The sequence below is a fragment of the Chionomys nivalis genome, chromosome 5 (assembly GCF_950005125.1).
Source record: "Chionomys nivalis chromosome 5, mChiNiv1.1, whole genome shotgun sequence".
Classification (NCBI taxonomy): Eukaryota; Metazoa; Chordata; class Mammalia; order Rodentia; family Cricetidae; genus Chionomys; species Chionomys nivalis.
In genome coordinates, this window is record NC_080090.1 from 24,429,915 (window position 1) to 24,502,003 (window position 72,089).

Consider the following 72,089-nt stretch of genomic DNA (forward strand, 5'->3'; position numbering starts at 1 on the left):
CCTTGCCTCCTTATGCTCGGAGAATATGTGAGTTCCTAGAGGTGACACTCTGTAAGGATGGGTGAGCACGGTCTTCTACGGAGGACTGGGGTACTAACCAAGAACAGTTGTTCCGGTGGGGGAAGCAGAAGAGGCAGCCTGAACACAGAGCTCTATGCCACCGCATACCTAAAAAAACCTCAGCTTCCTTCATTGTAAAATGGCCTATTTTGAAGTTTAAAGCGGGGAGAAATCAAAGTAAAAGAAAGAGAGAACATCTGGGTGTGTTGCTCTTCTCCAGCTGTAGCTCTGGGGCACTTCTGACTTTCTTTGAGTCTTAGCTCCTCGTGAGAAAAATGGAGTAAAGACCCTTATACAGTTCACTTTGTGGGGGCTGGAGAAATGGCTGGAAGTTTGGAGAGATGGCTGGCTACCCCAACAAAGCATCTGAGTTCTATACTCCAGCTTCAGGGCATCTGACACCCACTGAGCTATCTCACCAGCTCCAGTAAGAAATGTTTTCGTTATTTAAACATTTTCATTGCATTTATTTGGTGGTGATGGATATGCCAAGCTACACCTGTGAAGGTCAGAGGATAATTTTCAGGAATTGGGCCTCTCCTTCCACCACATGGATTTCAAGGACAAGGTTCAGGTTGTCAGATTTACTGTCAAATACCTTTCTCCATGGAGCTTTCTTGGTGGTACCCTAAATGAGAAAGACTTTTAGAGAAAAAGAAAAGTATATCAAGTATTGTATACTTATACTCATGTCTACAATGGATCATCAATATATAGATACCACTCAGATACCATTCAGGAGCTGCCAGTCTATGTAACCAGGCCAATGCTGTAAATATTGAATTTATTGACAGCAATACATTGAATCTGACATAAGAAAATGAGCTCCGGAGCTGGGCAAGGAACACGCAGTCGCAGCACTGATGACATAGTATAGGGCACTGCCAGTTTGAGAACAGCTTGAGCGATAGAGCAAGGATCTGCCTCGAAAAGAGAGACAAAAGAGAAGTATGGAGGAAAAGAGAGAGAGAAAGAGATTGAGACAGAAATAGAAAGAGCACTCTGACCACAGGGCCCTGCCCCAATTTCCTTTGTGCCATGCTTATTAATTCTGCCAGTATTACCAATGTGGCTTTGCACAATCTTTAAATTTCTAAGCTTCAGACTATTGTATATGTAAAGTAAGCATTTTGAATACTATCCACTCAGTTCATCAAGTTATAGTGGTGACTAAGTTAAATAAAGTCAGGGAAAACTGCACGGGCAGTAGTTATGATGAAGTTATAGGATAGTTACAGCTAAAGAGTTGAGGCATCTCCAGCAGACATCTGGTAGACCAGGTAACTGCTTGCAGCTCTGTGTAACGAACAAAACACAGCTTCAGGCTCCTTGTAGCTTGCTGTTGGGAACCAGTAGTAAGACGGAAATGATGACCTGTTGTATTTGTTCTTTCTCCTGATAATAACGAATGAAGTACCTCTTTCTCTGCCTGGACCTTAATGATCCATGCCAGAAAGAAGGTGCCTTAGTTAGCTTTAACTGTTAACTTGACACAACCTGAGAAGGTAGTCTCAATTAAGAAACTACACAGATCAGATTGGCTCACAGACATGTCTGTGGGAGGTTGTCTTGATTGTTAATTGACATAGGAGGGCCCGGCACACTGTAGACAGCACCATTTCCTGTGTGTGTGGTCCTTGGCTATAGAAGGAACCTAGCAATGTTTGAGTCTATGGGTGATCTGATGAGCAATGGTGCTCCGTGGTTTCCGCTTCAAGGACTGCTTGAACTCCTGCCCTGATTTCCCTCAAAACTGGACCATGACCCAGAAGTACAAGCGAAACAAATCTGTTCCTCCCCTTGGTTGCTTTTGGTTACCGTGTTTATCACAGTAAATGAAAGAAGACGAGAATAGAAAGCAAGAGAAACAAATGGGCCAATTAGGGAGCTCAGAGGTAGTTTTGTCTCACAGGTTACAAACCTCTTATATCGCTAACTAACGTCATTGACTTCTGATCACTTCTCTGTGCTACAGAATACAGAAGGGTAAAATGATTCAGCTCAGGAATTATTTGTGCTGTCTCAGGTCCTGGAGAGGAAGAATGCAGCCTACAGCTCAAATCATGTGAGTCCAAGCGACAGGAGACTGAGTCAATCAGATGGAGACGACAGTCTGACTAGAAAGCCGCTCTCCCAGCCTTAAGGTCGCCTTCTGATGCCTGCACTTACAGTTCAAAGGGACACGGCTTTGTTTTTGTTTTTGTTTTTATCAGTCCCTGCCTTCTGGATCTTTGAGGTCTGTTGTATGGTTTGAAGGGTTAGGATCTAAATAAATGCTTTCATTTGGATTTCAACTACCTTGATCCCCTCATATGCCAGTGCTTTATTGGATGCTGATTAATAAAATAAAAGACCCCTTCAAACAAGCTAAAAAATATAGGCGTTTTTACTTCCTTTACTTACAGTTAGTCTTTCTAAGAGAGTACACTGGGAAGAAACAAATCCCCAACGCCATTAAGCCTTTTTGGAGGAAGCAAGCAGGGCTTCAAATGAGTGAGATTAGTCTGCCCTCCATGTTTACCCCTGACTGCGAGGCAGAACTGATGTCTGAATGAAAAGTCACGCAGTAGTTACCTGCCAGAGAAAAGAATCTGGACAATTCATTAACTTTTCTTGTTTTCCAGTTCCTGCTAAGAAAATTGGCTGGAGATGCATGGAAACAAAGAAGGTGAGGGATGCCTGACCTACTTATTTAGGAAAGGCGCCAGTGTCAGAGCCCCGGGAGGGCAATGCAGACATCTTGAAGGAAACAGAGTAGGGACTGGCCCCAGAGGATTCCGTGGTTACCGATGGTCTCACAGTCTCCCTTCTTCTTTGGTTCCAGCATTTGCTGCTCCTCTCTGAGTCAGTATTTCTCACCTTGGATGTCGTGTGTGAGGACTGTTGTTTCCTGAGGGTAGAAGCCATACTAATTCCAATGTCCTTTATTCGTCCCTCTTCCTAGGAATTTAGGAGTAGATGGTATCTTAATATTTTTCTGCATGCCTTTTTCATAAATTAGAATCTTTGTTTTGCTAACATTCCTTCAAGAGGATTTCCTGACTGTTCTGGAAGGATGTCATCCTTGGTGCTTAGCTATGGTCTGGATGGGATAAAGACAGTGTCTCTGGAGAAGGTGACACTTGTTTGGTAAATTCTCCAGAAACGTCTCTGTGTGAATTGGGTGGAGTCAGTGGAACATAACGAAAGGCCTCGACTAGGAGACAGACTGGCATGGTGGGAGCTTTAAGAGCTTTAGGTAGCAGGTTGACTTGCCAACTTGGAGAACCATGTGTGACAGCTGAAGACTTAGGATGATAGTCACTGAAGTGACAGCAGTCAATTTTTAGTTAGAATAACCTGTTCAGTGTACAAGTGATCTCTGAGGGATCACCTGGCACTGTAAAATAATGGGGCCATGTACAGAATGTATGGATTACCAAAGCAATCCTCCCATCAGAATCCCCTAATCCTATGACTGTCTTGAGGAAGATGTTTTAAAATATTTATTTATTTTTGTGTTGGGAGGCAGAGAGGTGCCTTTGCCATAGCATGTGTGTCGAGGTCAGAGGTCAATCTTTCAAAAGTTGGTTCTTTACTTCCATCATGTTGAAGTAAGGCATCTTTGATTTGTGCTGTGTGTTAGCCTGCTGAGCCGTCTCCGTGGCATGGGAAGATTTTAAGAAATAAGTAATGTGCACAATCCAATTAGAGCAGTTTACATTAAAGTACTATGGCTGACAACTTTGCAAGGAGGTATTTTGTACTCAGAAGAGTGGCTTGTTAATGCTAGTAGCTGGAGAGCTGGAAAAATTGTCTTAGCATTTTTCTGAACCAGATTTCTTTAGCATCTTGTTCTGTGAGATCAACTTTGAGAACATCTTTATTATGATATATATATACATATATATAATGTGTACTTATATAATAAATATGTTATATATTATATATGTATTGTATAGATATACATGTCAATATGGCATAATATAAATTTGCAATTGGATTATCTAGAAGAACACTGAAGTTATCCATGATGTAACTGTAGACAACTCCCTAGACCTCTACAGACCCAAATTTCTCACTGATGACCTGGAGACAGGGTGGAAGCATCAGGAAGGTGGGGGTGTCTCCTTGTGTGTGACAACTGTGCATAACTGGTCACTGGGGAGATTTAACTGCACAGGAGAGTCCATGCCAGACTCCAAGTCTTTATGCCTCCAGCTTCACGTCCCTCAGCTAAAGTGAATCTTTGGAGAGAGAGGAGAGGCGGCTCTCCATTTGGAAAGTGGCAAGATTTTCTGAACCTGGATTTAAAAAAAAAACTTTATCACCTTTACCTACTCATTATCAGTTAATTGATAAGGAAATCTAAGTAGGTTGAGATTTTGGTTGCTAAATTAAGATATCCAAATAAATGTTCAGTTAAAGGAAATAAAGAGCATCAATCTCTACACACTCCAGTCATTTAAGCTTCTGTTGGTGCTCTAATACCCTTTTAAGTGTCTTTTATGTTTTCTGAGATTCTGCTTGGAACAAATAGGCTTTGGGCATTTAGCAGTATAATTCAAGAGAGATATCAGTTCTTCCAGTTGCATGAGGCACTGTTTCCCTGAGCGTGGTTGTAGTCATGCCAGTCAGTTTAATACCCCATGGTGAAGACAACTTGGAAACATGGTCTCAATGATAGAGACCTGGCTACCTGGCTAGGCAACCTGTCTGCCAAACATGGAGCAAGGACTCATAAGCTTGCCTTTTAATAAAATTATCATCCATGTCTTTTTTTTAATTTTTTTTTAAATTTTTTTTTTTTTTTTTTTTTTTTTTTTTTTTTGGTTTTTTGAGACAGGGTTTCTCTGTGGTTTTGGAGCCTGTCCTGGAACTAGCTCTTGTAGACCAGGCTGGTCTCGAACTCACAGAGATCCGCCTGCCTCTGCCTCCCAAGTGCTGGGATTAAAGGCGTGCGCCACCACCGCCTGGCTCCATGTCTCTTATTGATCTAACAATAAACCATTAAGAATGGTCACCGCCCGGCTCCATGTCTCTTATTGATCTAACAATAAACATTAAGAATGGTAGGGTTTGACCCAAAAGTTTATTATTTGAAAAGACCAATAACTGGCCTGATGAGACTCATTCAAACACAAACTGCACCCGGATGCCATGACAAAAAGAAGCCATGGGGGGAAGTGCTGTATTCAGAAAATTGAAAGACACTGATTGTGGTGTTTTGAATGAAAAATGTGCCCCACAATCTCAGGTGTTTGAACACTTGGTCCCCAGTTGACGGTTCTGTGTGTGAAGTTTTAGACCCTTTGCTGGAGGAAGTGTGTCCCTGGGGTGGACGCTGGGAGGTTACAGCATTGGCCTGCTGTAGTTTGTTCTCTCTGCTTTGAGCTTGTGGTTCAGGATGTGAGCTCCCAGCTTCCTGCTGCCGCCACCATGCTTCTAGTTGGCCATCATGAACTCTTGTCTCTGAAACTATAAGCTAAAATAGACTCTCCCTTCCTGAAGTTGCTTCTACTCATGGTGTTCTATCACACTAATACCAAAGTAACTGATACACCAACAATTCGGAAAATGTATATTCATCAAAAATAAATGCTTAGGTTTTCTAGTTTGGAGAGTCTGTCTTATCTGAGTTGGTTTCCCTGACACACAATAGGATTGGGTTTCCCTTGGACATTGGTTCATTTGGCCTGCTTTTCTCAAGTTAAAGCCTTGAATCCCAGGTTTCAAGAGACTCCATGTAGTTCTTCCGACCCTGGTGACCAATCAGGAATCTGAGAGCTGATCAGATCTCTAAACTGCTCTGCCATTGTCTCCAGTCATGCTGACAATGTCACCTCAAGTGTCTGTGGTCTTTACTAATAGTACTTCTTGTGGGGAACTCTCAGAACTCATCCAAGATAATAAAATCATAAAAAATAGATGGTATTGAAATGATATGAAGGTATTACATCTACATTAAATATAGTTGGGCCTTATGGGGATTAGAAACAAGAACTCGCTTCAACCGCTTTCTAGGTCCCCCTTCCTCTTTCTCTTTCCCACATTCTCATCTTTGCTTCTTCTTGGTAAATCTAGCTTTATTGATTTCCTCTCATTTAATTTTTCATTTTTTACATAAGCTCTGTCCTTCTATCCAGTTCCAATTCCACTAGATGTGACCTTAACACCTCGTCTAAACTATCTTAGTATCAAATTCAAAATCACGAAATTTGAAGTTAGTGGCTCTGGGGTTTGTGGAAAGAAAAGGATTGCTATGTGCATTGACTATTACAGGGCCCAAACTATACTACACTCCCACATCCCACATACTCAACCCGGTTCTAACAGATCACAGCTGGGGCAACCGGTGATTGCTGCCCCTACCTAAGGAGAAGGGGTCACTAGAAGGTTGGACACATTGTATATTTCATTTTATTTTCCAGAGTTTTGCTTAGCAGCCTCTTTTGGGATTCACTCTTGGTAAGGTCCCTTCCATGGATCAAGGATTCACCTGTCATACACAATGTGGGGAAGAAATGATTCTTTCCTAGGAAAAAATTACTTCTTGAAAGAATGCTCAGACGCCAAGAGAATATGTGAGACCATTACATATATATATATATATATTTGATAAAATATGTGATTTCTGTTACAGGTTAATATTTATTTTATTATCAGTAAGAGTGAGTTACATATTACTCAAAGTATTGGATACAATAATCAGAAAACAAATGTAATTGGTCCAGAATTTAAAACTTCCGAGAAAAGTGCTGGCACAGGACTTGATAAACCTCTCATTTCTATTCCATTTTACCCTAAAAAAAAGAAAAGACTTCCCACGTTGTAGAATTAAAAAACAAAACAAAACCAAGTTTCCTTATATTCTGACAACTTCAGGACAGAAAATTTGCCATACATTATCCAGGTCCTTTGCTCCTGTGACGTATTCCTCAGCGCTGTCCTTTCTTTTGTCTGTGCTTTCACCTGTGCCTCTTCCTAGGTAGGAACTGAAGTGCTCTTAACATGTTTATTATTATGTAAGAACAGTGAGACACAGCATTTCAGACAGGGAGGGGAGATGGGGAAGTGAGCGAAGAGGGAAAAGGCATGTATGTCAGACAAGGGAATAGGTACGAAACATGTTAAACTGGATATGAGTCAGATGGCTACATAGCTTCTCTACTTGATGAGTATGATTATTATTAAGCAATTAAACAAGGTTAAAACTCCAAAGATTCTGAATGTGTGCTGTATTAATCACTCACTCCTATAAGCTTTCATTTAGTGTCCCGGATATTTCCCCAGTGGGGAAAGTCAACCTTTTCGGTTCCAAGATGGTTTCCTGGGGCTACAAAAAGTTGTTCTTTGGCTATTAAGTCCTCTCCTTAGCCACTGTACTTAAAAGAAGTGTCTTTAACACCAGAAGTAGCTTTTAAACCATTCACCATCGGGCTTGTACTAAGAGAACGTTAATGGATGCTAGAATGCGGGCAGGATAGAGAGACTCGATGCTGGGGAGCCTATACACCAAGACTTTATATCCCAAACCTGCCTAGAGTTCCCTAGCTCTGAGGTTTGGATGCTTGGATGCTCCAGACTGACCTCTCTACTCCCTGATCTCTGGCACCCACAAGTTCCATGGAAAATGCGCCCTCCATAGCTGTTCTTTTCTCTAATCAATTTCCTGTAGGATCTTAAGATGAACGTCCTTGTCCTGCCTCATTGTGAGCCCCGAAAAACCTCTCTGCAAACCCACAGGAAGACAGCGAGATGCACTTTGGTCATCCTTCACACTGGGCTGTCCCTCTGTGTTTCCCAGCCAGTGGGCTGATTTTACAGGACCGATCCGTGCTTTCTTCTTTGCTATTCCCTCTTTCTGCTTTATTCTCCTTCTCCATGTGTCCCTGTGTTCCAAATTTGCTAAGTTCCCAGGAAGTGAAGGAAATGCCTGGTAGGGGGACTCAGTTTCGGGAGTGAAAGTCACTCCTACAAATGAACTAGCCACCTACGTAATTCTTAAACCACCACTTGTATAACGGCATCGTTTGGCAAATTCCTAGAAAGGAGTGCTTACTAGTTTATTAACTGATTTGCTAAGGGATATCTACTGCTCTTCAGGAAATAGTCAAATTCTTCTTGTCGAAAAGAATTTTACACAGAGAACACAGTCCAGTGAAGTCCATAAATGGGATAAAATAAAAACTTTTTCTGATTAAGTTCACCTAATGCATTTGAAATGAAAACCCGCTTAAAGTTCAGTTTATACAGTTAAGGGTGGTGGTGGTGGGAGTATGAGAAAGAGAAAAAATACTTCCATACATAAGTGTGTGTGTGTGTATGTGTGTGTACGCATGTGAGTCTGTTTACACAAACAGCCCTGTTCTAACAGACAAACATAATTACTCTCCGAAGGAGGGTCCCTTTTGGCCGATTTGATTTAAATATCAATCTCAATCCAGAACAATATCGAGCTCAGACAGAAGCCCAGATTACGGGTCAGGTCTGAGGCTAATTGTAGGCTCCCTTCAAGAACGAGAAGCGAATCCTTCTGTGCGCTGACCACAATTTAGTCCCGACACTTTCCTACATCCCAGACCCACTTTCGGCTGTGGCTGTGCCCAGAAGCACAAGACACAAGCACTCCGGGGCTCACACACTAAGTTTCCTACTTTCTCAGGCAATTTGCTTAAGGGAAACTGGGGGGGGGGGGGGAGGCAGGGAGGAGGGAGGCGGGAGCGGGGGGAGGGGGGATGCTAAATAAGTGTTATGCATTCTTTTCCTCCAGAGGTCATCTTACTTTTTCTAATTTCTCATATTTAAAAGAATGTATTTTCTTCTCGTTGCCATGGAAACTGCTGTTAACACAGAGAGGTTTTTTTTTTTTTTCCTCCAGAAAGTTTCTAGGCCAATCTTAATACATTTGGCCTCCCCTTTGGAACCAGAATACTTACCGCCCATTTATTGCCTTATATTTTAAAAGAATACACATGTATATATATTGCTTTAAATTTGAAATTATATAGAGATACGGCAGATATATGGATATATGATGCTGCTGTTGGCTGCAGAAGCATGCCTTCCTACATTCTTTCGTAACCCCAGGGCACCGCCCTTGAGGCATCTCCCCCCCCCACACACACACACACACCTCATCCTCCTTTGACAAGCGTGGCCACTCACACAGCTTGTAAGAGTAGTCAGTTGAAGTCTCCAAAACAGGAGCCACTTGGGCGAGTGTGAAACACTGAGTTAACTCTTTGGGCACTGAGTTAACTCTTTGGACATTTTGCTATTTCAATTAATATGAAGAAGATATTTAAAGTCAGAAAAGTTTTTTCCAAACAGTCCAATCAGATTCTTGGGTACTAGCATTTCTAACTGGGAGAGGCGAAGGCTGACTTTTTTCCTTGTGGTTTGGAGGTGTAAGGGCTGAACTGAAATGGATTGTGCTCAGACTGGCTTTGTAAAGTCTACTCTATGCATCGTAGCTCCTCTCCTCTTTAGAGTGTATAAAGGAAGGCTAGGAACAAGAGGCCGGTGTGGGAAACCAAGTACTTGCTTAAAAGTCGAATGATGGCCGCCCTTTAAACAGCTTCCTGCCTTTTACTGACTGAATTCAGTTAGAGGATGAGAATTCAAACAATAAACAAGACCAGTCAAATGCCCTTGAAAGGGGACCGTTTTCTTTTCAGCCTGGTTCAAAGAGCAATCTAACACCTATTCTTTTCACAGATGGCTTTATGGTAAGCAGGATATTTTTCTGTGACTCCGGCTGACAGAAAATTGGTGGAGAGACCTTCATTACAAAGCAGTCAGAAGGAAGAGATGGAAGCAAAGGCCTTTAGTAGACCACAAATCCACATCTGAACCAACATGAGTGAAAGAATTGACAACAGTCTAGGGGTTGCCTTTTTTGGGGGGTATCTTGGAGCAAAGCTGCTATGGGAAAATGTGCAGGTGCTGGGGGGATGCTGTGTTACTACAGAGGATAGAAGTCAACGCACAGGGTGATTTTTGAAGCCCGGTAATCTGACAATTGACCAGCTGACTACTTGATTAGCTCCTTATAAAACTTGGAGCGCACAAAGCGGGGCAGCGAATCCTTCTCCATCAGGGCATAGATTCTTTTCTGGGCTAGGTCAAAACTGCTCGGGGAAGGTTCCACCAGGTTCTTCATGGTGATGTCTTTAGTGAAATGATCGATGTTCACCTGTGGGCCAGGAAACAGGGTCACTGAGTCAGCGTAGGCTTCAGGATTGGATGAGGGGGCCGGAGTGGCAGAATTCTCACCAGCAGGACACAGGACAGAAGGGATGCCATGCAAAGGGAGAAAGACCACTGCTGTTTCGGAAGCAGTGGGGTGAGGAAGCTGATGCTGCAGCAAGCACGTGACTCGGATTCAGAGGCAACTGCATTAGACACCTACCAGGTACCCACCACCTGTAGCCAATCTATGCATGTGCTATTTCATCTTTCAATAACCTAAGAATATATCTACAAGTTAAGTGGCTCAAGATCATATCTCTGGTAGAGGTTTTTTGGTCTTTTTGTTTTGTTTTGTTTTGTTTTTCAAGACAGAGTTTCTCTGTGTAATACCCTTAGCTGTCCTATAACTCACTCCTGTAGACCAGGCTGGCCTTGAACTCACAGAGATCCGCCTGTCTCTGCTGGGATTAAAGGTGTGCCTACTACGGCCTGACTCTGTTAAGTGCTTTTATCAAACAGATTTGAATGCAAGTGAACTAATACTTGATTTCACAGACTTTCTACCTATTAGGCATCCTGCCTTCTGATGACAGTGAAGAATTGGTGACCAGAGAGCCTTGGCATAGCTTTAGAACCAGTCTTCACCGGAAACCAACCAGGAGGCAGCAGTTCTGACCAGATAACAAGCACAGCGATGAACCAGCGCTTTATCTACAGAGTGGTTAGTTTGTCCTGGGGGATTGAATCCAGGACCTGTTGCATACACACTAACCAAGTGCTTTACCAACTGACTAGCTTCTCCACACCCACATCCATCTCTTGAAAGGACCAGCCAAGGATGCTACACAGCCAAAGGAATAAGTATTTCATGTTGTCTCTATAAGATTTGTTACATATGCATAGGAAAAGAGATGACAGGAATCTTTCCCTTTACAAATCATCTATAATAGCTCACTCAGTCACCCATGTGCTGGACTTCAAACCTTGATGACAATTCAGTGTCCACATTGGATTCAAGAGAATCATGGACTACAACAGGACTCGACCAGATGGACAGGTCTGGCTGCGGCCATCTTGGATTTTTCAACAAGCTTTCTGGTTTGGTTTCATCCATAGCAAAGATAAGAGTAGACAGACTTCCCCAAAGCTTCCTTGCAACCTGAGCGTATCTGGTCTTCATCAGTCAATCAGTGGTATATTGGCTTTAAATACCCTTTGCACTGTTACCTTGTTTTATTTTGGTTCCCATGAATAGTAAATCCTGCTGTCTCAATAAAGGACGAATGTCAAAGGCCAGAAAAAGGGGACTCACTGGCATCAATTAGTTGGAACATTCATGAGCTTTTTTCTACATCTATTGTTTGTTTAATTTAATTCTCATAATTTTACAAAACAGTTGCAGTCAGTCTTACATTCCAAATGGAATAAAATAGTCCCCACATTTTATCCCAAATCTTACATTGAGTTCCTTCGTCCTTAAGGTTGGTTGTATGGTACTGAAGATCCATTGCTGCACAGTGGTTTGCTGCACAGTGGTCTGTACAGCAATTAGGTCAGACGTGCTTGACGCTATCATACTGTCCTTGTATTCAGTAGCTACTTACTGGGTACTCTAATCACAAGCACAGGTAGCCTTCAGCTCAAATGCTGTGCCGGCAGCTCATAAAGTTGTGCCTGGGAATGTGTTGATCTGGCTCTTAAATGGATTCACTCAGCCACCTACCCACCAGTACCAACCTCTTTAGGGGCCTCTGTCTGGATGAATTCCTCATAAATTTGCTTTGCCTTCTCCGCCATTTTGACTGGGGATTTTATCTTCTTGTAATCCTCACAGGCAACCCAGAACTCAAGGTTTTCCTCACTGAACTCAGATCTCAGGAAACCTTTGAAGCTGGCAAGTCCATCTAGGAAGTGAAAAGTCAGTAGGGAGATTTCATTAATAGATTTGAAAAACTATATCTAGCTAAAAACCCCCATTTTACTTCCAGTACATTCTGTCATTGATGTAAAAAAAACTTACAAATGGAAACTCATTTAATTTTTATTATACACACAAAGAGCAGGAGCTATAAGTGTCCTGTTTTATAAATGAGGTCACAGAAGTCAAGCCACCGCTCCAGAATGTCCAGCAAGTAAGAGCAGGGTTGGAACTTAAAACCAGGTTCTGATTCTGTAGCCAAGCATATTTGTCTGTTATTCTAAACCACTTCTAAAAAGATGTGTGATTCTGTTTCTTGGAGCAGGAACCTTCCATTAGGAGTTTCCTATTCTCACTGCATTGAACTGAGAGAAAAACATAAGGTGGAACAAAGATGCTAGAGATGACATGGGAAGGCTCCATCATGCTGTCCCATGCGCTGACTTTTAGTTTATCTGCCTTTACCCCTTCATCCACATGCAGGCAGGCTAGGACAGAGATGCAGGGCAAACTCTGACTCTTTGAGGCAGGAGGTCAGCTACAGAGAGAGCATTTGAGTGTTGTAGCTTGTTTGCTGGCAAGGACCTTGAAACGCCACAGAGTTGTGGTGATAAACATGGCTACAGCCGGTACCTCAGCCATGAGGCTGGAAAGCTAAGGAATGTGCTGGATCCAGCCGTCAAAGCCACGGCTTTCATCCTACTGATATTGCTTGGTAAATTAAAGACTCATGTGGTCAGAAAAAGAGAGATATACAGTAAAGAGATTCAAAGACAAAGAAAACTTTAAATGATTTACAGTGTGTTTAAAAATATATACAGGCTGAAAATTAAAGTTCTTAAAAGTAAAATAAGGAAGAAAGAGAGTAGTTGGGTGTGGTAGTGCACACCTTTAATCCCAACACTTGGGAGGCAGAGGGAGATTGATCTCTGAGACTTCAAGGTGTGGTAGCACACGCCTTTAATCCCACTGCCTGGGAGGCAGAGACAGACAAATCTCTGTGAGTTCAAGGACAGCCTGGTCTAAAGAGTTATTCCAGGACGAAGATATACAGAAAATATAAAATAAAAGTAAAAATAAACAAAATAGAGTTAAAATAAAGCTTCACAAAGATGGAAAATACACAGAGAATCTTGATACTGTATGCTATTATGCTCTCTTTGAATTGTTTGAATGCTGAGGAAGGAGCAACAGATGCTAAAAGATATTTGTTTATAAATGCTGCTGAACTAATCCAAGATAGATATTTTCAAAATACCTTGACTTCAGAATTTGGATCTAAGGATATGATACTTTGGAAAAGAATTTCTTCTTTTGTTTTCACAGACGATGAGACCCTGTGTATTGCTTCTATCCCAATATGGTATGATAGACCACGTCCTCCTGAAAGGTTGCTGTGAACACCCTCAAAAAATTACTTTGCTCAACTGCAGACTGAGATGAACCTAGCACACAGGTTATACCCTGAAATATCTGATTAACAGCGCCCCCATTCAGCAGGAAGCAGTTTGGAGAGAAAAAACTGCGCCCATGTTCCCATATATTGTTTATAAATGTTCTTTTACATTTAAAGGGGGAGATGATATAGATGTGAATAATTTGCATTGATATGAATCTTGGTTTACTGATATTAATTTAAGGTCAATTTTATTATATGTGTATGTATTTCTGATATTGATTAAGGTATTGTGATTGTATAGTTCATTTCAAAATGTAATGTATATAGGTTATTAATGGATAATTATTAATAATAGTCAAGTTTGTAGTCATGTTAGTTAGATTTTCTAGATGTGCATGCATATATTTCAGATAGGCATTCATCATATCTTTCAAAGGCTAGAGAATATGGTATTTTAAATGTTTTAATAACTTAGGGTTTTTCAAGACAATGAGACACTCTGCTCCTGGCAGCACCAATCTACTTCAAGAAGAAGAAGATGGGCATCGAAGAGGATCCTTATGGAGTTTGATAGCTATTTGGACAAGGAACTGCTCTTGCCTGGACTATTGTATAAACTGGACACAAAGAACCCGCAGAGAGAGGACTGCTGAACTTGCCTAAAGGTGAGATGATCTTTTGGGGTTCCTGATTCATGAAAGAGACATGAATTCATGCGAGACATTCTGCAGGACACAGCAGATAGTGACTGAACTGCCTTTGAAATTTCCTGCTTCATGGAAATGTCTGCTGGAAACTATGGGCCTGTAGGCCGAAGATGGATGCCCCAACGGTACAGAGAAACTTTGGGTGACTGTCAAGGCAGCGAGATGTCTCTGTCATTTCTAGAGTTTGAAAGTTGCTTATTTTTTGTTTGCTTAGGTAATATTATATCCTTCTGGAGTCTTTGATGGAGTTGAAGAATAGATAGATAGTTATAGTTTTCCTTAGTTATGATAAAGATAAAGTAGATGTAAATATTGTAACTGTAATTCTTAGTTGATAACTGTTTTGTTATATGTAATTTTGCTATGTTAACGTTAAAGCCTTCCTTTTTTTTTTTTTTTTGTTTAAACAGAAAAGGGGAAATGATGGAGGAAGGTTATTGGCTAATAAAGAAACCGCCTTGGCCCATTTGATTGGCCAGCCTTTAGGTGGGTGGAGTAAACAGAATAGAATGCTGGGAGGAAGAGGAAGTGAGCTCAGATGCAGGGCAGCTCCTCTGAGAGACAGACGCCATGCTCTCTTCTCCAGAGCAGACACGATGAAGCTCTGACCCAGGATGGACGTAGGCTAGAATCTTCCCGGTAAGCGCACCTTGGGGTGCTACATACATGAACAGAAATGGGCCAAGCAGTGTTTAAAAGAATACAATGCATGTGTTGTTATTTCGGGTATAAAGCTAACCATGTGGGAGCCGGGCTGTGGGAAGAGGCCCGCAGCTCCCCACTACAAGGCAGCAGAGAAGATCGCTGCTTGTCATCCACTCTGACACTGACAGAGGCCTTTGCCTTGCTGTCTTTTACACAAGCAAATGCATTCAGGTGGCAAATGTCTATAACAATGAGGTTTTGACATCAATACTGATGACATTCAGGGCACACATCAATTCCAAAGAAAACCTTTATTGTTAGTAGTGGAAGCTGAATGAAGAGCCTTGTGCATACTACACAAGCACTCTACCACAAATCTATATTTCTAGCACCCAAAAACGTATTTAAAACTTGGTTTGTCATAGTAAGTAATATTTATAATGAGTGACTGCCAGAAACTATTATCTCATTTCCTCTTTTTGCAGGTGACTTTTGAGTGAGTGCAATACATCACTTTGGTAAATCAAATGGGCTTGGTTCCCTAGAAGAGTTTAGAGATTCCACAGAAAGAAGAAAGAATGAACAAGGAAGACTCGTTGATCATCTGTACAACAGAAGCCATTGGAGCATAGCAACAGAGTCCCAGAAGGAGCCTAAGTTCAGTTCAGACGGAAGGAAGGTGAAATAGGAATGTACAGATTAACATCTGGATGACGGGGCCAGGTGAAGCTGTCACAGGTCGTTCCTGTGACCACCAGCTGGGTTTATGTCAGTGTGCAGAAGCTATCGAATGTATCAGAGCGACTGTGAGTCTGTAGAGGGCTGTATGTGCTATTTGTGTACATGTGATAATCACAGGCTCGATGCTTTCCTGTTTCCTTCCCACCCTTCAGTAGTAACCTCCTAAGCAGCAGATGCAGAGAGCTCATGAAGAGAACTTAACAAGATAGTGGAGATGAATAATAAAGAAAAATAAATCTAAACTTACTTTTAGATTTAAAATGGGCATGTGTACATGTGCATTTGCACATCATACATAAAACTATCTAAACCAAACTATCTAAACTATCTAAACCAAACTATATAAACCAAACTATATAAACCAAACTATCATACATAAAACTATCTAAACCAAAACTAATAGTGATCTTAGCATTTGGTTCACAGCAGGAAGAGAACTGGTGAACCGGCTTCCCATCACAGAGACCTGTGCCCTGGATACTGAGTTCATCGCTCTGGTGAATTCCACAATACTATTGTAAGGTTTTTTTGTCAATGTGTGTGCTTTAAACCAAAGCACACAAAATAGCTTTATGCCCCATTGGGCCGGGAGTCATTTAAAGCAACCCCTTCTCCCATCTAGCTTCTCAGTATCTAGGGATTCTCTTAGCAGACTCGTCCGCAGTCACTGCTCGTCAGCTCTCTGCACTCTGGTTTTCTACTGCTCTTTTCCTCAGAGGCTTTTCTGTTGAATTCCTGTCACCCCTGGACATCTTTTTTGAGTCAGAATTTTTCTGATTCCAGGCCAAATAGCTCTGTTTTACAAGGTACACGTATCTTTCTTACCCCACTTCTTTTACCTGGGGGCTTCCCAGCACGGAACTCTAGCACACAATCCCAAGAAAGCACTCCAGGGCCTGTATGAGCCAGCACAGAGCCTCAAATTACCTCTCATCATGCCCAGGCATCCCACTAACCAGGACTCTGATTAGTGGGATGCTTGGGTATCCATCTGATGATTGGCCATAAGCATTCTCCAGGTGTAGTACCCATACATCATATGGGCACCAATACATTATAATTCAGAGCTGGCCCTAATGAGTGATAGCAATTTTTGACATTAGGGGAGTCAAAGAAACAGCCTTATATAAGAGAGGGAACCACCCGTAAAACCCCTTTGAGGATAGTAGGAGCATTAAACAAATCCAAGACTCTAAGTCAGATTGTTATAAAATATTGAAAATAAGATTAGTACAAATACTTCAGCAGAGATGAATTAGGGGAAGACACTGAAAAAGCATTGGTAATTTATAAAAACTATGGCATGATTCGTTGGTTCAAAACTCAGACTTCAGACCCTAGATTGCTTAGTGGTAAGTCTTGACACCTTTATTATGAAAGGACATTTAGCCTCATGGAGCTTCTGTTGCTTTGTATGTTAAATGCAAACAATAATTAAAGCTGTATGACAGGACTATGGTAAAGGACTGAATAGCTCACGTGTGGCTTTTATATGGTGGCAAGCAAAATTTCATAAGTTCAGTACACACTGGCCTTCTTCATCATCATTTGTGCCAAATTCAATGCTACTACTTGTCACCATTACAAGCCCAATCCAAATGTTGCCTCATCCATGACATCACCTCCCCCCCACCTCCTCACCCCCCACCCCCACCCCCGCGCTCCTCGGCTATTCACCCTTGAGGATTTTTGTCAAAGGAGGAGAGACATTGCTTTCTCCCCCGTCTGCCCCCTCCCCACCAATTGGAAATACCTGCTGCTCAGCCATCTTTTCCATGAGGCTGTTAATTATTTGAGTTCTTCTTATCTTCACTTCCTCTCTCCTCATATATACGCACCCAATTCTTAATAGTGGATCTCAGTGAACTATGAAATCAGCAGATCCCTCCAACCCACAGGACCAAAAGAACATAAACTTTAAAGAAAATACCCCAATTTTGTTACTGCTACAGTATTGAACATCAGAGGCAAGCTACCTAGCTCTCGGAATAATGGATTCTTTTTCTGAAAAAAGCAATGGTTGTTGCACTTAAGTCTCAAGATGACTTCAATCACTAAATAGACCAATATATGCAAAATTCTTAGTGTGTGTGTATATATAGTATTTATAGAAAGAAAGAGAGAGAGGGAGAGAAATATAATGGAGAAGTGGTGGACAAACAATGACTATACACACACATGAACAAGGCATACATGATACATGGATAAAAGTATCTTTTATACCACTTTCATTATTATCATTGTCACAAGTGGAAATCATGGCTGTCCATCAGTGAGATGATGAGAATGGTGGACCAGGACATAGAAGGAAGAAAACAGGAAAGCAAAGAAGAGGAAGCCAAGGCAGGCTGTGAAGATGGAAGCTGAAGGATGAGCCTGGGCCGGCTGCTTTGTGCCTTGAGGGACAGTCCAGCCCACAGGGTGTCTGAGGAAATACTCTGACCTTTTACAACCCTTGGGAAAAGAGGACCCAAATAAAAACTGTGTTGCCACAGACTGCCTTTATCCCTGTTTGCTCTTAAAATGCTCATGTGGGAGAATCCGTATCCCCGACGGTGCTGGGGAGGGAGTTATATAAGCTCCCATGTGCAATCTATTTTTGTTTTCTTAAAGATCAACATGCTTGTTATGTGCCCTATAGACCTAACAAATGGAAACAGATGGCTTCTCTCTTAGAACTGAAGGCGAAACTTTAAGAATGTGGTATATTTTAAGAAAAAAGTCAAAGACCCCAAATGATTAAAAATCATTTTTAGGGCCAGTGAGAAGGCTTAGCTGGTGAAGCATGGGCTGGCAAACCTGATGAGCTGGTTCTGTTCCCGAACCCTCAGAGACAAGAAGAGCGCCAACTCCTGGAAGCTGCCCTCTGGCCTCCCACTAGCAAACACACATAGATGCGTGTACACGCATTACAAATGCATAAAATAATTGAAAAATTTGTGTAAGTAGGTCCTTGCTAACAAGAAAAGATTGAATAGCAGCCTGCTTGAGTTTATTTCTACTACAGAAGATTTTGATTTAATGAAGGCTTGGGTAACTTTATCAACCCTGAGAGGCAATGGCCTATATTAACACAAAAAATTCCAAATGTTCCTTATGAATCAGCAAAAGTGTTACCCCTACCCCTTCGGTTTTAATGTGTGTATGTGGTGTGTGTTGTTGTTGTTGTTGTTTAATGTCTTATTCTGTAGTCCAGATGGGTCCAGAACTCACCATGTGTCCCAAGCTAGCCTTAAATTCATAGCAATGCTCTTGTCTCAGACTCCTGTAGTGGTATTTTGTTTGTGATTTAGCAAATAAGGCTTGACTTAAGATCAGAGTGCAGAGCTAAACTACGACTTAGTCATAGAAGCCAGGCAGAGGTGGCACACACCTTTAATCACAACACTTTGGAAGACAGAGGCAGGTGGATCTCTGTGAGTTCAAGGCCACCCTACGCTACACAAGATTGAATCAGTCTAAAAGAGAAACAGAGCTCACACCTTTGGTGTTAGCACTTGGGAGCACACATGCTTTTAATCCCACCACTAGGGAGGTGGAGACAGGAGTGGGTGATGTGACTGGGTGGAGAGAGGAATATAAGGTGGGAGGAGACAGGAGCTCAGAGCACTCATTCTGAGAATTCGTGGGCACAGGATTTTGTCCTCCCCCCCCCTTCAGTCTGAGGATTCAGTAGAGGTAAAAAGTCTCTCTAGTGGCTGGCTATTGTGTTTTTCAGATCTTGCAGCATTTACCCCAGTGTCTGACTCTGGGTTTTTATTAGTAAGACCTATTAGAATTCCAGCAACACTTTCCCCACTGGCCATCTGGACAACTCCAGCCTCTGGATGCCCTTTCCGTGTTCAGACCACAACTTGGAGAAGGACACGAGCAGAATGAAGATGCTCTGTGTCTGTCCCCATTCTGACCCTCGTGAGAACCACGTGAACTTACAGTTGTTCTGGAGAAGCTTGTCCAGGGAATGGCGCCACTGCAGGGCCTCGTCCAGCGAGGGCCTAAATCAATGATAAGGACAGAGAAGGGTGACCGCGTAAGAAGGAAGTTAACCACATTCATGACAACGACTCGATCCTGGTTTCTCAGATGGAAACGATACAACAGTCAGGATAGGGTAGAAGGATTATTTTCTGCCATTGGTTCTGATGCGCTGTTGGCTATCTGGTACCTACAGTGCATTTTTATTGCCTTTTGGACAATCTGACCAGACAGGTCTTTTTTGGAGTCTATTTGTTCTGTGGTCACGTCTAACAGTCTTATATATTCCATAGGAGTGAGTCCAAAGATGATCTTTATTTCAAATATGTATTAATAAAATTCAACCATTTGTCACAGAGGGTAAACTAATCTAAGTTTCACAATGCCACGCATTAGCCACTGACTTAATAGACATGGTATTTGATTCTACACCCCAAGGCCAAAGTCATCTCACTAAGACTAATAGAAGACAGTCAGCTTGATTTTGTTCCACATTAGAAGTATGGTTGAAAAATAAAATCTCTATTTATTTATTGTTCTCCTTCCAGTTAACATAGAGAGATACTTTTTGGAAGATTTTTTTTCTAAAAAAAAGCATTAGTATCTCCTAAGTCAGAATGTCAAGCTTAAATGCTGGAGACACTGACTCCAAAGGTTTAGTTGCCAAGATATAACTTATGCCTTGACTGCTGTTACCTGAACATCTGCATCCACAGAAACCCCACAGCTGTACTTTGTTAACCACTGATTCTCTTCTTTCATCAGAATGCACAAAGGTGAGCTGCTGTTGTCTGAGGGGAAAGAGCTGACTTTATCTTCCTGTGTTCACTGAGTTTGAACCCTTGAATGACTACATTTGGTCTTTATCATCCAATTAAAGCAGACTGGCAAAACATTTATTATGTGACGAAGTTGAAGACATGTTTTTATCCCCAAGGTCTTAGGTTGTTTAGTAACTGTTTGAGACAATTCACACGTGTATGTGTGTGTGTGTGTGTATGTGTGTGTGTGTTTATACTTTGTTGTAACCTATATTATATATAGAAATTATATATATAATATATAGGAATATATATTATTCTGCATGCACATGTTTACAATGTGTTTAATACTTTACACACAGCAGACAACCATCAAGTCCAGATGTTCTCAGAATCAAGAGCCTGTTGTACAATGGGACAATAGAAACTAACTCAGAGCAAAGGGTAGGCCTGGGTCACTCCCTGAGCCTCCTGATTTTATAAACAGTCTCATTAAATGAAATAGCTTGTCCTGCCCTTGTTCTTTGGTTTGCATAAAAGCATACAGGAAGAAACAATGCCACGAGCAGGTGCCCTGACTTACACATGATACCAGATGCAATTTGTCCCAAACGGTCTCATTATAAAGCCAAGTAATGGTCAATATCAGCAGCACATCACGACCAAGATTAAATTCCTGAAAGGGACATGTGCCAACCCTGCTTGGGGGTGAAATTAGACCAAATTGATTTTAAGGACATAGCTGAGTAGGACAGATCCCCCCACGGCGTGTAGCCCAGCGTTCTGATTACCAGTCGAGGAGGTAACAGGTTCATCCTGTCCTGATTCTCAGAATTTGCCAGCCCTCATTAAGTGGGACTTCTTTGGAAACAAGAGAGATGCAGATCCAAATGACCAATGAGCATCCGGGTTGGCAAGGTCATTGCTGACCATGAGGGTGAGCACAGAGCTCTCCCTGTGTGGGTGTGAGTGACGGGGATGAAGCTGGCTCAGATGAAAAACAAGATAAACATTTATAGGAGTGATTGACTATGTGTCTTATAATGTCCAGTGCAAAGACCGCCTGATTCAGGAAGTGACCACATCGGTTTGGAAACGACAGCTTTTCCCCTCCTAGCTGCTTTCCACTTGCTAGATAGTTCATACACTACCAGGACACACAACCCCTGCCAAGGTCGGGTGTCGTTCCTAGAGAACGTTCCCATTCTTTCTTATTCCCACAGCAGCAGTCTGAAGGAATAAGTGAGGTTGGCTGCAAAGATGAAGAAAACATATTCAATTTGGGGCCTGCATATGGAATCAAAACAAGGCAAGTAGCTCATCTAGAGTTCCCATCTGTTGGCCATTGGATAAAGACTCAATCCATATTTATTTAGACCTGATGGGTCATGAGCAAAATATACTGTGAAGGACTTCTTTCAATAAACAGGGGCCAAATTGATAGGTAACCAAAGTCTGGCTCCGTTTACCCAGAGGCAGCTTTGTTGAAAAACACAGATGACTCACTATTTAGATTTGAATGAACAGAGCCATGAGCTACACCTGTTGGCAACATAGGTCAATACTAGCCTTGGGGAAGAATTTAACTTGGTAGCACCAGTGGCTGGATTTTATAGTTTTGGTTTCCTTTTTGTTTTGATTTAGTTGGTGATTTATACAGTGTCTGGTATATATACTTGATTATGCTTGATCATGTTTTCCTGGGTTCTTGCTTTTGACAAAGAAAACAAACCTTGAGTTCATTGATGTCATTTGTGAGTGCCTGCTTTTTTCTTCCTTACTGTCCTAGAGAACACATGCAGGCTCAAGTCCATGCGTATTTCTTATGTCCTTACCCCCATGGCCTTTTGGCACCATGAATATGTTACATACTTTTGAAATGCCTTTTCTTTGTATCTGTAAAGTTGCACATATTCCCTTTCAAGGCTCACTCTACAGTTAACCAGGTGCAGGAACACACAGGACACCATGCTGCGACTGTTCGTCACCAGCCAGGGTTTGGACTGGCTATTTGTGGAGGTCATTCTGGGGCTTTAAAGTGGTAAACACAATAATATCAATACTTTCAGTTAAAAATTGATAACACATGTCAAAGAAGGACATTTAGAGTATAAAAACTTGCTTGAAAGAGGGTCTGCCCCTGACATTTTGTAATTCAGCATATTACAAACCATAATGCTATTACAAACTCAATGTATGTAGCTTACAAATTTTGGTTATTATTCATTCTGAGGACCTGAAGCAGAGCCTTGGAAAGGCAGAGAGTAGGCAAAGGAGGGGAGGGAGAGGGGAAGACAGGGCTGGGGGTTAAGGAAGAGAGTTCTGATAAGGAGGGAGCTAAGACAAAACAGGTCCAGTCTGTGTTGAGTCAGACACCCAGCCTTAAGAACAACACCTTCATCAAAGAAGTAGGGCTGACAGAGCAGACAAAAGTCTGCAAACATCATCCAATGAAAGCAAAGAGAGAGAAAGGTGTGAGAGCCAAAAGGATGAGGGAGAGAATTTTTTCCAGCATGGAAGATACTTGTTTTCTCCTAATGGAAGCTGGGATTTGGCATAAGACTATGGATAGCTTATTTTCTGTTGTTTTCCAGGGTCTCATTTTTTTTTTAGTCAGATGAAAAGTTAAAATATATTACAAAATAGAAGTACTTCCTCAAAGTAATTGCCCAAAGAAGATGAGAGAAGCTAAAAATACATACGTTCAATCAAGAGATTTATTTTCTGAGGAGAAAATAAATCAGGTTAAAAAAATACAGAGAAACGTGTAAGTGAAGATACGAGTTTGGATGAGCTCATGAAGAGCAAGGCCATTCCCTGAAGGCTAAAAGCCCAGAAATCTGTCCCACGTAAAGAGGCAGAGCAGAGCACGTGTGCTTGCAAGGGGCCCTTGTTCAGTTCACGGTGAAAGGCGGCAATCACACACAGCAGCCCCTGGGGATGAGAGGGGTTGTTCTTTTTCTCAAAGACAAACAATATTTTTGGAAGAAGAGAGGGGATAGAAGACAAGAAGAGCAAATAAGCCAATGAATTTCAGCCCTGGGTTTCTCCAACCATAGCTCTCTTGACTCCCCAAGAGCCGAATGGTTCGGGTGTCTGTGTGGCGTTCTAGAGAACAGATCAAAGCAGGAAATAGAGAGCTACATTTGAAATGTTAATCCCAACAGATCAATAATTACCACATTGTTTGCCTCAAAATAGACTTTTTGACCTGCTGGCTATGCAGTGTGGTTCTTGCTGTCTACTAGGACAGGCAGCCTGCGGCTTCGGGCTTCACATTCAATTAGCTTGTCCTTTTTAAATGTAGAAAATCCAATTATGCCTCACTTCCGGTTTGGGAACACTTTGAAGTAATAAAAGGAGGAAAATGGAAATATCCACTTAGGATGATGGAAAATGACTTTAAAACAGAATAACCCAGTTCTGCATCTTCCAGCCAGTCAACTATATTAAGTTGAAGGTCATTTGGACAAAGAATGGGTTGGCCAATTTCTACAAATATTAAATTAAGAAAGAGAAATGGAAGTTAAAAAGAACTCCTGTACTTTTCCCACACATCTGTGATCTTGAAGCTTTTGGGTGGCATAATGAAGGAGTTAGCATCCTTTTAGCTTTCTGGCTTCCCTTTTTCATTTCTATGGGTACCTCTGCTATAAAGGGAAGATTGAGAGCATCTGAACAGTAATGGTCTAGCGAGCTAATGGAAGGTGGTGGACCATGTGATGGTATGGATGGTGTTACTGAGTTAAAGTAGGTGGAGTCGTGAGTGTAGAATCAAGCTTTCCTGCCATGCCTACGCTGATAGAAAGGCGTGGGTGAGGATGATATACACAGCTCAAGTTGAGACACAGAGGACTGTAAAATCCCTGTCGGAAGTATGATTTTTATGAGTTGGGAAAACAATGCTCAGCGTACAGAAAGTGGGAACAGCTAGGCAAATCTTCACCCTGCCCTGAAGCTGTGGTTCTTCTCTTCTGCTGGACCTGGAAGGGAACCTTGTATATTCAAGAAGAAACTGTTGAGTCCTAAATTGTCTGCCTTTTCCTTAGTGTGATCTTGCTCCATTTCCCTTCCAAGAAAAAGGCTTGGCTATTACTCTTTGGTGAGTGTGCTCTATGGTGATCCATAACGAATTGGATGAGGGTTACTTGAGCCCAGCCAATAAATTATCAGATGCTTTGCCCTTACAGTCAATAACTGAGGGGCTGGTGCCACTTTATAAAGTACAGTTCATCTTTTCAAAGATGAGGCAAGGTTCTATTTCTTTTCATTCTGCAAATATATATAAATATATATAACACGGAGGAGTTAAAAATAAAATATTTATGAACTGACTCTCTGAGGACTCAAATGATCTTCAGTGAGCAATTGAAAGGGTAGCGCTACAAATGAATGACAGTGCTGTACACAAAAAACAGCCATCGTCTGGAGGAAAAGAAGCGGAATCCATATTCATGACTCACTTGTGGGTCTTGGCTGGCTTCTCCGGCTTCTCATTATATGGAATGACAAGGTCAACAGCAGAGTCTGGCTTCTGGAGGAGAATTCCCAACTTGATCTTGATCTCCTTGGCCCTGAAAGGAAAGATGTCAGGGAACATAAATGACACATGGGCACACAAATCTAAAGCAGTGATTTCTTTCTGCATCAGAGGAAGAAAAATAGAAAGAACCTCATTTGCTCCTTTCACTCCTATTGCGACAAAAAGAACATCAGGGTAGAAAATGGGACGCCCAAGTTCCAACAATAGTATTTAGAAGACACCGACTAATTTGCATTATCTCATCCCAATCTAACGTTCTATTCATATTTTCTAATTTCCATATGATTGGTAATCCAGTCTTATTCCCATTTCACAGAGGAGAAAACTGAATGACAGGAAGTTTAAATATCTCAATGCAACCCAGTCAGTATGGGGCGAAGCCTGATCAGTCTATCTCCAGAATTCTCAAATATATAATTACTAACTGAACTGTCTAGCCGTCTCCTGAAGGCTCTGGCTTTGGCCATCAACTAGATGCAAGATTGATTGATTTTAATATTACTGACAGATCTCTGTTCCCTTTCTATGAAATGACAGAGCAATGCTAGATGTCTTTGTAAGCCATTTCAAGACCTAAAACTAAACTACTTTTGGCTGAACTGTTCTAAAAATCCTTGCTCACTGCCCCATTATAGCTGCTGTAGTGTCCTCCTCGCAGCAGCCTTCATAGAGGAGAAGAATCTCCAGTAGATGGGCTACAGATTCAATAGTCCTTTAACTTCAGCATTTTAGTGAGCAGACATGGTCAGAATTCTAGATGGTCTTCCATCATAGGACAGGATGTGAAGATTTTCGCCTAGTTTTAAAACCAATTTTTGAAGAAAATCACCTTCATTTTATACTTTAAACAGATCCTGGAAATTGTATATACATCTATCTATCTATCTATCTATCTATCTATCTATCTATCTATCTACACATATATATGTACCTATAGTGTGTGTGTGTGTGTGTGTGTGTGTGTGTTCACATTTGCCAAGACACATCTGTGGAGTTCAGAGGACAATTTTTGGGAGTTAGTTCTCTCCTGCCACCTTGTTTAGTCAAAGTCTTCCATTTCTGCTTCTCTGAGTCCCCCAATCAATGCTCTGGGAGATTCAAGGTTTCCACCTCCCATCATTGTAGGAGTGCCAGGGTTGTGGATGTGATCCACAGCTTCAGGCTTGCTGTGGTTCCTAGGGATGGAACTCTGGTTATCAGGCTGTCTTGAAAGTATGTTTACCAGCTGAGACATCTCGCCAGCCCTAAAATCCTAATCTCAGATACGAGTTCCCAGAACACCCCAGACTGCCCTTCCTTTGTCACCGTGGTATCCCACGTGCACTTTTAAGATCGGGTTTATTGGGTCATTGTACTGCATTATGGTTATTGATCTGTGCCTGTTTTCCAAGCTGTATAGAAGAACCCTTTAAAGGTAGGAGTTGAGTCTTAAGTGCCTTTTAATCTTTGTGCCTGGTACTGTTGCTTGGCAACCTGGCAAATATTCGATAGTATTTATCATGGTGAACTAAAATTATCCTGATTTTGTTTCTTACCAATCTGTTAACATTTGTCTCCAAGTCAGTGTCAAACATCAGCAAAGCCTTAAAGAGCTATGATGGGGTCACACTGTAGCCAGGCAGGATTTTGATAGTGCAAACATACTTTCTAAATTTATGCATAGAGATGACAAAGAGGTGAAACACATGGTCAAGATGAATAAATATGCATATATATTAAAGCCAAAGTTTAAAAAGCCCGGTCTTGTAACTTACAAACCCCACAGATCTCCAACTACTACATTGAACTTCCTTTGAGATCAAAACATGATGCTGTAACTGACTTAGAAATAGTTAACTCTGTGATATCTATTTATATCTCTCTTTGCTTCCATTCTTTCTCTAGAAGCTTCTCGGTGAGCAAAGCTAGCTCTAGCACTCTGTAACAACAAGTAGAGCTCAGCAGAACAAAGCATTGTGGTCGAAAGTATTCTGATAGGTGGGTCTTATATAACACATTGAATAAGATACCTCTCCCTTGATTCCAGGCTCTACAAGTTACTTAAATTATCTGATGTTAAGTTTTTCTGGCTTGGAAATTGGTACTGATGGAATGGTAAGTTCTCAGACTTTTGTGATGATTAAAGGTGCTAGCATGTGTGAGTCACTAGGCACAGCATTTGGACACATTTCTGCTTCTGCAAAGTTAGCTTCAATTGCATCATCGCTGTTTTCACAGGCTTAACCTGTTTCCTACCTAAAGCACCAAATAGAGGGGTCAAGAAATTATGTAGGCTATTTTTTAAATCATGAAAGCTTCCTCGAGTATTCTAACTCAGGAAGTAAGACTATCCATATTACATTAATTAGAATAAAATTATTATGGGGAGTTGTTTGGGAAATGTAGGCAGCACTTGGAGCTGCCCTCTGCTGGTCAATATGTAGCATTACGGTCAGAGATATAAGGTTTATCTTCTCTCTACATTATCTGATAGAGTCCCTGCCTCTTGGCCTCCACATACCTCTTCCTTTGCACAAATAAGGAAAGCTATTACCAAACCCGACTTCAACACAACATTACACCCACCAACACTTACATAAACACTAGTGATAAGCGATCCTGTTTGGGGGCTTCCTATTCTCCCCCCCCCCCACTTCTACGTCTTTGACCTTTTCTCTTTTGCTTTATCTGAGCCATTTTCTTTTGGAAGGTAGAAAGATACTGGTTTATAATCTCCTATGTACGAGTAATAGTCATGCATTAGAGGGTAGTTAGAACAAAGCAGTCGGGCATTTTTAATATATGCATTCATTCACTCACTCATTCATTCATGCATACATGTCTTACTAATTTACAAACTTACTATGTTTGCTGTATTAGGTAGCACATAATAAACACACGAACACCCATAGGCCTTGTGGTCTTTGCTGCTCAGGTGCCTATAGCCTATTGAGATCTTACATTGGGCTTTCCAGAAGGGAACAGGCCCTGCAAAGGAAGTCCCAGGCCCCATTAGGGAGAGTCCAGGGGACTTCTCCGAGGAAGCAGAGGTAGAAATGGAGAATGGCCAGTCATCACCCAAACAAGCGAGACCTTTTGTGTTCCTCACAAACTGGCGGACATTCACCTGAATGGTCTTGCAGGGCAGCGAGAAGGCTTGTGAAATGTAACATTCGAGATCAGACTGCTGAATTAAACGAGGCTGTCATGTCTCCATCTTCCCAATGGAAGGGTGACAAGGGACACCATGCTGCACCTAGCCTGTGGCACATTTGGCATGAGTGTAAGAAAGAGTTAAAGGTAGAGAAAAGGCAATTCAAAGCGTCCCCATCGTTTGTTTGGCTTTCTGTGTGGGTGGAGTGATCTAGAGAAGTGATGTTTACATCAGCTATTTTTTAAAAAAATCACGTTTTGAGGCTGGGGATGAATCTCAGTTGGCTGGATGTTCACCTCCCATGTGAGAAGACCTGGGTTTGACCCGAAGAGCCAGTTAAACTGTGTGTGGTGCCAAAGGTCTATAACCCCACCACTTAGGAGGCAAAGGCAGGTAGATGAGTAGTTTAGGGTTGCCCTTGGCTACACAGCCACCCTGAGATGTACGATACTCAATATATACACACACACGTATATGTTTGTGTGTGTTTTCCCTTCTCAGAGCTGGTAACTATACCTGAACACTAGGTACTCTTTTCCTCTTGTTTGCCTCGGGAATGCAGGTGTGTGTGTGTGTGCAATGTGCTTTGGAAAATATTGTTTGGGAAGCACTTCATTCCTGCCTAGTATACAGGCTGATGGAGAAGACATTGGGAAGTTAGCGGGAAGTCACCTGACCTAATTATTCATTTGCAGCAACACAGAAAAGCATGATTATTATTGCATTTATGCTCACCAAGCGGTAATCGTTTAAAGTTGACAAATGGTAGAGTCATAGCCACTCTGAATACTGAGCATCTTAGAACAACAAAACAAACAGAAAGAACACAGAGTTGCTACATGGCTTGAGAGTTCCTGGAAAACGGCTTCACCTCGATTGCCTTCCTTTCCGTCAGGAGTCGTACACAAGTGTGGGAATAGCACAAATCCACAAGAAAACCAAATTAGCTCAACCTTGCCGAATTAGCTCCCCCTCCACTTTAATGATAAACTTGAATGCATCTGACATTAATTTGGTTTCATAAGCATCTCTATCTGGAGAGGAAAACTTTCTAATTTGTTTACCTTGCCAGCCACAATCTCTTGCTTTCTTTGACTGCACACTAGGCATTTTCCCCGGGTTAAATTACATTGATGCTGATTAACAAGGAATGATTTGTATCTTCTCTGGTCTACCTCCCCCCTCCTTTTGTGTTACAAGTGGGAAAAACAAAAACAAAAACTTGTTCTGAAATAAAAATCAATTGGAAACGCCCAGCTGAGAGTTTAATTGCAGGCTCGGAGGAAGATAGTTCTAGAGATGAGTTACGCCAGTGACTTCAAGCTGCAATGGTCTGAATAGTGGTAGCCTTATACAAGGCTCAGTGGCTCCCGAGTGGGGACGCTGACCAGGGGGTTGGAATTCCAAGTTCTAACCTTCAGAGGCATGTGTGTGCAAGGCCAGCACCAGGTCTCCCTACAAACGGAAGCCACTCAGCCTCTTTAGAAATAGAACTGCACTGGAGAAAATGTGATTGAGAGCCCATAGAGAAGCTCGGATTCTGGATGTTTCAAGGATTAAGATGGTGTTTCTGGCCCTGGTGATGTTTGGAACAACTCCAAAGGGCACAATTGTACACCGTGCAAACTATGTTGTAGATGTTTTTTCTATCACTGAAAACATTGATGAGATATAAGGGGAAAAGTCTATGTGCCTTTTTGCTTCCAAAAAAAAAGCAATAAACACCCATGGAAATGCACAGACACACCCCAATGTTTGTTAGCGACCATCTTCAGCTATGCGCCCCCCCCCAACTCCCTCCGATCTTCTGAATACGACTGCTTCAAATCACAGTCGACTAATTAGGTTGACTGGAGAGACATAAAGCCACCAGACGACTGCAAGGACCATAAAATGGCTGAGTTCGGTTTCTCCCTATAAAGTCGCTGGCGATAGAGAGGTGTGAGGCTGAGGAAGAAGCGTGGTGAGTGCTTGGTGCCATGCTAGCATGGGCAAGAGCCTGCGTTGGTTCCCAGTCCCAAAAATAAGAACAAGAAAATGGAGAGGGAGAAGAAAACCAGCAAGCAGGGCTCAAGTGGGGCACAGATCCAGTTATCCACATCGCTCACATAGGATATATTTTAAGGAGACGAGAAAGCTGAAAATAATGCAAGGCGACATCGGACTATGTTAAAGACACAGAGGAGCCTTTAGGGGCCCGTGCTTGTAACGAATCTGGCAATCACAGGCAGGTTTAATCCTAGACTCCAGACGCATTTCAAGTACATCCATGGAGAAAGACACTGCTGGAAGCTTGGGATGTGAGAGCAGCATTTTCAACCCAGGTTTCCAAAAGCCTTGACTATTGAATGGTTAAACTCAATGCAACCCAAATCTGTGTTGCAGATGCCCCCTGCTGGCCACGAAGAGGCACGCGTCACAATGGCTGTGGGTTAAAGAACTCTGCATCTGGCTAAGGAAATGCTGCAGGCTCCTTTCCACAAAAGTGGAAAACTATATGTTTCTTGCTTCTTAAAAAAGCGATAAATACCTACAGAAATGTGTACACACAGACACACACACACAGACACACACTATGCTTGTTATCTACCATCTTCGCTTACCCCCGACCCCTCCCAGAGTTCTTCTGAACATACTGCTTAAAAGTTATGATCAACACTCAAGGTTTGGAAGAAGGCAGGGCCGGGCCAATCGAATAGAGAAAGACTCCATCACTCTGGCATCGACTACTTCCACCTAGCTAAAAAGAAACCACCCACTGCCTTTGCTTTAGCCATGTAATACAGAGTGGTCCATTAAAATATAGGCCCATCTTCTTACCTGATTTATGTAATTTCTATTTGGTACCTTAGGTGAATGACCCTAGGGTTAGTTTGCATAAAATAACCGTCATTGACAGTAGTGGGCCAAAGGTGGAGAACGATGGCAAGAGATATCCATGCCATCCTTGCTAAGGAACTGAGATGTGGCTGCAGCCATGACAACTGTTTCCAAGGGCTTGTGTGATTGGCTACATTATATGACACTCTGAACTATAAGATGGTTGGAAACATGGAATTGATAATGCCAGCTGTCAAATATGGCATATTTATAGAAAACACGTTTATCTCTTACATCCTTCAAGCTCTTGTTATGATCAACCATTTCCTGTCAGACTTAATAACAATCATTGCCACTTTGTGTGCAAGCTCTTTCCTCCGCTGTGCGGACCGTTGCCACTCGGATGCCCTCACAGGCCAAGGCAACAAAGCGCTGCGAAGGGGCCTAGTGGATAAAGTACTCAGCTTGTAAGCATGAAAAATCCAGAAACGAGGTTTAAAAAAAAATGTAGGAACTGTGGCATGTATTTATAATCCCATTTCGGGAGAGTGGGAGACAAGTAGGTCCTTAGGTCCTCACTGGCCAGTCGGCCTGGCCTACTTTGTGGGTTAAAGGCCAGAGAGCGAGCCTGTCTCAAAAAATAAAATAAAATAAAATAAAATAAAATAAAGCTCTGAGGGATGATAGCCAAGGTTGTCCTCTGGCATCTGTGCAAATGAACATACACAAACACACACATACACACACATGCAGGTAGTCAATAGGACACTTGTTTAAATAAGCTAATTTTTTCATAAGATCAGAATGCTCATTAAAAAACAGGGCCATATGCAGTTTCTTCTACTCACTTGCTTCCTTAACAGAATAATGAGCGGTATCTTTGCTGGGTGCCTGCCTGAGGCCACACAATACTACTTGTGTGGAAGTCTCCTGGGGAACAAAAGAGCGAAATACAACGAAACGTGTTAGCTCATTATACTCTTGCCTGCTTCTGCTTCCGACTGCAACAGTGTGAGGTGGGTGTAGGTCACCAGGTACTTGCTCCAGTTAGAGATTCACTTCTCAGTGGTGATCAGCAAGCCTTTTAGAAAGTTCAGCTCCTGTGGGGCCATCTACAACAGTTCCCGCTGATCTGATCAAGATCACTGTACGCAGAATGTTTGCTACAAATAATGGTCTCTTTCTGGTCACAGAAGTGAGGCTCATTCAGACTGGTATGACTATTGTGAACCCCTTGTTCATGGTAAAGATGCATCTCACCCTTCACTCCTAGGGATGGCGCCTGCGGCTGGACCCCTCCTTAGCCCCAGATCCCGTCATTGACCCTGAGATTTTCCATTGTCTAATATCAACCACGAGGGCATCAAAATCTCAACTCTCTGACCCTGTTGTGGGCTAGTGAATCTTTCATACAAGGCACAAGAGGAACACAAACAACTGGAACTTTGTTGATATTGTGGAATAAATTATATAAACACTTTTCATCAGCTCGTTAAGTGTTTGCTCAAAAAGTACGTGTTCAGTTTGGTTTCGTTGTAGCTACAGTGGTCTTGCTTGCGAGGATATTGAGAAACCATCACCCACAACTAACCATTAATATAGTTGGTTCCTTACCAAAAACAACCTAGAATTGGTCTTGAATAGATCACCTTATTTTCCAATAGTCACTTACTATCTGAGTGACTTTACACAAGCCGTGTAACCTTGGGGCTCAACAACTTGATCAGTAAAATGAGGATGAATTAGGAGATGGTATAAGACGTTCCTGTGAGTATGTGAGAGATAATGACAGTGCAGGTTGGCCCAGTCCCTGGTACATAAATAGTATGCTACAAATCCCAGCTATTGCTATTACTGCCATTGCGACCACTGTCATCATCTTTGCCATCAGCATCTCTACTTATTTAACATCTGTGCACACAGTACGAGTTCTCACTCCCAATATTCCTTTGACTTGGGGACTTGTAACCCTGAGCTTAAAAGTCAATGATGATGGCGAACTGTATGCTACTTCCATATCTCTTCTCCATAAATCACTGAGAAGGCACTACATAGCTTCTTCCCCACAGTGTTGAAGCCAGTGTTTGAGACACAGAAGGAAACAAAAAATAAAGGAGAGAGAAAAGGAAGAAGAGGAAAGAGAAAGAGAGAGAGGAAACTCCCCTGGACAAAAGGCCACAACACTGTCATTTAAGCCTCTAGAACTAGTCTGTCCCACCATAGCTGCACGTGTCTGCCCATTGTCACCCAGACCAGGACAAATGGGGGACTGCGGAGGTGGGGAGCAGAGGTGGGAGGACGGCTAGAACCGTGTTCATAGTGATTCTAAATCTAGAGCTGCAGAGCTTGAAGTTCAACTTCAGATGACACCTCCACCCAAGCAGCAGACCCTGGACTGACCGCCAGAGCCTCTGGAGCTTCAAACAAGACCCTTAAAAGTAACAGTGTCCATCTAAAGCAATTCAGAATTTTATAAGTATAATTTTATAATGCTCTCGCGAAAGAGAGAGAGATTGCTCAAATTCAAACAGAAGGCGTTTGGGAGAATTAATGAACCATAACTGTGGGGAAACCATGGAAATAGTCAACAATAAATGTGGAGAAGTTTCCATTACCAAGAAAAGCCATCAAGGCAAGAGTAGCAGCCAGTTGCATTGGACCCATCCCCGTGACATCATAAGATACTTTCCAGATCTCCAGTCTGTTTCACACTCGCAAATAATACTCCAACCCCTGTTTAATCTCTTCCGTGCACTTGGCAGAAAAGAGGTGTCTGCCTGTAACTGATGCAAACCCCATCTCACAGATTACAGGACTGGAAGCAACCGTCTACATGTTGAACAGGTTGTTCCTTGGGAGAAGCCAAGTGGAACACTGAATCACTTTCCAGAAAGCTTGAACTCCCCAAAAGCTCCTTTTCCTTAAAGGAAAAAATGGGATAGCCTAGTGACCAAGGTCAGGCATGGCCACCTCAGACTTCTCAGCCCACTCACCAGGCTTTGGGTACTTTCTGAACCCTATTTGCTTGATTTCTCATTGTCAACAAGAACAATGGTACTTACCTAAGTATCTTTTGTGGTGGTGAGATGAGCTACTGTGCGTGAGGCATTTCTCTCAGTGCTTGGCACACTGACCACAGCACACCATAAGCCCCAGGGTTTATAATTTCTCATGTTATTACAGAAAGTCCTGTGCTAAGAAAGGAACATACGTAGTATAGACCCAGAACAAAAAAGTCATGGGCAATAAAGGGAAACACACAGTGAGAGTCACTTTGCTGGGTAAGCTTGAATGAGACTTGAGTTCTTTGGTCTAATCCAAAGAAAGAGCAGGGAAGGTGGGGATGGAATAAAGGAAACAGGTGATAAGACTCCTGCTAACCCTCTCACCATAGTGAGATTTTACAGTTGTAACATTCAACATCTTTGGCACATAAGTGAGAAAAGCAAAGATCCATAATCTTCATGGGCTGAGAGTGGCGCCATCATTACCCATCCTTCCACGCATTCCCAATGACCTATCTCAGCTGTAAGTGCAACCAAGTCATTCTCATAATAACCTGTACCCCCGATCCTTATGGACTCTTTTCCTCATTCCAACAGCTGATTGGCTACATGTGTTGCTCCTTTTTCCAGAAAATTCTTTCAATGCGTCTTCCCTCCTCCACATTTCAATTTACCAGTTCTGAAGAACTGAACTACCATGACATCTGACTCACTAACCCTCCCCTTTCCACACCACCCCTCCCCATGCCCTGCTTGGTCTATCCCAAACTCAAAACATGGGTTTCTGGCTGTCCATGTCTCTTGTAACCTGTCTTGTTTCCCGCTATCCGCCACAATTTCTTGCACGCCAAGCACCTCTTTGACAGCTCGCAAGCGTTCCCCACAAATCCTCTACCACACAACAGTTTAGAATCCTTCTGATTTCATTCCTTCCTCCAAACTCTGCTACCCCTTGAGCCTATCCACAGGGTGGGAAACAGGAAGTGGAGTCACAGCCCATGGCTGTATCTTCTACCTTCCACCATCCAGCAGCGTCCCTTCCCACGTTACTAAAGAACACAACTCACTTAGCGTAACAAAACGGTGATGGAGTCCCATGATGAGGATGCTAAACTATCCATGAGGTGCCTACAGCAGCTTTTTGGTGCAGAGTGAATATTTTATAAACTTGTGTGTTATTACAAGTGCGCCCCTACCATAGCATTGTATACACAGAATCCATACATTCATTCTGTACTGATCTATATGTCAGACTTCAGCGGAACAAGGGCTGTCTGTCATGGTCTCTGTGGGATGAACAAGGAGATGGAATAGGCTCAGTGAGTATGTGTGCTTGACAATTAGGTAAGCTTCTTTCAGACAGTCTCTACCTCGACACATGCACAACCCCGAAAGCATAGAGAATGAGGTAATATTGTCTTCACTGATGCTGCTTTTTCTAAGACCTCGGGGGCTGCCCAGCACACTGCAGCCATGCTGTGACATTTCTCCTCTTGAGATGTTGCTTTAGTTTGTATTTTTACAATAGCATTGTTTTTCCCAAGCTCTGTCCACTCTCTACTAAATGATTCTCATGGAAATTGGGACATTTCCCAAGATTTTATTGTCTGTTTCTGACATACTTATTACTCCGGGTAGGTTACTGGGGGTAATAAAGAGATAGTAGGGACAAGACGGACAGGCCAGAAACAGCTCATTTCCCTTTGACCTTCAATTCCCCATCTTATTCAAAATAGCGCTGGCAGGAACGCTGGACTTTTGGTAATTCAGTTTGGAGCTAGATAATGATGAGTGGGAAATGGTCCTCCAGTTGAGGAAGACAGATATTTGTGGAAATTTTGAGTTCCAAAGGTGGAAGGGTCAGCAAAGTTCCCACGAGAGCTTCTGTGGACAGTGGTGGTACCCACAACTGCCAAGCACTCTTTTATGTTCAATTACAGAGAGGCTCCGCAGACTAAACACTTGCTGCTGCATGTGGCTCCTACTTTAAACTCATTTAGCATATCCTAAAGAAAAGATGAAAGAATAAATAAGGGGTATTAAAGAAGGAGAAAAGGAAAGAGAAGAAACGGAGAACACCAAGACCGCGATCTTACTAAACACCAATATGCGTTCCATCACTTCCCTAACTCGGTGTCTTCTCTCACGATGCATTGTCAGAAAAATTACCTGAGAAATCAGAGGGCTTATTCAATGTTTCTCTTTGCCTAATGACTAAAAATGGGTTGTTGAGAAAATAATGACACAGCAATGAGGACCAGAGGACTGTTTCTATTGCTGCAATTAGATTTCAAATCATCTTTTCTCTTTCCCTGGAAAAGAAAATGTTGAAACAGAAGCTTTTAATTTCTCGGATTTCCATTTTCAAGAATGAGCTATTGTTTCTTAAGTTCATTTCTATAATAGTTTACTTGTCTGGCTTTAATGGAACAAGGGCTGTTTGTCATGGAGTGTAAGAGATACCATGGGAATACTTTATGATATTAATAAACATTTCTGGCTTCTGATAGCTTCCCCTTTACATGGAGACAAGGACGGGGTGAGTTATTGGAATGCAGCCTTGACATGTGCTAAAAATCCTTGATTTGGAGCTAGCACACCATGCAGCAGAGCTGAGGTTTTGGGGGTTTACTTTCTGACTATGAGCAGGCGTTTGTTAGTAAAATAGCGGCATGGTGACGCCTAATCATATGATTGTTCTGAACATTTGATGCCAACTGAAGGTGAATCTGAGGATGCAGGTTCTCCAGGCATGGTGGTTCATACCTGTGACCTCAGCACAAGAGAGGTCAAGGCAATTGGATGACAGGTGTGAAATCACCCCTGTTCCACCTCCCACCCCTAAGAAGTGGTATGAGCAATGGAAGGCAAAACATTGTGTGTGAGAGTTCAAAAGAAGCAGAATGGCTTTTCCTTGGCTGGGGAGCATTCTTCCAGAAGGACCATTGTTTGAGGGTACATAATTTGGCAGAGACTGCATGCCAGGGGGAAGGTGGTATGTTTTGTTTTGTTTTGTTTTTTGGTCTCCAGAGATCTCAATCTCTTTTTATCCTTGTCCTAACTCTTCAGAGATTGTTCCCAAACTTTCATGTGGAAGCTTGCATTTTCCTAAAAACGCTTCTTAAAGCTTTCAAAGCAATGAATGCATTCTGCACTACAGCATCCAAACACGGAAGACAGAAGAATAGGAACTCCCTGAAGTTGTTACTAACTTTTAGATCTGGGCTTGTTATGGAAACAGGGTCCAGGAACCAGACAGGCTGCCACAAGCCAGGAGACACAATGTTGACAAACATAGGCAAATATTACATCAGCCTTCAGGCTAAGAGCCTTCCTCGAAACGGGGGACTTGAACCAGAATGATGGAAATCTAACATGTATTGCAAATGTTAAGTCAAGATTGATACAAAGCACACATAAGAAAAAAAAAGTCTGGAGATTTGGAGGAACGTTGCCAGAGGGGCCTATGAGCGTCCCACGGAAAGAATGAGCAGCATCTTCTGGTTGGGAAAACATCTGTGTAAACCCTTGAGAAGACATGGCCTGTGACTGAGATATTTCCACTGACAATGATGAACAACAGCCAGGAATAAATAGGAACAGGCATGAGGGTAGACTGAGTCACACTAAATTTCATTCCCATATCTCCTGTATGCAGACTAAAGAATGGCTCTTCAAGGAGGTCCCATCTTGGCTTGTAGGACCTGTGGATACCTTATGGGGCAGAAGTGATAAAGCTACGGTGGGCTCATTGTAGAACGGTCGTTGTACAAAGAAAGCAAGAGGACCAGGTTCTTAAGGTAATGTGACAATGAGTGGAGATACTGCAAAATTGCTGGCTTTAAAGATGAAGGTCGGGCAGTATGCCAAAGAATGCAGGTCACCTCCTAATGCTATAAAAGACGAAGAAATGGGATCCATTTCAGACTTCTGACCTCTAGAACTATGTGAGAAGAAATGTGTATTATTTTGAGACCCCCAAACAAACTTGTGGCAACTGTTACAATGGCAATAGGAAATGAATCCGTCATCTCCCTTTTGCTTTTTAGGTATGGTTAACTGTACATAAGGAAAGTTTAAAAGCCATTCTGAGCGTTCTCAGATCCAGAGAGATCTGATGCCTTGGGTCTTCAAGGGCAAATGCACATAGTCAGCCCCCTACTCCCAGCCAACACACACACACCACAGGGAGGGGTGAGAATTTAAAACTTTAAAGGAAGAAATTAAGAAATTCAATGGATGAAAGAGACATTAAGAGGGTTAAAAACTAAGGTTCCAAGGTGACACCCCCAGGAGGTGGGTGGATGAAAGCCCTGATCGTGTTTACCCGAGTTTAAAGAATTTATAGAACTGCAGCTAATGAAACCCTCACTATAGTTGCTTGAAACAAAAGTCAAGATAAAGACCAATAAAGGGTCCCTAGGCCCAAGTCTCTGCTGAGGACCCAAGTTTTGTTTTGTTTTTAACATCACTGGGTGAAAATGATCATAAAGATATGCTTCCAGAACTCCTTCATATGGGAGCTTCTTGCACCCTGGCACCCAATCTCCCTGGTGATGACCATTTCAGCTGGAAGAAAAACACAGACAATTAAGGGTTAGTTAAATAACCAAAGTTGACCTCTGTGCAGGCCTTCTGTGTTTCTTTTCCATTTACAGACACTGTATCTGACAGAGAAATGGCTCTCCCTCCTGGGATTGTAAAACAGGTATTTAAATCTGATCTCTAAGCAATGCTGAGTATGTTCTATGGGAACCAATATGGTTGTCTCTGCTGGGACAGCCCGGAGTCAAAAGCATGTGTTGAGCGGAGAGACTGCCTATGGCTCTGTGGAAGATTTCCTAGCAGGAACCTTGGAATGGAGCTGGCCAGGGAGATTGAAGCTGGTGGCCTTGAGGGTTGCAGACAGGTCTTGATGAGGGAGGTCACTGAAGACTTCTCTCAGCAGGAGTTAGATGTGACACGCAGAGTTCACGGAAGAATGGAGTAGAAACCTTAGCACGCGATTGGAAGGCTAAGGAGCACACTCTTCAACACGTGGTGCTCAACGTGGAATGGGCAGAGGGACGAGGGAAGTGGACTGGCAAACTGAAACACTGGTTTACGAAAGCAGGGCAAGGTGAGAAAAAGGCACGGAAGGGGGCTCAGGCACCTTCTCTGTGCTCATGTTCAACATAAGATGGACTGGGTGCCGCTGCTACGTATCCCTGTTCTGACGGTGGATCCGGGAAGAGGAGGCAGGGAGAAGGCTACATCAGTATCCTTTTTCTCTTTTGCTAGATCACCTCACCACCACTCCCCGCCCCCCTGAGACCAGCAGTATATGACAACAAGTGTTGGGTATTTACGATTGATTTCCAAAGACTTTATAGAGACTGCCTTCATCCTAGTTAGCAGAACTGGAGTCAACAGCGAACGTGGTGATGAAAATAACCCTCTAGTTCTGGGCCTGAAAGGCAGCTCACTAGGCAAAGGTGACTGCTGCCAAGCTTAATGACAAGTTTCTGGGGTCTACGGGATAGATGAAACGGGAAAACTCTTATGGGATAGAGACCTTATCCGGTGGAAGTTGACTTTAACTCCAGACAGATGGCGTCAAAATTGCATTCAATTGCAGGGCACAGCTGTGAATTAAATATAGTTTCTCTTTTCCAAACTATAATGTGTAATTTATCACCAAGAGTAACAGGCTGGGAGGTGATGAGGCCTTGAGTGGAAGGCTAAGTCATTGGTGGGACTAAGGCAGCTCTCTCCGGGGCTGGATTGGTGACTCTGAGCCTCAAGCCACACACAGCAGGGCCACCCCCACCCAGGCTCCTGTTGACTCTTCCACAGACACTTACTTGACATTTGCTCTATCATCGGGCTGTGATTCAATATGAGAAGCTAACGGTCTGCTCTATGACAACTCAGCCTACAGAACCGTGAGTCTAAATAAATGTCCTTCTCTTACAAGCCACCCGGTCTCAGACATCCTGTTATAGCACCAAACTCTCGGCCAAGACACCCAAATACTGCCCACAGAAAGTGAATTTGTCAAAGATGTTATTCCCTAGAGATGGCTAGATTACACAGTGGATAATAGCACTTGCCGACATAACTGTAAACCTGACCTTCATCTTCAGAACCCATGTGATAGAAGGAGAGAACAGAATCCCTCAAGTTGTCCTCTGGCCTTCATATGAGCACTGTAGCACACACTTTCACACACATACACACACACATACACACACACACCAAACAACACATATAAATATACACGTACACACAAATAAATGCAGTAAGAGAAAGTCACTTTTACTAAGTATAAATCCAAGTAAGTCCCTGACTGCAACAAAAGATGTCTTTTATCAAAGTCATAAGAACACCGTACAAGGATGTAAGTATTAATCTATGTATTCGAGCGGCATATTTGTGCTATACGTGGGGGATTCGGAAGCAGATGTAAGACTCTAGAAATTTGTAATACAGAAAGGGCCAGATCACCAGACTAGACAATCCCCAAAAGGCGTGTGGTTAAGTCTCACACTTCCGTAGACCCAAGTATCCCTTGTAAACTACCACTTGAAACAAGCTGCCAGGATACAGGAAGCCACTTTTTAGACAGAACATCTTGAGTTTTTCCAAACTTCTTGAATCCTGTAGACGAGTGTCTCATCAAGAAACAGATGTTCTGCACACACACAAATCAACAAAAGCCACAGCTTGACCAAAATAGCTGTCCACACTTCACTGCTAATAATAAACGCTTGGGGAGTGGGGTGCTTCATGCTGCCGCATGCAGTTTACTTCAAGTTCCATCTCCTCCTGTGACTCTAGGGGACAGTTCCCATGGCTGTCTAGAATAGGGAGCTGAAGGGCTATACGTGAGGACGGGTCCGGATGAACTCCATGCTGCTAGAGAAGTGTCTGGAGAGGCCACTGGAGTTGACAGGACACTAGTCTCAGACTCATTCACTATTCCTGAAGTGAACCTGCTCAAGAAGCTGCTGTCTGGAGGCTTCCAAAGCTGTTTGACTAATCCCTTACGCCCTGAAGCATTTCCTTTTTAAAGGAAAAGTGCCTACTTAGGTTGCCTTACCTGGGTACAGCAGCAGTAGAATACCTTGCCAGGAAACACCCTGTGGATGTTCTAGGAGCTTTAGGGCCAGGTGAACAGGCCAAAGATGCACGTGAAGCTGCGGTGTTAACTATGCATGCTTCTGACCTTTAGGCTGATTAGATCCACTCATGTTCCAGAAAAGACTCAACCCCCCTCCGCAGTGTGTGAGGGGTGTGTGTGCATGTGTGCATCTGTGTATGTAGATATGTGTGTGGCCAGGTGTGTGTACACAGATGTGTGTGTGCAGGTGTGTGTATACAGATGTGTGGGTACAGGTGTGTGTACACAGATGTGTGTGTGCAGGGGTGTGTATACAGATGTGCGTGTGCAGGTACAGGTGGACCTCCAGTAAATAACCCCACCAATGCTCATGCAATAAATATTAATTAAACTACATGGGTCACATACACATATGCGTACACACAAAACAAACAAAGAAACTACAGGAAAATAAGAATGAGACTTATTGGGTAGAACGCAAGGTTCAATCAGATTGGGAAGAAGATGAGAGAGGGTAACAGAGGGACTATAATCAATATACATAATATACACTTAGGAAACTGGTTTTTTTTACATTCCAGGTTATACATATCTCAATTGACAGGTGCACATCTAGTACAATATAATTGCTATAGCCTTTAAATATATGACTGGATTTATGTACAGAAAATAATTAAATTAAAATGAAAAAAATAATAATATGTGAAGTCTGAATTCAGAATAGCAAGGTAGTTGGGGGAGAAGGCATACAGAAGAACATGCTTGATCAGGGTGAAAAAAATTATAGAGGAACATGCATGATCAGGGTGAAAAAAATTATAGAGGAACATGTATGATCAGGGTGAGAAGGAGAATACAGGAACATGCATGATCAGGGTGAGAAGGAGAATACAGGAACATGCATGATCAGGGTGAGAAGGAGAATACAGGAACATGCATGATCAGGATGAGAAGGAGAATACAGGAACATGCATGGTCAGGGTGAGAAGGAGAATACAGGAACATGCATGGTCAGGGTGAGGAGAATACAGGAACATGCATGGTCAAGGTGAGAAGGAGAATACAGGAACATGCATGATCAGGATGAGAAGGAGAATACAGGAACATGCATGATCAGGGTGAGGAGAATACAGGAACATGCATGGTCAGGGTGAGAAGGAGAATACAGGAACATGCATGGTCAGGGTGAGGAGAATACAGGAACATGCATGGTCAAGGTGAGAAGGAGAATACAGGAACATGCATGGTCAGGGTGAGGAGAATACAGGAACATGCATGGTCAGGGTGAGGAGAATACAGGAACATGCATGGTCAGGGTGAGGAGAATACAGGAACATGCATGATCAGGGTGAGGGGAATACAGGAACATGCATGGTCAAGTCTTGCAAGAGTGATTCCTAGAGGGAACCCAGAACTGCCCTGTGCCTATTAAACTTCAAGATAGTAGTTCAGGATCTCTGCCTGCTCTCCATCCAGAAACTCTTTCTAAGAGTATAACATAGCTTCCTAAACTATACCTGCAAATATTGTGTTAGGTAATGGAGGGGAGTTGTTTGTGAGATCTAAGAACCCTAATCTCAAATGTGTCAAGGTTTGGATCTTAATTCAAACAGAACAACTGCAAAATGGTCACTAAGAGTTTGCATGTTTACTGGGTAGTTACAAGTGTTAAGGAGTTCTACTGTTGATTCCTGAATAAGAATCGTAGTTTTTAATGTGTTTTCTAATGTTTTATACAGGGCTCACAGTGTGTTTTCTAAAAAGGAGGAACATGAAGAATACTTCAGGAAGGTGAACAATTATGTATGAAAGAAATGTTTATCAAAGACTTTGACACCTAACTGACTAATACAGTGTTTTCCCGGCTGCCTCCAGAGATTCTCAGTAGGGTCTACCCGTGATGCCTGCCACCTTGTGAATTTTGTTTCTTTTCTTTCTTGTGCCATTTCTTTCCAACAAGATAGATACTCATGTTCAGAGGAGGAATGAGGCTCAAAGACAGCCAGTGCTTTCCAGCTCCTACAGAAAGGAATCAAGAGGACAGCTGTGGTCTCTGGTCTTTCCATGTCCCATTCCAGGGCTAACGCAGAGGCAGAGACTGCAAAGCCACCCCTCCTGCGCTGCATCTGCCTTCCCCTTTGTGCTGCTAGTTTGTCTCCTCAGCCACTTTCTGGGACAGTCAGAGGGTCAGGCATTTGCTGTCTTTATCCTCGGGCAACTGGACTCTGTCTTTAAAATATGGTCCAGATCCCACGTTATCTGAGAACTGAGTGAAACTTTAAAGGAAAAAGAGAGACAGGAACCCATTATTGGCTGGCCTCCATTCACATCCTGCTTCCTGTTGCTAATGATTGATCCTGCCTGAATTAATTAAGGTTTCACTTCTTTTCTCTCTGGTCAGCAAGACAAGCCATTAACACTGGCCCGAGAAACAAACTTTATTTTATTATCATCCATCCGCTATACTCTGAGTTCTTACTAGAAAAGGAGAAAGAGATCAGACAACCTTCCAAGGACCCTTCCCGACTAAGCTTCTGGGCCCTGAGAGCCTGTGATACAGCATAACCCAGACTCAATGAGGAAAAGGGGGAAGTGTTCTGTTAACAGAGGGAAGAGAAGCCACTGAAGGAGGTGTGACAGTGGCTTCAGGAGAGGCACCCAAGCTGTGAAGTTCCTTAACGGCCAAGAGCCAAAGGCTTGCCATCCTTGAAGACAAACTACCTCCTGCTTACCAAGTGGTTTCTGCCTCTAGTATAGAAATGCTGGATTTCGTCTTGTCTTTTCCACTCCCTTCCCTCACCCCTACAGGAACTCCTCATTACCTCAGTATTTTTTCCCATTGTGACCTAACATGTCCGTTCTTCCCCATCCCCATGAAAAGCAGAGGAAAGTGCCAGGTTGACTATGGGCAGACCTGTCTCCAGCGACTCTCGATTATTCAAGAACCTTTTCAGGAAAATATTTATCAAGAGCCTACTATGTACCAAATGCTGACTGTCTGTTTTGAATTCTTCTAGGCAAAGAAAGAAAAAGAATCTTGTTCCAAGGAAATATCTTCAGTTCTCAGAGTCAAGAAATACGGGTGAGCCCAGGCATTTTTAATCTGTTCTCTGATACTATAACAAAATACCTGAGGCTTCCAGGTCTGCAGGATCTGCAGGTTTTGGAGCATGGTCCTTGTATCAACTTGGACCTAGTAAGAACCTTATTACAGATGGGATAATGTTCTAAGAAGAAGAACCCACGCAGTGAGTGGAGGGCTCCCATAAGGAACACCTGCTAAGCCCTACTGTGGCTTGTATCTTAAATGTCTCCACAAAGATCCAACCATCCAAAGCTTGGTCTATAGGAGGTGCTGATGGGAGGTGGTGGACTCTCTAAGAGGCAGGACCTAGAGAGTCAGTGGTGGTGTGTCCTCTCAGTGGGATGTGAGACCACTCTTCCAGCTTTTCTTTGTTACATGGGAACGAGGTGAGCAGTTTTGCTCTGCCGTGCACTCTATTTTGCAACTCCAAAAGCAGCATAGCCAGCTGATTATGAAATGGAACCGCCAGAAGCAGGAGCCAAAGGAAACCCTTTCTCTTTGTAAGCTGATCTTCTCAGGTCATTTGTTATAGTGATAGAAAACTACCCCCACCACCAAAGCTCTTAAATACCATCCGGCACTGTTAGACAGTCTCTAGCATACTCATCCGTGAAGACAAACCCAATCCAAATTACGGAATGATGAGTGAAATGCGCTACCTAGGAGGCTGTGCCAAAAATGAGTGAAAACTTGGGGTTTTCCTTCCTTCCTTGCCTGAGATTTGGTACAGATTGCATAAACATTGGCCCAACTTTCGGTTACATTCACGTCTGCACAGGCAGCTGTTGCCTTGGCCTTGAAGGCATTCCTCAGATCCCTTCCTCCTACTTATATCTGCCTAGATCTTCTGCCCTGTAAGATTAGTTTAAGCATCATTTGCTTAACTCCCTGTGAAGTCCTCTCCAACGATCAAAAGCTCAAAGGCCCAACCGGGTCCCCACTTTGTACTTCTAGTACTTGGTAGTTTATTCCTCTCCACTAGACTACAGCATTCAGTAATACGCATCCTCATTTGCCTTCCTACATGGATGGGGACGCTGTCCTGTGTGCAAGGTATGGCTTGTCATCATCTAAGGAGTGTATACAGGCTTGAAATACCTGAAATTGCTTCATTAGGAAGAATCCACAGTTTCTCGGCAAACTCCTCCAACATTATTAGCTTACTGAATTCTTAACATTACGAATTCTGCAAAATGCTCAATTATGTCACTAGCCTATCCACCACAGTGGGCTTCAAATGTATACATTTCCAGTAAGACTAACACTAACCCCCAGCTAGAAATAAAGTGGATAAATAATAAATGTGAATATAAATAAATTCTAAAGTTGATAATGAATCTAACACATGACAGTAATAGAAATAACTGCAAAAATCCCATCACTGTATCTCTGTAAACATTGTGCGTTGCATAAAAACAGGGGGCAAGATGTGTAGCAATGTCAAGATGCCCGAACTCCTGCAGGCTGTCACAGTGGTGGCATCAACTGTTCACCGTTGTGATGAAGGAAGATAGCTCAACTGCAGATACCAAGTGGGCTAAAGGCATCCATCCATACTGTGCACAGTCAATGTGCGACTCTCACAGCTAAAGAGAAAAGCAAGATGCATCATCTGCTCTTCAAAGAAGTTGGGCTGCTTCGCAGCTCTCCGCATGCTGCCTATTTCTGGAGCTTTCTACAGAGGAGGTAGAGGTGAGAGGGAGCAAAGCAATCAATAGTTCTGAGTCCCGGAACCCACCCCCCCCACCCTCCACCCCCATCCTACCCCCAGCCATCTCCACCCCTCCCAATCCACACCCCCACCCCTGCCCAACGAATAACTGGCTATTGAGTTACCAGCCAGCTCCTACACACTCCACTGCTACTGGCTTCTCCTATGTTCACCAGTTTAAAACCAGTGTGCTTCTAACTCTGGGGAATAGGCTGTAATGCCTTATCTTATTTTCAATCACTTCAAATTTATTGCTGGGATGGAAAGCACCAAGGAAAATGTGAAGTTCTAAAAAGGCAAACGTCCTTGATGGCCCACTAAACAATGTTACCTTCTCGGACAAACATCGCCACTGCCCTTAGGAACAGAAGTAGGCTGTATGGGAGTCATTTTTACCTCCTTTAATGATTGAGGGTCAACATACATCTAACCAGACCCATTTCCTAAAAGAGCAGAACCTGGCTTCCCACCCAGATCACAGGGTTACGATGTCATTTTTAGTAAGATGTTTATTTTGGATGTAGGATTCTTTGCAGACTAGATAGTACAGTCCAGGACAACTATGTGTCCGAGAACTCTAGACAATAAGCAAACCTTGCATCTCAGGAGTTTGTCTTTTGCCAGCAATCCAACTACTTCTATCTAATGAGGTTAAGGTACTGGGGAAAATGAGAAGCTCCCTCTGTCCCACTTCAAACCCGGCAGAGGCTGCACTTCCGATCTCTAGCCGTGAATAAAGGTCATTCCTCCCACAGTTCTATTGTGTCAGACTTTCTTCTGAGCACTGCACACATGAGCGCTTACTGGGGTCCCCACACCAGCCTGTGAAGTAGACAGATAGGCTGCCTCCCTCTACAGATAGACAAAGCGAGGGGTTAAGGAAACAGCTCAAAGCTACACAATCATAAGTAGGGGAGCCAGAATTCAAGCCCAGATAATTTTATGCTTTGATGTTGGAAGCTACCTTTTAAACACACACACACAGAGAGAAGACACACACACACACACACATACACACCTACAGAGTAGGCATCTTCCGGAAGGAAAAGACACTGTGTACTAACTAATGGCACATGAATTCTCTCCTGTTGGATCTCCAGCGCAGATTTTTTCCAAATCTCTGTACTACTACAGATGTGTGGATGCCAAGTCTATCACCAACCAGCTGTTTCATCCCCGTGACCTCATCCCACGGTACATCCCCCCCTTGAGTAAAGGCGCACCACATCTTTATCTCCTACACCAAAGGAGTTCGGGTCTCACCTTTCCAGGCACGAGTGCGGCAGCGCTGCCAGTCCCTTACACATTTTGGCAAGCGGTTTAGGTCCTCAGTCTTGAACGCGAACTTCTCAACAGCCGAACAGGTCTCTGGAAACTTCAACACTGTCTGGGGCAGCCTTTCCCTCTGAGGAATATATACAGGCTCTCTCACAGCTCCGTGGCTCTGAGGACCAATCCGGAGCTCTGGAGAAATTGTGGGCTGGAGCACAGATGCAAGTTGCCTGAGGTGGGGGCTGGGAGACCTCCCTGGCTGCAGGCACTGCTGGGGCGGGCTTCTGGCTGCTTCTGTTACTACAGCCTGTTGTTTGTTTAGTCAGGGCTAAATTGGACCCTAACTTGTGATAAAACCATTAGCGCACAGAAGTCTGCAATCCTAGGCCAGCCACAACGGTGATGTGGAACCACTTCCCAGCTGTCACGGGTGGGGTGGGGGGGATACATCACTGAACCCACCTTTTTCTCACAACGGAAGAAACGGTGCTCCTTTTCATGGTGGAGGGAACGTGTACCTGAGAATCCCATGTGCTGGGCACTTGGATGGATGTTAGGAATTCGGAGTTAAAAAGGACCAGCCCAGGCTCTAATGGCATGGATGTTGGTGCAGGTGTGAGCTACAGAGGCAGGCCAGATTCAGGGGTTATGGAGCCAAACTAATAGTGAAAAGCAGAGAAGGGAGATATGTTCACTGTGGCCCTGGAAAGACTGACAAAGAGATGACTCTCTTTGTCATCTGCCTGACGTGAGGGTAGGTTTAAACACCGAGCAAGGGATTCGCATAACTAGACAAGCAGGGTTATTCTCTGCCCACCTGTTTACAGCTCTGCTGTGAGGTTAAGGTCGTCGCACAAGCTGCAAATTTTTCTCCAGGAGACAAATTCCTGTTCCGGATGCCCCCAGGGCTTCAGCCATTGCCTCTCCCTGCAGGAGAATGCCAGAGGGGGGTCTAATTGCTTGGAGTCCTTTGTTTCAACAGTCTGACAACCAACAAGCCTCTCCTTGAAATGTCTGTTCCTGGGAGGTAGATGGATTACGTTCCACCACTCTTCGCCTTAACACCTCAGTCTTGAGGTGAAATATACCTGTGACTGAAAACAAAATCCTGTAGAGACCACAAGCAGGACTCAAGGTCAAAATACACTCCCATAGTGCCAGGTTCCGTGCTAGGAACCATTTCTGCATAACTCTTGGGTTTAGTTTCTTTCCAAAGGCTACAGCAAGCAGCTCAATCCTGTTGGTTTGAAAAAGGGCCAGGTAATGAAACCTAGGCTGCCCTCAAACTGCTGTTCCTCCTGCTTCAGCCTCCCACACCGTGGGATTACAAACAGCCGCAGCTCTGCCCAGCGTGACTCCATTTCAATCCTGACAGTGTTCATCCTTGTCTCTGCACAGTGTTCTCTGAGGACATGATTAAGCACCTGATGGTTTGTTTTCTACTGACCCTGGTAACTGGATAAGCTGACAACTTGACCGCTCTATGGTATGGTTAAGGGGGTAGCTTTCATTGTAGATATGAGAGAGAAACAGGCAGGGGCATCTGAAAAAGTCCAGAGCAGGAGGAGAAAAATGTAGACTAAATGTGGCCAGCAGGTTTCACCTGACCACGAGAGACAGTGGTCCAGAGCAGAGCAGAGAGCGAGAGAGGAACATCCAGGAGGAAGAACACTGAAGAGCAGAGAAAAGGAAAGGGAGAAGAGGGAGACAGAGAAGAAGAGGGAGAGCCTGAGAGGGGTAGACGGGCAAAGCCAGCATACCACAAATAGCAGTGTTAAAAGGAGATTAAGTAGCTGGGGGGGGGGCAGAGGGGTTAGGGTAAGGGAGGAGGTAAGAAGAGCTAGGATGCTAATAATGGGCTTCAGAATGTGTGACATGTTTTTGTGATACCAAGAAAGCCTGGAGGCCAGCAGGAGCTAATTGGTACCCCAGACAGCCGCTTGCCCTTCTGCTTTTTGGAATTTGGGGAAATGGAGTTTCCTTTGGACCCCATAGTAGCCAGGGTCACATTTGTCATGATTGGTCTCATTTGATCCTATGTTGGACAGGAGGAATGATAGATAATAAGGGGTTAGTGGCAGTAAACCCTTTAGGCACAATTTTAATTGAGTTCTAAGATGTATAAAAGGAGTAGCTCTTAGATTAGGGGTACCTAGGGTCCTTTCTCTTCATTCTGTGGGTAATGTCTTACTACCCTAAAAATGTTGTTTGGGTTATCTTTTCAGAGAACTACTGTAGAATTCTGATATCTATAAAGCTTCACCAAAACATAACCAACAAGAATTATACTAATTCAAAAATGAAGTGTAGAAAGCATGGCCTGTGGGTGATGAGGAGCTCCACAATGAGGAAGACCACACAATATTTGACTTTTAAAAGTGCTCAGTTTATTCACACAAGCATTCCTTATAATACCATGCTAATATACAAATTAAACAGACATCTCACCAAGCAAGCCAGGAATAGTGGTTGGGGAGAAAATGCTGCTGCAGGTTTACTGGGGAATGCCTCAGTGAGGAAGGTTCAGAAGCTTGCAAGCTCAACCCATGTCTCCTATGAAGTCCTTCATCTATGACAGGCTGGGAGGATAGCATTGGTGGAGGTCCAGAAGGTCCTTGAAGAGTGTCCGGCTAGCAGCTAGCACTGCCAGGCTGGCATGTATGTGCCCAGTGATGGTGCTGGAAGTTCAATGGTCACTGAAGTCAGGGACGCATGGACAGGCCTTTAGAAACACACAGAGCCTTTTGTCACTGAGAAAATCAACACATAGGCTACAGAAGCTATGTCTTGGGAGCAGAGTAGTGCAGTCCTAGAGACCATTTCCAAAGTTTCGATTTCTGTATACGTCACTGGGCAGTAGCTTTGTGCTATCGGGGTCAAGGCTTGGGGCTGGTTCATTAACCTATCAATGTCACCTTTGGGGTTAGTTACTTATAGCACATCTGCCATGGAATAATCCTCTTGTACACTGTAAAGCTATGTCACTCAAATTGATTTAATAAAATGTTGATTAGCCAGTAGCAGGAAGTTAATTAGCAGGAAGTATAGGTGGGGTGACCAATTTAAGGATGATGGGAAGGAGAAAGGCAGAGAGAGGAGTCGCCAGCCAGATGCAGAGAGACCAGGAGATGAACATGCCATGATAATAAAGGTACCACCACATGGATGAGAGTAAATCAGGAATATAAGTTAAGTTGAAATGTAAGAGTTAGCTAGTAACAAGCCTGAGCTATTGGCCAAGCATTTGTAATTAATATAAACATCAGTGTGTTTATTAAGGAGGTGCTTGGGGGACAGAAACGTCAGACTACAAATATAAAAGCCTGTCTTGGTCTTAGTTTATATCTGAGCTGTTCTGTGGCCATCCCTGAACACATCAGATCTTACCTCTGAGGCCTACCTCTTATCAGAGCTGCCTAGCGGCAAGCTCCTATCTTACAGGCATGACATTATTACATGTCACACAAAATGGTTTTTAAGTTACACAAAATGGTTTTACTTATGTTTTTAACATTGTTTCACTTATGTTTCTAACAGTGACTCACAGACTTATAAAAATCCAGTGTACCAATCCATACAAGACTTGCACAGTACTAGAAGCATCTATACATAGACAAGAGCCAGAAACAACTAGCCTCATTCCACAGAAGAACTAGATAGACACTTATTATGTATTAATTTAACTTCTTCTAAAGGAAAATCTAGAGTTTCTGGCTTAGTAGAATAAGTCTACATCATTGGCGAAAAAAACATTAAATCTCTTCCCAGTACAGGACCCATGTTAGTTATAAAAACCGTTATGTACAAGTGAAGCTCATATATTAACAAAAAGACAAACAGGATTATACCAGCTTTTCATATGGTCTAGATGACAGTTTTCCCAGATATCTTTTCAAGCCTAAAAGTCTTGCAGACTCTAAGAGGTCAGCAATATACCACACATGTAGGGAAGCCTTTCTCTGGAGAGTGGCCAGGCCCTCTTAAGAGCCAGCGTTACCCATTTTAAGCAGGTTCCAGTTGCTTTCTGGAGTCAGTTGTTATTGGAACTAAACAAAAACTGTAAGAAGTCCTAGTACAGCATGAAAAGATTCCTTCATGGCCGGGCGGTGGTGGCACACGCCTTTAATCCCAGCACTTGGAAGGCAGAGGCAGGCGGATCTTTGTGAGTTCGAGACCAGCCTGGTCTACAAGAGTTCCAGGACAGGCTCTAAAGCCACAGAGAAACCCTATCTCAAAAAACCGAAAAAAAAAAAAAAAAAAAAAAAAAAAAAAAAAAGAAAAAAAAAGAAAAGATTCCTTCATTTGTATCAGTCGTTGCTAAACAATCACCATTAGGTACAACTTTGTGGATAGGAGTTTCCTTACTAGCTACCCATGAGTCACAAGCTCAATGACTTGTTCTCCTTTCTCATCCAGGGTACTGCCATGCATTTATGGGTTTGCCTGGCATTTATCCATGGTCACCAGGCACAAGTTATTGAGCCTAGTCCAGGGTAAAGAAGAAGTTAGGTCACTGCGCTCCAGCCTTCCATGACCATTGCTCAGGCTGTTTCTGGCTGCAGCTGCTGTCGTTGTCCTTCCTTTAGGCGTACACAGATGCGAGGAAGCCCTGTGTTAAGCAACAGCACATTGTGCTCTTTTTCCATCTAATAAACTTACATGCCTTCAGCACTGTTACATTTTTTCCACATGTAAAGTTCAAATTACACAGCTCTACATATTTCTAGTTACAGATGCATAGGGAATTCAATGTATTGAAATAGTTGCTTACGCTGTGGTCATTTAAAAGATTTTAACACAGATACTTAAATAAGTCTTGACTTTGTTAAGACAATTCCCTGAGAAGAAAAAAGCTGAAATGTAAACATAAAAATTATTTTAATAAAACATAAATATCTTGTCTTTCAAGTGAATCACAAAATGTTATTAATGTTAGAAACAAAGAATAATGTGGGTATCATGCTAAGGAATGCACACACACACATACACAAAAAAAAAAAAAAACAAAGAGAAAGTAGCTTGGCAAGAAAATTATTTTTGCAAAAGGGGTGCACCAGGCCCCAAACTAGGCAACCTCATCCAAGGTGGCGTCCATTCTTATCCCTGATATGAGCAGTAACTGTGTCTCATCCCATGCTTTCTAGATATATAGAGATATATTTCAGTTAGATAGGCATTCTCATATCTTTCAAAGACTACAGAACGTGGCATTTAATGTTTTAATAACTTAGGGCTTTTCATTACAATGAGACACATCTGCTCCTGGCAGCGCCAATCTACTTTGAGAGGAAGATGGGTGTACCGGCGTAAATGAAAGGCAGACAGAAATTATAATAAAATATTTAGCTTTAATTAGGGAAAGACTCACAGAACCGAAGTTCCAGCGGAGAACAGGAAAGCAGAAGAAGGGGCGGCTGGGAGCAGTAAAAAATATCCTCGTGGGACCCCGCCCCCTGCTAGCAAGGTGATTGGCTGGGTCTCCCCTACAGATGGGCATCAAAGAGGATCCTTATGGAGTTGGTTAGCCATTTGGACACGAAACTGCTTTTGCCTGGACTGATGCATGAACTGGACACAAAGAACCCGCAGAAAGAGGACTGCTGAACTTGCCTAAGGTGAGATGGTCTTTAAGGGTTCCTGACTCGTAAAAGAGTCTGCGAGACATTCTGCAGGACACAGCAGAAAGTGACTGAACTGTCTTTGGAATTTTCCTGCTTCATGGAAATGTCTGCTGGATACTATGGGCCTGTAGGCCGAAGATAGATGCCCCAACGGTACAGAGGAACTTTGGGTGACTGTCCAGGCAGCGAGGTGTCTCTGTCATTTCTAGAGGTTTGGATTTCTTGTTTGCTTAGGTAATATTATATCCTTCTGGAGTCTTTGATGGAGTTGAAAAATAGATAGATAGTTATAGTTTTCCTTAGTTATGATAAAAGATAAAATAGATGTAAATATTGTAACTGTAATTCTTACTTGATAACTGTTTTGTTATATGTAATTTTACTACGTTAAAGTCTTTTTTTGTTGTTTAAACAGAAAAAGGGGAAATGATGGAGGTGGGTCTTGTATTTATCTGTTGCTTTCATTGGTTAATTAATAAAGAAAACTGCTTGGCCCTGATAGGACAGAAAATTAGATAGGCGGAGTAGACAGAACAGAATGCTGGGAGAAAGAAGCCGAGTCAGTGAGTCGCCATGATTCTCCCACTCCAGACAGACACAGGTTAAGATCTTTCCTGGTAAGCCAGCTCGTGGTGCTACACAGAATATTAGAAATAGGTTAGATCAATATGTAAGAGCTAGCCAATAAGAGGCTGGAACTAATGGGCCAGGCAGTGTTTAAAAGAATACAGTTTCCGTGTAATTATTTTGGGGCATAAGCTAGCCATGCGGGCGGCCGGGTGCCGGGGACATAGCCCGCCGTTCCTATTACAACATCTGGCTTGTATTAAGTTGACATAAAACTAGCCAGCACAACAAAAACAACAACAACAAAAAAAATCAGAAAGATTCAACAGTATTAACTATTAATATTTCAGTTTCGGAATGTCAGAAGATAATAGGTGGTCATTTACAGAAGTGGATTGCCTTGCATTTCCTCCAGCCTTGCAACAGACAACAACTGTGCCAAGCACACAGATTGTTTTACAAACAACCACCATATCCACCCAATACATAGTTTAAGAGTCAAGCAACTGCCAAGTCATGGTTCTCAGCATCCTTGTGACCTCCATCATAATGAAATAATCCATGGGTGAATAGGAAAAAATTAATATAACTACATTTTTAAATTTTGAGATGGGGAAATTAAGGACATGAGAGGGAAAGAAGCCTTTCATCCCAGAGTCCGAAAGCCCCTTGCCACTGTGAAACAAGGGTTTCAGCACAATTAATATTTACTGTAAAGACTTCCCACTCCTTCACAGACGCCTGTGGACTCTCCTCATGCTATTTCAGCAGGTAACACACACCCAAAGTGCTGGGATTGCCCTTTGTGAAGACCCAAAATACCTCATCGAAGAGAGAAGGACAGAAGTATCAGAGCTTGCCCAAGAACCACTAAGTAAAAGCAATTTCTCCAGATGAAAAGAGGAGCCCCTGGATTCTATCTCTGGTCCTGGTCCTCACACTCCAATCTGACCCCAGAATCATAGCCTTGCACACGGAGGTCTCCTCCCTCCGTGCAGCTATGGTCAGATCTTCACTGTTACGCTTGTCTGTTTTCCCCATTCCGAGTCAGAAAGGAAACTTCTCTTCCTCTCCATTTTCCATCTATTCGTAGACCATGAAAAAAAAATGCCAAGCATGTCTCTCTTGACTCTGACCATTTTGATTTAACCTCTGAAGACCCTCAGTCCTCCACATCTGGCAAACCTCCATTCCCAGTGTTCTCCACTCTGCCTTTCTCTCAGAGTAGTAAAGTCTCCTCAACCTTCCTTGTGAGGCCCACATCAGCAAGACTAAGAATCCATAAAAATGGGAATACTGATTCCCCAGCAACATATTCAGATCCTAAAGTATATAATTTTTCAACACGGTTTACAGCACAATATGTAGTCTCCCAACAATTATCTCAGAGTCAGTTAATTAGTCCATGTCAGCACTGACAAAAAATACACAAATTTTTAAATGGACCAAGCCAAAATTTTCCGGACACGCAGATCAATCCTAAAATTGATCTTTTAATTATAGAGTTTAGTTTATCTAGCAAAAGCAGCTCAAAAATTTTATGAGTATTTAATAAAACTATGTTTTAACTGTCTCCTAAAACCCTACAAAAAAACTCAACCTCACTTTCCAAAATTAGCATTTAAATGTGCTGAACCCAGTCCCTAAGAAACAATCTTAAACTGGGCAGTGGTTTAATCCCAGCACTCTGGAGGCAGAGGCAGACAGATCTCTGTGAGCTCAGGACCAGCCTAGTCTACAGAGTGAATTCCAGAACATCCAGGATTACACACAGAGAAACACTGTCTTTAAAAAACAAGCAAACAAGAAAGAAAAAAGAAGTAAGCTTAAAATTAACCTTTTAATTGGTATTTTGTATAAGCCTACCAGGAGGAATGTTCAGCAAAAGCGAGTCAGCTTTTTTTTTTTTTTAAAACACTTAAATTCTAAATCTTTACATTTTAGTGAATGGGATGGGGGGGGGGGAGAACATGGCTACTCCTAAAATATGGAGAAGATTTTTATTGTAGATGTAAGGGAGAAGGCTGGCAGAGGGATGGCTGGCAGACTAAACCAGACCATGAGAAGAGAGACGGGGAGGGAGAGCAAGAGAGGAGCCACCAAGCGAGAGAAGCATCTGCAGCAAAGAAACTGAGAGATCAGAGCGGTGTAACCAATATGGCTGTGTTATATAGGGGAAAGACGCTTGGGAAAGGGCCCAGTCCTGAGACTAGGGAGTTCAGGGGAGGATCTTGAGACAGGTGGGGACTGAGGAATGTTAGGAGAACTGGTGACCAGCTTTGGTATGCTAATAGGCACCTCAATGGGCCATTTGTCCTGGGTTTGATACCAAACATTTAGCTATCCTCAAAGGAAATAAAAAAAAGAAGGAACCATTGTTCTTAATAGTTTCCAAATCACAAACACATTCACATACACTTAAAAAAAAATACATGTGCCAGCTGTAATTTTTAGTACAGTTTTTGTTTTTAAAGAAAGGGATACAAGAAAGTTAGGCATAGGTTTCTTACTCTAGGGGTAAAGATTATAAGTTTAGCTCCAATGTTGACTTACAAAGCCTCCTAGATTTATACAAGACCAGTCAGTTAGAATCTTTATCCTAAGGGGTACCAAGATATTAAGTTTTACTGTTTTCATAGTCAGACAAATCTTTTTTTTTTTTTTTTTTTTTTTTTTTTGGTTATTCGAGACAGGGTTTCTCTGTGGTTTGGAGCCTGTCCTGGAACTAGCTCTGTAGACCAGGCTGGTCTCGAACTCACAGAGATCCGCCTGCCTCTGCCTCCCAAGTGCTGGGATTAAAGGCGTGCGCCACCACCGCCCGGCAGTCAGACAAATCTTAATACCCTTGTTTCTCTGTCTCAAAAGGTCAACAGAACCCGAAACCTTTCCTGTCACCCTAGAAAGTCAGACTTCATATCCCAAGAAGTAAGCCATCTTTCCTTCTGGTCTGCCTCTACTGTGAAGATTTTGTTGAAAATAAGCTTGGGGTGACAAAGAAAGAGAACACCACGCCAACTAAAGTAAGTCAAAGGGCAAAACTACTTCACCACAAAGGTGTCCTCTTCCCAAAAGCAGAGGGGCAGGCGCACAGAAGCAGGAAGTCTACTTATCTTCTCTTCTAACCCAGGTCATGACTGTGCCTTTATTTCCTCCAACTTCACAGCCTTTCTTGATTGACTAGTTATAAAAGAATAAAAAAATGACACAAGGGGACAGAAGGAAACCCAGGAAAGGGTTGGCCACTTAACTCACTAAAGTTCTGGGAGGGCAGGGAGATCTTTGGGTAAAATAAAGTTTGACTGGTAGGCGTGGGTAGCAACACGTTTTTATATAAGTCTCGCAAGGAGGGTGGAAGGGATAAAAAGTTTTCTTTCTTTCTTTCTTTCTTTCTTTCTTTCTTTCTTTCTTTCTTTCTTTCTTTCTTCCTTCCTTCCTTCCTTCCTTCCTTTTTTCCTCTTCTTCCTCCTCTTCTTCTTCTTTTTCTTTCTTTCTTTCTTTTTTTCTTAAACAGCTAATAGTTAAGGTTCTCAGCTGTTAAAATGTACAGGTCTTGGCATCAGAAAAAGCAAACCCAAGGTAAAGGAGACCTAGCCTTGCCTCTCTTTTAGCCTCTGGTTGCATGGGTAGTAGAGGAGTGATCCCCATCTCTGCAGCCCCCAGGGCCTCTGAGAACACTTTCTCTCTCCTCTACCACTGTGCCCACTGCATATCTCTACTAAATAATATCCCAAAGAGTTCAACACAAGAACCTCAAAAGACAAACCCAATCACCGAATAGCTGCCAAAATAGTTCAAAAGAACCCAAAAATGCTCAAAAGATCCTCCAAATAAATAGGAAAGCAAAATCTGAGGTGCATCAATTGGGGAGAAGTTTCACAAGGGTTTGCCTTTCTGAGAACTCAAACCGAACTCCAGACACTCATTTTCCTGCTGGCGCCTACTGAAGCAGAAAGACAAGAAAACGTCCCTGGACTAAAAGGATTTTTGTAGCTGCTGGGAGCACCCATCTCTCCTCTCCATCTGGGATCAACTAGCTACAGGCAGCAGACTCCCAATTGTGTCTTCTGTTCCTTCATTGTCTCCTTATTGTCACTGGACTTAGGGGTCCCAGCCTGTGCCCTTCACAAGACAGTTTCAGTCACCAATCCTCAATAAGTTAACTACGGGAGCGGAATTAATAGTAAATAGCAGACGAGAGAGATTTATTCAATGTGCCCCTGAGAAAAGGCAAGAAGTGACATGGTGATTACCCCAACACCATCTTCTGGGGTCCTGATGTGAGAGTTGGGCTTAAACGAAAGCAGGAGGTGCACATAACTAGACACTCAGGCAACGTGTGGTTCCCTTGTCTAAGACTGTCCCAGCTGTAAGTCTTTCCTGCCCAATTGTCTACTGCAAGATCATCTGATAAGATGTTAGTCTCCTGAAGACAAGATCCTGCTCTGCACCACCCCAGGGCTTCAGCCATTTCCTTTCCCAGCAGCAGACACCTGGGGAGATTTTAATTTATTGGAGTCCATTTCAACTGTCTGATGGCAAAAGAAGGGAACTCAGGTGTCTCCTTAGAACATCTTGGTTCCTGCAAGATAGGTCCCTTACCACATCAGGGAAGATCATTCTGGAGCTCAGTGGCAGAGGAAACAAAATGATCATCTATATAAATCAAATCGTATATTGCTGCTATTTATGGATTCATATGAACTTAAAAGCATTTTGAAATGTGTGGAAGGCAACATAACAAAATCTCGGCAGGGTTGGAGGATGGACGCAAGCGGGAGAGGAGGGACATTTCTATCCACCAGATATTTCCCCAGAATGCTTCTAAATCAGTGTTACTGTTACCTTGATGAGTAGGTAGGTTCTTCCTTGGGACCTACCAAATATAGTTCCTCTTTACTAGGTCTTTCTTCCTCCCTCACCAACCTTTTCCTGTCCTCGGCACTCTAGGAGTTTTTAGACCAAATTTTACTTTAGTTGTCCTATGCGGAGGAATTAATATGTAATATCTGTAAATGCAGATGCCTAAAGTACACTTGAGTGCAAGCCACAAATGAGTGCCATTTCATAATCCCCCCAAAAAACTCTGAATCTGGTATTTTCATTCTCATGACCCCATTTTTCCCCCTGGATTTATTTGTATTAAATCTTGTCTTTCTCATGCAGGCTTTTTTCAAACCTCTGTCTATAAACTGACCACATGACTGCTCCACGGTTAAGGAGAAGGTTTTTATTGTAGATCTGGGAGAGAGAACAGCTAAAGGAATCCAGAAGAGTCCAGAACAGGCAGAGAAAGAAGTAGACTGGTTATGGCCAGCGGATAGGACCCGACCAGGGCTGTCTGTGAGAGAGAGGAGATAGAGGGTAGAGAAGATACAGAAAAAGAAGTGGGGCAGGAGAGAGAGAGAGAGAGAGAGAGAGAGAGAGAGAGAGAGAGAGAGAGAGAGAGAGAGAGAGAGAGAGAGAGAGAGAGAGAGAAGAAGGAGAGGGAGAGGACATAGTGAGAATAACAGAGTAAGATGGAAAATGAGTAGCTGGGGAAGGTAAAGACTTGAGCTGGAGGGAGTTTAGGGTAGGGGAGGAGGTGAGAAGGGTTAGGATGCTGGATGGACTTTGAAATGTCTAACAGGTGCTGTGATAGTAAGGAACCCTGGCACCATAGGTAGCCTTATGTCCCTTCTGCCAGAAGTAAGGGAAAAGATTCCTTTTGGTAGAGGGGAACCAGCTTCACCAGTTCTCAAAGAATGTTAGCTTTCATCAAACTAGCAGAAATCCTCCTATAGCTCAGACCGAGCTCATTTCTGGATATTTGGACTTTGGACTGCCTTTTGGAGTTGGGGGAACTGGCGTTTACTTTGGGCCTCACACTTTCCCAGAGTTTTATTAGCTTATAAAGTCAATGCTGTCTGACTTGATGTTTTAAATTCAACGAAGAAAGCAAATACTCAAGTGCATTGCATATATCATAGCATGCCACACATTCTTTTCTCAAAAAAATGTGTTTAAATTATCGTCATGTATGTGTGCACAGGGTTGTCAGGTGCTCTCAACCCAAAACACAGCTCCCACCTCAAGTGGGAGAAGAAATGGCTTTTTCAGGAGACAAATATGAGCATCCTGGGAACATAGACTTGGATCTCCACAGATACCATGTGGAGATAAGAGAGCAATTTCATGACGTTTTTATATAGTAACAGAACAACAACAGAAAGCCATAAATGAAGACACCTTTTAAAATACATGAGCGGGTGCATTGGGTAGGCAGATAATAGAAAAAAAAATGGGTAGAACACTGTCATAAGCCTTACATGCTGTTTGTCTGCATCCAGTCGCAGGATGCCAGCTCTAAAACAAAGGTGTGTAAAGAATGGCTAGTTGGGAGCCTAAAGATAGTCCGCGCTAAGTTCTAAGTTGCTCTGGCCCTGCAACATTCCAGCCTCTTCACAATCCGTTCAACAGCCCTGTCCAGGACTTCAGCTTGAAGGTACAGTTTCTCCCTGGGAATGCTTGTTCCCATGTACACCTTCCTTCTGTGGGTCGTAATCAGAGTGGTTTTTTAACAACTAGTTCTCGTTCTCTCTCTCTCTCTCTCTCTCTCTCTCTCTCTCTCTCTCTCTCTCTCTCTCTCTCTCTCCTTCCCTTCCTCCCTCCCTCTCTCTCTCTCTCTCTCTGTCCACTCCAGTATATGCATGCAACTATACATCTCAGAAAGGAGCTTTACGTGGTCACTTTCATTCCTCTATTTCAGAGCACACAGGGACACTCGCAGGCTCATAGATGTTTATAAATACTGCTTGGATGAAACGGACTTTCCAAGTTCTTCGATTCACTGCTGAATAAACAGTAGCAAATCAATCGGTCCCTGGTTTGCTTGTTTTGCAGCAACGTGAGACCACTGTTGACCACTGAGTTTAACACCGAATACGAGACATGCAGAGGCCACTCTTCGTCAAATGTTTGGCTTGCTTATTGATGGGCAAAGGGTCTTGAGGTGGTGAGAATGTGTACAAGGAGGGAGGGAGGGGATGCAGAGAGCGGAGGATACTCTCTCTGTGAGGGGTAAAAAATAGGTTCCTAACTGTTTTTCCAAAGTCCCCAAATCAAATTTACTACAAGACAGATTAGAACCCAAAATATGAAATTCAAGACACTGTACATTAATTTTAGAGAAGAAATGGGGAAGCCCTTAATCCTAAGACCTAGCATGTGTTATTGTATCAGTAGGAAGGTGTGGTCAGGGGTAAGAAAGGGGAACTGAGGAATTGCTGCTCAACAGATGTAGAGTTTCAGTTATGGAAGATGGAAACTCTCTAGAGACCTGCTGGAAGCATTATGCTTACAGCTGCCAACTCTACTGTACAGCAAACTGAATGATTTAGTGAGAGATTCTATGTGTCTTAATCCCACTTGAAAAAGAGAGCTTACTCATTGTAGATTAATTTGAAGCATTTTAAAATTAAAGTGAACTATTTTTGTCTACTTTTGCTTTCTAAGAATCCCTTAACATAGTAAATGTATAGAAAAGATACAGTCACACTGACAAAGGATGGGCTTGGAGAGCTGGAGCAGTGGCTAAGAGCACTTGCTACTCCTGTAGAGGATTCAGTTTCCAGTTCCCCCAATCAGCTGGCTCACAACCATGGAACTACAGTTCGGGGCATTGAGCACCCTCCCCAGGCCTCCACAGGCACCCATGGGCATGAGATACACACAAACTTTGTAGGCACAGCCACATCAAAATAAATAAGTAAATAGTTTTAAAAAGCAAAAGAGTCAGGCTGACTCTCTGAAAGATCTGAATTGACTTACAAACAATGGAGGGCCTGGTTAAGAAGGTGACAGTGAGACGGAGGGAGGAACTGAGAGATGCTCCAGACAGGTGTCTGTCTTAAAGGAAGTCATAGGGTTCAGTAAATTCCACAGAGAGCAGGTGCTAACTGTAGAGGGTTATGTAATGGGAGTTACCGAGTCTTCATTTGATGAAATTAAGGTATTGTTAATCATAATTAAAAGAAATACTTAGTATAATTGCAAAAATGAATTAAAGTCTGAGAGATCATTCGGATGTTAAGTGCAATGAGGCACACTCGTGCGCTCATGTACCTGAAATTTAAAAAAATAAATTTATTTTAAAAAAGAAAATGAATTAGCAATAGATCAGAGAAGTCTGTAGACAAAAGATTCTTTCATCAAATATTCACTCTTTGCCGTCATATTATTTTAAATTTAGACCAGGCCTTGTTTGCAGAAGTTTTTAAAGAAGCAGAATCTGTTGGTTATAAATGTCCTTGTTTTAAAGAAAGCAGTTATGCTCATTAGATTAAAATTTGTAAAGAAAAGTTTTTATATCAAAAAAATGTATTTCAAATGAGTTAAGCTTCAAAATGTATAGATGGGACCCCTGCTAGACCTCCTAGCTAAGACTCAAAATTTAAAGACAAAAGGGAAGGTATTGTCGAATTTGGCTACGTTATTAATAGGTAAAGACTAAGGTCTACATGAAATCAAAAGAAGAAGTGAAAGATTTCTAGAAAATTTACAGCAAGTGATTAATTTTCCTTTAGATATAATACATTGTTTAAAATGTTAACAGCAGAGTCTGGCCCAATGGTACATACCTGTAATCCAAGCTCATGAGAAAACCAGGCAGGAGAAAAGCGTGTCCCTGCTAGGCACAAACAATCTCACAATGAGATCCTTTCTCAAATGAAGAAAATGAAAAGAGTTTAAAAACAAGGACTAAAGGATCAAAATGCAAATGAAAGATGCTCCTATCTCCACCTCCTGAGTGATGCTGGGTGTGGGGGGGGGGGGGGGAGGCAGGATAGAACCCAGCACTCTATTAACTGAGCCAGAGCTGCAGACTTGATTCTGCTTTAGCCTTTTGATGACTAGAATCCTCGTCTGGGAACAGACTCGCTATGTCTACACACCAGTCAGCTGCCCAAGATGACTGTGGTGGGAATTCCAGGACTTGTTCACTACATACACTAAGCCAGAAGTCAGATGCTGCTGGTCCCCTCCTGCCTCCAGGAGATACCAAAACAAGGCCTCTCACTTCATCTCTAAAGCGAAGAGACGGACGTCAGAATTTTATGAGAGCCTTTCTGCTGGCGTGATTACCCTAATGCAGTATTTATCTTCGAGGTCAGCCGTGGCTGTCAAAAAGCCTGTCCCCGGAGAACAACATCGTTCCCTGACAAACAATTCCTGCAGCCGGAACATTCTGTCAATCCGTGTTCTCACCACACAGTACTATCCAACATAGCAGTGGGGGACATTTGTCAAAACAAACCCTTTCTTGATTTTTCTACGCCAAAATGGCTGGAACTCAATTCCCACAAAGTAATAAGGATCTTTGGATCTCAGGTCAGTGTTTCCACCTTTAGTCTCCACATTCTCAATATTTTGTAACGGTTTTATTCTGCTACGAGAATGAGGACTTTGGCTACATGGCCTCCAAGTTCCCTTCCGTTTCTAACATCATAGACTCCTTCGAATATGGGTCATCGCAGAGATGGGTGTCCTTATTCCTTAGTTTATGCTTGAGTTGGTATAGGACTGGGTTTACTTCTCGGTGCCTTTATCACCCAGACACTGTTACGGGAAATACAAGTTCTGAGGTTGAGTTGCGTCCTGTGCTGTTAGTTGTGTAACCAGTGCTTTCTCAGGCCGTGCCTTGTCCAAAGAGATATCTTCTATGTAGCAATTGACTCCATTTTAAGAATGAAAGATGATTCTGCCGCTCAGAGGACACATGAACAGCGAGATCTGTTCCCACACATCTCCCAGGCACAAGTGGATAAGTAGCTTATTCGAAAGAGGAGGGAGAGCACTGCGCTTTAAACCACCCAAGTAAACTGGGACCATAGGAGCACAGGAGTGTATGAAAATCATATCAGGAAAACCAGACCTGAGAATTTATTGGACATACCTGTAGCGCGCCACGGCGCTCTGTGCACCACGGCGCTGTCATGTTCTCAGGGTCTGGCACTAAGCCCGTTGCCGCCATTTGCTAGTTGTCCCTAGTTAGTAAACAACTTCTGTGCAAGCTCGCCTCTGGCCCAAGAGTGGTTTGAATTCCACCTATCAATTGGACACGTCTTGCTCACGCGATCGCCTCAGTGTGGGCCGAGCCAATCAAGCAATGACACATCATAGGCAGACCAGGCACTGTATATATTCCCCGCGCGCACGGTCGGGCTCGGGGTCTTTTCGCCTCCATCTTATCTTCAGTCTTCTGTGCTCCAATAAAGTACGTTCCAAGAAGAATCCTGTTGTGGTCGTCTTCTCTGCTGGCGGAGCTGCGCGCCACACACACCAGACTGAGGAAATGGAGTATTTCCCCACTGGGACCTCCTAGAGAACAGGACATCTATTACAATGGAAATGACTCCACTGACTCTATCATCTGACTACTCAAAGTGGAAGCCAAGATCCAGGGGGGAAGAAAACTTGCACCCATCCTATGGACTCCAATCATTCCCCACTTGCCGACAGTGTCTGCTGCAATCAGCCCACCCAACCCTCAGAAAGTTGATCCACCTGGGTTCATCATGCATCTGCCGCTCTGTTGGTGAGCTTATACCTGGTCCTGCCCTTCCATTCTGCAGCCACTGGACTCTCACACTTCCCTTCCCAGGCTCAAGTCCAACCTATGACTTGACAACAGCCTCGTACAACTACATCTTCAGCAGATCTCCAACAGGGGTCTTCATCTGACCCCCTCCCACCCTCTACTCCCACCACATAGAGACTATTTTTGCTTTTCTATCTGCTTCTAAGTCCTTCTTGAAACTCTATGGATTCTCCTGTGGCCACTTTACCCCTAGGTAACCTATAACCTAGACAGATGATATATAATAGATAGATAGATAGATAGATAGATAGATAGATAGATAGATAGATGATAGATAGATAGATTTACTCTATGATGTATAATATGTGAGCTGTGAGTTAATATTAGTAATTAATATTGGAATAAAGAACCTCGGTGTGCCATGGCTGGCTATCAAGGAGAGTGGGACTACTCCGTGAGTCGTTACCACAGTACCTTGTGAATTAGTTGTTAGTGGATAGATTTTGGCTTTGTGGACATCAATCGATCCATGGAATACCAGCTTTGTTTTTGTCCCTAGTTCCTATTGTGGTCTTGAGTTCCTATGCAGACTACATCTTCCAGAGATGGGGTGAGCACATCACATCTTACCTCCCAAGACACGTGAAGAGTAGGCTGTGTTCTAGATCCCTGATTAATATGCATGTAGCAGGAAGGAACAGCTGTCCTGGGGTTACTAACCATAATACCGTTAGTGGTTAATAGCATTATGCACTGTGCTTTTGTTACAGTTTCCGTATGGCTTATCACCAATGAAACTTCAGTGAGGACCAAAGTGACAAACAGAGCAGGAAGATGTGGTCCAGCCCAGGGTGTTGGGCTCCTGACAGGGAAGCCCATATGAACAGAACAGCGTCTTTCTCATCTGAGCTCTCAGGGGAGCTGTCCCTTATAATGTACTCTTCACACATCCCTGCTTGCTCTTGGGCTTTTTAACAGGGTTGAAGGTGAGCAAGACCTCACCAGATGCTGCTTTCTAAACTTGGAATTCCCAGTATCTGAAAGCCCAGATCAACTCCTCTTATATTTATAAGTGTCCCAGTCTTGGATAGTTTATGACAGCAATGGAGGGCAGATTAAGAGAGCTGGACTCTCCAGCAACTCTTCACAAGCCCCTCCCCCTTCACATCCTCACACCAGCTCCTATGTGCCTGCCCTCTTCCGTCTCCTTTCCTCTTCTTCTGGTCCTCTCATATCATTCCTCCCACTTCCTGGATGAAACAGAAGTTGAACTGTGCCTCAGTTCTTGTCTCTTCTGTTGTTTGCTCTGTAGCACGTACGCTGTAGATCATAGGGTCAAGGGCTCTCCCCTCCCTCTAAGCCTTTACACTCGGCTTTGTAAGCTTCCTTGCTTTCTCAGAATCAGTTCGATCAGTTCATCCTCAGGTCACATCCTGTAGGTATTAGGTGGACAAGTCCTATCAAACACCTGTGCGTCGCCGCTTCTGTTTTTCTTCTCAAAAGACAAAACTAATTTTCCATAGAGTAACATGGATAGCCCTACACAAAAATGAATGTCTGTTGTTACTGAGATTGGCCAAGTCAAATGTTTTTAGCTAAAGTATACTAGACTGAAATAGCTAATGAGGGATAGGCAGAAAGGCCTGGATAAAATTTGAGGGAGCTCATTTGAAAGAGGTGAGGTGAGAGGGAAACTCAGCCTTCTCCACTTTACCCCTTCTCCGTCCCTGAATGCAGTGCTAACACGATGCCTGGTCTTAGTACCCATGGGACAGCAACTATGATCTCAAAAGCCACAATGAAATGCAGTTTTGTTTACACAAAAGACCTGGAGAAGTCTGGCAGCTGCTTGAAAAGGCCAGAAGTCTCATCACATAAGGAAATCAAAGGGCACTGCTTTCCTAGCTCAAACTAACGAAACAAAGCTACCCTCTCACTCCTGACTTTGGATTTTGCAAATGCTTCAACTGCAGGTCTCAGCCTTCCATTTGTTATGACACTGGTATCCAGAAGGAAGCCTCAATCAATACGTATGGACTGGTGCTGCTTAATACTGATGATCAATTTGACAGGCTCAGGGATCACCTAGGTGATGGAGGAAGGTCATTGGTTAATAAAGAAACTGCTTGACCTGGTAGGTTAGAATATAGGTGGGTGGAGTAAACAGAACAGAATGCTGGGAAGAAGAGGAAGTGAGGCAGACGTCATGCCTCCTCTCTCCGGGGAAGACACGATGAAGCTCCAACCCAGGATGGACTTAGGCTAGAATCTTCCTGGTAAGTGCACCTCGTGGTGCTACACACATTAATAGAAATGGGCCAAGCAGTGTTTATATGAATACAGTTTGTGTGTTGTTATTTTGGGGCATAAGCTTGCCAGGCAGCCAGGAGCCGGACGGCAGGAACACAGCCCACAGCTCACACTACACCTAGGAGAAAAGCCTCTAAGCACACTTAAGAATTACTTTATGCTAGCTTCTGCCATGCCATTGAGGGATGGTCTTAACTAGGTTAATTGATATAGGAAAACCCATCCTAACAGTGGGCAGCACCACTCCCTAGGCTGAATAAACAGGAGAAAGATAGCTGAGGAGCAGCAGGCGTAAGCACTCAAGACCGTGGGTCCAGATTCTTCAGGTTCTTGCCAGCCTGATTTCCCACTGATAGGCTGCTCCCTTAAATTGTAGTAAACTCTTCTTTCCCTAAGATGTTCTGTTGGGGTTCTTTGTTCCAACACTAGGAACAGTTACCCAGACTGAATCTTTTTGAAAATTCATTCGTTATCAGCACTGTTTCATTTCACCAAGAACATGCCATGAATGAGCCATTTCTAGAAGCTGACCCAACTTCAAACCTTAAATTTAAATCATTCATTTTTCTAAAACTGACACTTATTACTTGACCTGGGTAGCTCATTAAGATGATCCTTTCATACTTTTCCATCTCCCTCTTGAAGAGGCAGCTTCTGTCTCTCCCTATTTCTCCCCTTTCCCCTTCTCTCTCTCTTTCTCTTTCTCTCTGTTCTTCTCCCCCCCTCAAAAAAAAGATGATCCTTTGATATCGTCAGGCATGAATACATTGACCTCTGACCTTCTTGGCCTAAAAGTCCATGCACACTTTCCTGTTTAGCTGTTCTATGACATGAGATGAATGTTGGCTCTTTTTAAACACCAGTCACCCCCTCCTTCTCCCTCCCACTTATTCTTCTAGAAACCTCTGTCTAATTTCACCAATAGGGTGAGCGTGTTTGAAGAACCTGGCTCGGATTTTTCACTCTGAGAACAGGTTTTATATGAAGGTCCTAAGTCGTTCTCCATAATTTTTCTAGATTGCTTTTAGTAAGTGTATTTCCCCACATAACACAGTAACTGTCTCATAGTTTTTTTGTTTGTTTGTTTGTTTGTTTGTTTGTTTGTTTAAAACCTTGCCTCACACTCCAGGAAGGGTGTCTTAGTCACTGTTATGCTGCTGTGAAGAGACACCATGACCACAGCAACTATTATGAGAAAGCATTTATGTGGGGACTGGCTTATAGTTTCAGAGGTTTAGCCCATTGTCACCGTGGTGGGGAGCATGGCAACGTGCAGACAGGTGCTGGAGCAGTATTTAAGAGATATATCCTGGCTTTCTGTGCCTTTATCACACCCACCAACATGGTGAATGTTCCTAAGACCCGCCTGACATTCTGCAAGAAATGTGGCAAGCACCAACCCCACAAAGTGACCCAGTACAAGAAGGGCAAAGATTCTTTGTATGCCCAGGGAAAGCGGCGTTATGACAGGAAACAGAGTGGCTATGGTGGGCAGACTAAGCCTACTTTCCGCAAAAAGGCGAAAGCTACAAAGAAGATTGTGCTGAGACTGGAATGTGTGGAGCCCAACTGCAGATCTAAGAGGATGCTGGCTATTAAGAGATGCAAGCATTTTGAACTGGGAGGTGATAAGAAGAGAAAGGGCCAAGTGATCCAGTTCTAAGCTGATCTTATTATGAAGACAATAAAATCATGAGCTTTTACTCAAAAAAAAAAAAAAGATATCCTGATCCATAGGTGGGAGGGAGAGGGGGAGAGAGAGAGAGGGAGGGAGGGAGGAAAGGAGAAGGAGAGAGAGAGAGAGAGAGAGAGAGAGAGAGAGAGAGAGAGAGAGAGAGAGAGAGAGAGATTGAGCCTGATGTGGGTTTTTGAAACTTCAAAGCCCACCCTCATTGACACACTTACTCCAACAAGGTCACACCTCCTAATCCTTTTCAAATAGTGCCACTCTCTAACGACTAAACATTTAAATATATGAGCCTATGGGGCATCATTCTTACTCAAACCACCACAAAGGTGAGGAGGGGGAGCTGACTCTCTACCACATTGTCTTCTTCACATTTCTATTATTACATCTGAAATTCCTCCCAGCAGCTAACAGAGTCTGGCTTCTCTACACCTTCTCTCCCTCTCTTCTGGCTCCTCCTCTTTAGCATGCACAGATGTTCCAGATGCTGAGGATCCACCCTTGATCTCGCTCCCTGCCTCATCCAAAGCTTCTCTGTCTCTGGCCCTCTCTTTATGCTTAAAGATTTCTGAAATGTTTTCCTACTTCTGAACTCCACACCTTTCCTTGCATCCTGCTTATTATTCATATTTGTTTCGTTATTGTAGATACTTTACATATTTTAATTGAGCTTCTTTTAGAGCTTCTTTTAGAGCAGTGGATGCTATGAAAACACTTATGACATAGAAAATTATGAATTTTTAATCCTTTTCTACAGATTCATTATTTTACCATATTAAACAAATAAATATTAAAAGTAAAGTCAAAAATCACTTTTATTCTGGCTGTGATAGTTTGAATGAAACTAGCTCCCATAAGCTCATAGCCAGTGGTGTTAACTATTAGAAGGTATAGCCTTTTTGGAATGGGTGTGGCTTTCTTGGAGGATGTCTGTCATTGGAAGAGGGCTTTGAGGTATCAGATGCTCAAGCCAGGTTTTATGTCTCATTCTCTTCCTGCTGCCTGCCAATCCAGATGTAGAACTCTCAGTTTCTTCCCCAGCAGCCTGTCTGTCTGTGTGCTTCCATACTTCCCTCCAGGACAATGATGGACTAAACCTCTGAACTGTAAGCCAGCCCCAATGAAACGTTTTTCTTTTGTAAGAGTTGCTGTGATCATGGTATCTCTTCACAGCAATAGAAACCCTAACAAAGACACTTATTCTTCGAAAAAAAAATCCCTCTATTATCAGGAATATCATTATAGCACATAGTTTATTTCCAGATCATAATATTACACTATCTACACACCCAAACACACACACATTTATATACACACCCATATACAGGCACTCAAGCACACACACAACACACCATTAAATACATACATGCACATATTTACCATACTCTCATACACATTTTATATTAAACAAATTGACATGTGAAATGCTAAAGACCTCTCTACCCCTTAGTGAGCCCGCAGCTCTAGCATGTTAGAAGGAATGGTTGTCAGCACTCAGATGGGGATAACTGAAGAAATACTCATGTTTAAATAGAGCCATTGCCTAAGTGTGAGACGAGAACAGGGGACCATGAGGAATATGTCAGTTTGCAATGACAGGGAGTAGGAACTGCTGGCCCATCTTAGGCAGAGCAAAACCAGGACTGTCCTTAGGAAACAGACTGTCACTGAAGCTTGGTGACCAGGTCACTACCAGTGCTTTCCTTTGTTACTGACAAGAATTGGTATTATTTTCAATTTTGGTCATTACTAATACTCTTTCTGCAAGAGCATCTTTTTGAACACAAAACTCATTTTTTTATGTTCAAATATATATACCAAGGAGTGATGTTGTGGAATATATCATGTATAGTCTCTAGTAGAAGATACCAACAAAGAGTTTTTCACATCTACCAGGAGATAAAACATTTGTGTGGCTCAATTCACTGCAGTATTTTGTTGAGGTGCTTCGGTCCCAAACCCACAAAAGCTTTGAGGTATGCCTGTGCTAGCCAATCCCCAGACCCAATTATGGTTTTTCTAAACCCCCACTCTCTATCCTGAGGTCAGATATGTTTGCATTTAATAAATTATATTATTCCCCATCTATAATAGTGCATTCCTTCCTTTCTTTTATGTCTCTGACAGTTTTCATAGATTCAACTCTTTCACTCTGCATGGGGACTTTGACGCTTAATCCATCTGATATATGCATATGGTCAGTTCTGAGGATGATTGTAATTGATGCTGTGCTCTGGCAATATAGATGATGTCTCTTCTTTCCCACTACTAAAATGTCAATATCCTGATTTCACAAGCCTGTAAATATGTCACAGTCATAGTAAAAGAGATGGATATATGTTATTAAATTAAAGATAAGGATATGAAGGCTGGGGAATCGCCCTAGATCATCTCAGTGGCTCTCCTCTTACTAGGATCTTTGTAAGGAGGAGGCAGGAGGGTCAGGGTGATAAGTAGGAGATGCAGTGATAGAAGCGAGATGTTGTAGAGATACAAGGAAGGGTTATGGGTCGCAGAATACACACAGCCTCTAGAAGTTTAAACAACAAAACAACAACAATTCCCCTATTACCTTTAAAAGTAAATCCATTGATCTCAGACTTCGGAAAATAAATATAAGAAACCACGCTTGTGGCAATCTGTTACAGAAAATTGACAATAGGAAACCAATATAACTCTTTTTAACCATAATATAAAGAGACTCTTTGTTGGAGTTTCCTGGTATTCAAATGCACAATGAACCCTTCTGTGGGTATCAATCAACTCCTTCCTGGTGTAGTGTTGTACAGAATATGAAGACAATTAAGCTCTCTGTCGACTCTATTACGGAAGAGTTTATGTAGCCTCAGACAGGGCTGTGACGTGCCACCATCAGTGAGACGAGACAAAAATCATTTGTTTCTGCTGTTCTGAACTGGAATACAGAGAAAGTCATTTGGAAGTTCAGTGGCTGTGTGCACAGTACCGGGGGCTTAGGTTGGTTTAGTTGGGCAAATATTATAGCTGGAAAAACAGCTCTGAGTGCTAGAACATTTGCCTTATCAAATTCGAGATCTCCAGTCTTCCTGTGAGAGGCCTTTGCGCTGGACAAAGGTGGAGATAAGAGAGCCAGGAACGACCCTGTGACTTCCTATCTCTGATGATGACGTTAGCATCTACAGCTGTCTCACAGTCTAGGTCCATGATGATTTGCTATCCTGGGAGGAAACTGATGTTCTATGTTTTTTGCTTGGCTCTTTCTGTAATAACTGTCAGAGGTCCAGTGCGGAACATCTGTCATGGGAAAGTATATATTTTTTAATTTTATATTTCAGGGCCAGTAGGATAGTGGTAAGATAAGTGAAGCTTTCTGCTTGTCCAAAATTCCAGGTATTTCCTGACCCTCACAAGTCCCACTTTGATTCGTGGGCTCTAAAAGTCATCGTAAACTAACCCCTAAAAGACCTGTGAATTCCTTTTCCCTTGCAGATTCTGACTTCCCTAAGCAACGACAGTGCCTTTGGGGAAATCCTGAGAAAACATCCACATCTATGTCCTTATATCGGGACCACAGGGACTGCTCTGAGAAAGGCATGGTTTCTGATCCACAGGACCCTGAACAGACACAGGTGTGTGTCCTGGGTCAAACACCGATTCTTCGTTGACCTGTGGATCTGAGTTTTTCATGTTACATAAATCAAAATTTAGTGGGTTCCTTCTTTATTTGTTTCCTAAGATTAATTAGCAACTACAAAATTTAGTGAGTTAAAAACAGTGCATTACCACCTTATTTCTGATGATGCTTGCTAACAGTAAAGACATCTGCCTTGTCGTACATGATGTGAATTACTAATGGCCTCTTCTACAAAAGGATCCCAACATCCTTAGTGACATCAGAAAGCCCACCCTAATAGTTTCATGGCCCACTACTTCAGTGAGAGGGCAGAAACAGCTGCAACTGAATTGCCCAAGAATGCTGATACACCTCCCACTGATACATTTTTCATTGCCTCAGGGAGCAAATTGCTATCTGGACTGTAGCAAGGGATGAAGCAAAAAGTGGGAGTATGTAGTTCACAAATGATAAATGAACTACTTCCTAATTCTGGGATCGCCAAACCTCTGGCTTCCTTCTTCCATGCTAAACTGGGGAACATCAGACGTCTCTACTTCATTGTGCTTCGCTAATATTTCATTCAGTCTACCCAGTCAACTACCAAAGCTACAACCAGATATCACACCCCTGCACCCCACATGAATACTCATGTAAATGAATTGTATCCGGTCTAAGGTTATTTT

The 72,089-nt window shown here is 42.8% G+C and overlaps 2 protein-coding genes across 2 annotated transcripts; one reads left to right on the forward strand and one right to left on the reverse strand.

The window, feature by feature from the left end:
* Positions 1-6,651: 6,651 nt before the first annotated feature.
* LOC130874854 (regulator of G-protein signaling 5) lies at positions 6,652-47,194 on the reverse strand. Its single transcript, XM_057770386.1, has 5 exons — positions 47,042-47,194; positions 24,843-24,953; positions 19,577-19,638; positions 11,971-12,137; positions 6,652-10,237 (listed from the first exon to the last, which is right to left on the reverse strand). Exons 1-5 carry the CDS (start codon positions 47,083-47,085, stop codon positions 10,076-10,078), a joined length of 546 nt encoding a protein of 181 aa, XP_057626369.1. The 5' UTR covers positions 47,086-47,194; the 3' UTR covers positions 6,652-10,075.
* Positions 47,195-67,466: 20,272 nt separating this feature from the next.
* On the forward strand, positions 67,467-67,793 carry LOC130875030 (60S ribosomal protein L36a-like). The gene has a single exon (XM_057770651.1). It carries the CDS (start codon positions 67,467-67,469, stop codon positions 67,785-67,787), a length of 321 nt encoding a protein of 106 aa, XP_057626634.1. The 3' UTR covers positions 67,788-67,793.
* Positions 67,794-72,089: the final 4,296 nt, after the last annotated feature.

Coding starts and splice junctions, on each gene's coding strand:
- LOC130874854 (XM_057770386.1), bottom strand. CDS start 47,085: ATGTGTAAGGGACTGGCAGCGCTGCCGCACTCGTGCCTGGAAAG. Junction 19,639..24,842: donor AAGCCAGCCAAGACCCACAA/GTGAGTCATGAA, acceptor TCATTGATTTAG/GCCCTCGCTGGACGAGGCCC. Junction 12,138..19,576: donor CAAGCTTCTCCAGAACAACT/GTAAGTTCACGT, acceptor TTCACTTCCTAG/ATGGACTTGCCAGCTTCAAA.
- LOC130875030 (XM_057770651.1), top strand. CDS start 67,467: ATGGTGAATGTTCCTAAGACCCGCCTGACATTCTGCAAGAAATGTGGC.